This window comes from Sciurus carolinensis, chromosome 1, assembly GCF_902686445.1.
Source record: "Sciurus carolinensis chromosome 1, mSciCar1.2, whole genome shotgun sequence".
NCBI classification, from domain to species: domain Eukaryota; kingdom Metazoa; phylum Chordata; class Mammalia; order Rodentia; family Sciuridae; genus Sciurus; species Sciurus carolinensis.
Window position 1 is genome coordinate 55,553,491 of NC_062213.1, and position 60,948 is coordinate 55,614,438.

The 60,948-nt window shown below is 36.2% G+C and overlaps 1 protein-coding gene across 2 annotated transcripts; it reads right to left on the minus strand.

Annotated features, from left to right (window-relative positions):
* Window positions 1–19,585: 19,585 nt before the first annotated feature.
* On the minus strand, window positions 19,586–56,515 carry Zbtb10 (zinc finger and BTB domain containing 10). Of its 2 annotated transcripts, none has more exons than XM_047556712.1 (7): window positions 56,244–56,515; window positions 54,338–55,785; window positions 42,789–43,677; window positions 29,888–29,986; window positions 25,128–25,304; window positions 24,759–24,931; window positions 19,586–24,492 (listed from the first exon to the last, which is right to left on the minus strand). In XM_047556712.1, the coding sequence occupies exons 2-7, from the start codon at window positions 55,310–55,312 to the stop codon at window positions 24,187–24,189; spliced, it is 2,619 nt and encodes an 872-aa protein (XP_047412668.1). In that variant the 5' UTR covers window positions 55,313–55,785; window positions 56,244–56,515; the 3' UTR covers window positions 19,586–24,186. The 2 variants fall into 2 exon arrangements, with proteins under 2 accessions (XP_047412668.1, XP_047412658.1); XM_047556702.1 differs by having other exon boundaries at window positions 56,240–56,515.
* Between the last annotated feature and the right edge of the window lie 4,433 nt (window positions 56,516–60,948).

A 60,948-nucleotide genomic window follows, 5' to 3' on the forward strand; every position in this document is an offset into this window, starting at 1 on the left:
TTTTGGATGGGGGAAGTCCTCTCCATACCAGACATCAAAAGCATAAAACCATAAAGAAAGCAAGAAAGGTTTGGCTGTGTAAAAAAATTATACTAAAAAAAAGTTAAAAATAAAATAGATTATCAAAGACAGTAGAATGCTTACAATGGATAAAAGATCACCTCTTCAACAAATGGTGCTGGGAAAATTGGAAATTCATATGCAGTAAAATGAAATTAAACACCTATCTCTCACCCTCTACAAAACTCAACTCAAAATGGATCAAGGATCTAGGAATTAGACCTGAGACCCTTCAACAAACAGAAGAAAAAGTAGGCCCGAATCTCCATCATGTTGGCTTAGGACCAGACTTCCTTAACAAGACCCCCATAGTGCAGAAATAAAATCAAGAATCAATAAATGGAATAGATTCAAACTAAAAAGGTTTTTCTCAGCACAGGAAACAATCAACAATGTGAAAAGAAAGCCTACAGAGTGGGAGAAAATCTTTTCCACACACACTTCAGACAGAGCACTTATCTCCAAAGTTTATAAAGAACTTAAAAACTTTACACCCAAAATACAAAGAACCCAATCAATAAATGGGCTAAGGAAATGGGCAGACACTTCATAGAAGATATACAGGTGATCAACAAATATATGAAAAAGTGCTCATCATCCCTAGTAATTAGAGAAATGCAAATTAAAACCACCCTAAGATTTCATCTAACTCCAATTAGAATGGCTATTATCAAGAACACAAGCAATAACAAGTGTTGGTGTGGACGTGGGGAAAAAGGCGCACTCATACATTGCTGATAGAGTTGCAAATTGGTACAGCCACTCTGGAAAGCAGTATGGAGATTCCTCAGAAAGCTTGGAATGGACCCACCATTTGACCCAGCTATCCCACTCCTCGGTTTATACCCGAAGGACTTAAAATCAGCATACTACAGTGATGCAGACACATCAATGTTCATAGCAGCTCAATTCACAATAGCTAGATTGTGGAACCAACCTAGATGCCCTTCAATTGATGAATGGATAAAGAAACTATGGTATATATACACAATGGAATATTACTCAGCCATAAAGAATAGTAAAATTATGGCATTTGCTGGTAAATGGATGAAGGTGGAAAATATCATGCTAAGTGAAATAAGCCAAGTCCAAAAAGCCAAAGGCCAAATGTTTTCTCTGATAAGTGCATGACAATGTATAACGATGAGGGGTGGTGGGGGGAAGACAAGAATGAAGGAACTTTGGATGGTGTAGAGGCAAAAGGGGTGGGAGGATATGGTAATGGAAAAACAGTAGAATGAAACAGACAGTATTACCCTATATATATATATATATATGTATGATTACATGAATGGCATGAATCTGCATTGTGTACAACCATAGAAATGAAAAGTTGTACCCCATTTGTGTACAATGAATCAAAATGTGTCTATAAAAATAAAAAATATTTTAATAAAAATAAAAGACAGTAGAATGAATTGGACATAACTTTCCTATGTTCATATATGAATACACCACCAGTGATATTCCATATCATGTACAACCACAAGAATGGGATCCCAATTAGAACAAGTTATACTCTGTGGGAAGCCATCCATGTTTGGCAGAATCAGGTTTGGCTGAGCCATGGGAAACAGAGGTCTGACTCCCAGTAACTGGCAGTCATGAGAGACTGTTTCAAATAGCCAGGGGTAGGTGACCCTGTGCAAGTGGCTCACACCTGAGGGAATGCTAATTCTCTAAGCAAATGACTCCCCTAACTCCACCCCATCCTGTTCCTCACAGAAGAAGCCCCTCCCAGTCCCTCTTTACCTGTGTTTACAAAATAAAGGGAGTGTGGGCTCCTCCAGGTTGTTTTAGAGGCCAGATCTGGTATGGCCTAATCAGTCCCATTTGAAAAGATTATTGGCTCTTGTGTTTATTTGATTAGATAATTTCCTGGTGATGAATCGATAGCTGGCACCATCCTCTGATAGAAACTCTTTTACCTCATGTACATAGGATGTGGCAGGAGAACCCCCCACAATACTCCATGTATGTATAATATGTCAAAATATACTCTACTATTATGTATATCTAAAATTTAAAAAAGAAAAAATCAATTATCAAATAGAACAATGCTAAAATGGTTTTGTATATGCATTGTATCAGAAAACATACCTGTCTACTATGAGTTTTTTTTTTTTTTTTTTTAACATAATTAGTTTGTTTGGCTTACTTCTAAGCCTCTTCTATGCTGGCCAAACAACATGTAATTTGGTTTTGGATGGGATATGAACATGGTAGAGACAAGCCTTTGCAATTACATCAAAGTAAATCTCTAACAAGGTTTTTATTGAATACCAAAAAGTGAAATTCATCAGGAAGGCAAATAAATAACAGGGAGGGAGGTTACCACTGCTCAAGAGCACTCATGGTCTTGGAAGGCTCACAAATCCAGGTTTAAATTTGTGTCCTGCACTTGCTGGTGAATGACCTCAGGGCAGTTATTTGATTTACCTTTCTGACCCCAACTTTTTAATCTGTGCAATGAGTCCAAATACCTACCACATATGAGATAATATATGTTTAGGCCTTTAAAAAAAGTTCTTGATAGCTGTGTGTGATGGTGCAGGCCTGTAATCCCAGTGGCTTGGGAGACTGAGGCAGGAGGATGAAGAGTTTAAAGCCAGACTCAGCAACGGAGAGGTGCTAAGCAACTCAGTGAGACCCTATCTCTAAAATAAAATATAAAATAGGACTGGGATGTGCCCCTGAGTTCAATCCCTGGTACCAAAGAAAAAAAGTTCTTGACACTTGATAATCAATATTGGTGGTGACCAACTGAGAAAAAACAAACAAACAAAAAAAGCAGTATTTAAACGGTACAAATTATTTAAAAAGAGTATATAATAAAGTTTGGGAATATGGTTTCCACAGGGAACACTAAGGGAAAGTTGCCCTCTTCAATATCAAGTCAGTTTTGCTGTAGTAAAAGTATAAAAGTAATGGGAAGGTTTTTTTAAAATATGTTTTTACTTGACAATGAATCTTTCATTTCTTTCTCTTTCCCTCTCTCTCTCTTTCTTTCTGGTACTAAGGATCGAAACCAGGGCCTTACACATGCCAGGCCAGCACTCTACCACTGAGCCACAACCCAAGTCCCAGTGGGAAGGTTTTCCTTTTTTTTAGAAACAGAGAACAACATCAAATTTATAAAATATACCAGTGAACACAGCTTGCCCAGAGAAGTGGAATGACTGGATTTCTAAAACAGAAATGAAGGTTTTACTCCCAACTTCTGAATTTTAAGGTTTTAAGGGTTGGAGTGGAAACTTGTGACAATAGCAGGCCGAGTCATGGGTGTGATTCTGTGGTTCAAAACTCAGCACCTTGCTGTACATCAAAAGAATGTTTTCCAAGGAGGTTGTATCTAACCACAGGAACCTTAGGTGTGACAACAGCTACTCCACAGCAGATGACAGCTTCCAAGGGCAGTGTTAAGCTGAGGAGTCAGCAAACTGCAGCCCCAGGGCACCTGCCAACTGATCTGGTATGACTGCTGAGCTGAGAAAAGGAAGAATAGTTTCAAACTTTTTAAATGGTTGAAAAAAAATTTTTTTTTAATTTTGTGATATGCGAAAATGATATAAAATTCAAATTTCACTGTGCATAAAGTTTTAGTAGACAATAGTCACACCCATTTGTGTAAGTATTGGCTGTCTATGGCTGCTTCCTACTATAATGACAGAGTTGGGTGGTTGCGACAGAAATTATGGTTCACAAAGTCAAAAACATATACTATCTGGCTTTCTACGGAAAAAGTTTGCTGACCACTGAGTTAGAGATAAGCTTGCCTGGAGAGTAATAAAGATGACCAATATTTCTGGACAAGGCTTTCCTAAGCACATAATCAAACTCAGTGCAGTTGTTAAAAATGAAGTAGAGGGGCTGGGGATACAGCTCAGTTGGTAGAGTGTGTGCCGAGCACAAGGCCTTGGGTTCAACCCCCAGCACCACAAATAAATAAATAAGTAAATAAATAAGTAAGTAAATAAATAAATAAATAATGAAGTAGAACCACATTTTCATTATCCTAGAAAAGATGTTATAACATTGGTAAATGAAAAAAGGGCAGATTATAAACAGAACACATACTATGATCACATTGTAAAATATATAAAAACAGATCACTCAATCAATTAATGAACAGGAAAAGGGTGATAGTAGATAGTTTACCACCAGTAGGCAAGGACACTGAACAACCAGAATAGTTGGTAGTTGCAAATAACAGATGTGCTTATTTATTGATGTATTCCCCTGAAAACCAGAGCTGGATATAGAAACAGATGCATAAAAATTATTTGGGAGGAGATACAACAAAATATTAATGAATGTCTCAGTGGTAAGATTGAGTGATTTTTCATTTTACTTTTCTTATGCTTATACTTTTCTATATTTTCATATTTTTTAAACTAACAGCATTATTATATTCTTTTTTTTCTTTTTTTTTTTTTGGGTGCTGGGGTTCGAACCCAGGGCTTTGTGCTTACAAGGCAAGCACTCTACCGACTGAGCTATCTCCCCAGTCCCTCTTTTTTTTCTTTAAAATTATGCAGTAGTTTAATTCCCAAAACATGATAGAATTTGTTACACAAGCCTTTAAGAGATCAGAGAATTAATTAAAGTTACATAAGAAAAAAACAATTTCACAAATAATTTACCATAATGAATCACATCATTAAATACAGGTACTTGCAGTGTAAATCACATTCTTCAATGTCAATTCATTTTAGAAAAAAAATATAGATTAGTGATGTTCATCTTAACATAGAAAAAAATTTTAATTCATTTTTATTGTAAACAAATGGGATACATCTTGTTTCTCTGTTTGTATATGAAGTAGAGGTATACCATTTGTGTAATCATACATTTACCTAGGGTAATAGTTTTTGATTCATTCTGTTATTTTTTTTCTCCCCTCCCCCCTCCTCCCTATTATTCTTACAATCAGAAGAAAAGCTATATCTAATTGGAAAATGAAAGAAAGCAAAGGAGAAAGACCCAGTCAAACTCATCCACCAAATAACATCACTTCCATATATTGTGAAACGAAAATTATACATGTGCTTCTTCAAATAAGAAATGCTCTGATTCTTATTTTTCTGATTAAAATAAATGTTTGTTTAATATAATTTGGAAAACAATAAAGAATAATAAAAAATCAACATTAAAAATAACATTTTAGACAACATAATATACTAAATAAACAGTCTTTGAAAACTGTATCCTTAATATGTACCTAATATAAGGATCTACCATCATTTACTAATTCTCATGTTATTGGAAATGTAGGGTTTTTTGGGGGGGCAGGGGGCAGTTAGCAGGGTTTGAACTCAGGGGCACTTGATCACTGAGCCACATCCCCAGTCCTGTTTTGTATTTTATTTAAAGACAGGGTCTCAGTGAATTGTTTAGCACCTCACTTTTGCTGAGGCTGGCTTTGAACACTATCCTCCTGTCTCAGACTCCTGAGCCGCTGGGATTACAGGCGTGCGCCACAGCACCTAGCAGAAATGTAGGTTTTTATTTTTCTCTCTTAATAAATACTCCTTTGAAAAACATTGTTGTATAAAATATCACCTGCCTTGGGACAGTTTTTTAGGAGTGGCATTTTGGAGGCATGAAAATGTTTTGACTCTTGAAATGTATTATATAAGTGCTTATCAGAAAACCTCCCCTAATTGTCTCAATAGCCTTATCTCACTTCACCATTGCCACTTTAGATTATTGTAACTTTAAAAAATTACATCATCCATTTTCTGGTGTAATTTATATTTGAGAACTAGTTCACTGGATTATTTTTATGTGTTAGTTTGCATATAAATGGCATTTTGATGACAAGTACTATAGTATTGCTATGCTGATAGCTGCTATCTAATACTTTATTGGTCAGAATTGTAATAAAAGGTTTATAAAATTTTTTTAAAAAATAGGTTTTTATAGAAGAATTTTGTCTATGGCTTTTATTTTCATGAAAAATCTTTCCCTTCAAAGTAGAAGTTTTGAGAGAGGGGGAAGAAAAAGAGAAGGTACTGAGAAATGAAATTGACCAAATTATATTATTATATTGTGTGCGTGTACAAATATGTAGCGAGTCCCACTGCTATGTATAATTAAAATGCACAATGAAAAGGGAAAAAATCTTTATCAATCTATGAGATTATTCTGATCATACAGTATTCTAATTTAGTTGCTGAAAGTGGCAGAGATTTTAATATTTATATTAAGTTTATAACAGTTCCCTTCTGCCAAATTGCTAAGGAAAAAAGAACTGTATTCAATTTATAACTCATGATATTTGCCATTGATATGTAAGTTTGGAAATTCATATCCAAAAGGACTTTTTATTTCTACGGAATATTTTTCATGCAATTAATATGTGGTAGCATAAGGTAACTTCAGTGCATGCTTACTTTCCTAAAAAACAGAAGTTTTAATGTTTAGCCTTAGATACTTGAAGTAACAGTGATTTAGAAATATTAAGGGTAACAAGTTTTTGAAAGAAACAGATGTACCCAGACCTTTCTCATCAAACCTTAATTGCTATCAATCACCATTTAATATAAGCCTGGTCTCATCTTCAGGGTTCTTTTTCTGGATTTCTGGAAATCTTATCTTGGGATCTCTTGGTTGATCTTTCTGTCTTTGCTTCATGTGGGCTACTAATCCTAATTAAAACTCTTATGTGTAATTCAATCAATGGTTTTGATGGTTTCCTCAGCAAGACCAGATTGGTGAGGAATAAGAGAGTTTACAACTGGTGACCTGTTTTCTCTTAGCAACAAAAGCAAAATCTAGGAGAAAAGAGAAATGTGGAGCTTACCTTACATCGCATCCACAAGACTTTCCAAAATCCTCATCAGCAGGAGATGATGGTTCTTTAAACTCTCTTAAAAGAACTTCAGAGTTAGTAACACTATCCAAGTGTCACTGGATCCCAGTCACTATGATTCATTCCCATTAGGACTGTTCAGCAATTTCTAATTTTACAAAAAACTGAAAGAGAATGCATCAGAAATAGTTTTTTTAGGAAGAACCTTTTTATTCATATAGAGAACATTTTAAGACATCGTCAAATGTTTTAATGAACAAGGATTTAAAGGATTCCATGATAATGGTCATATGAGGATTATTCCAATAAGGGTAATGCGTATGCTGATGATTGTTAAATCATTTTACAGAAGAAGGCAGTCTAGGTTGCAATACCAGTTTACAATAAAAATTACATTTAAATAATATATTTAAAATTATAAATTACACTCCATACATACTATATGGGAAAAATTGGTTGGAACCGACAGGCAATTTCATAAGTTCCTAAACATGGCCTTGGGTCTTTTTGACATGTCTTGAGTTGGAACTACTGAGTCATGTGAAGAGCCTTGCACCTAACAGGAAAAATGTTAATTGCACCCAGCTTTCCCTGGTAAGAATGGGCCCTGCACAGGAACTACTGGTTACCTTCTGGCAAATCTGAAAAATCAGCTGGGTTTTGGGTGTGTGCATTCCTTTTTTAAATGTTTGGGCATTCACCCAGCCCTGTGGCTACACCATTCCTGGCCACAGCATGCTGGTAGTGGAAACAGTGAAGATCATTCAAACCACTAAGTCTTGACTATATGGAAACTTCTCCACCCTCTCCCTCACTACCTCCAACCCAGGCCTAAAATATTAGATCTCAGCATATAAATTACTTTAGGCCTTTATTCCATTAGGCTCTCAAAGAGAAGCTTAAAAAATCCTAACTCTCCTGATTATGAAGATTGTATGGTATTTATAATTATTGGTGTATACATTCATACAAATTATCAATATGTAAATACAGAAAAAAACCTCCTCCATTAAAAGTTGGTCGGAATGAGGAAGATACATATAGGGCTTTTATTTCATAGAATAATGATTAATTCACCATGAAAAATTCTAGGATCTAAGATAGGTTGGTGTTTTGCTACTACCAGTATAAAAACAACAACTTGGCAACTCTGTTAGAATTGATGAACACTTTCCTGTTTTTTGTTTTTTGTTTTTTCCGGTCATACTAGGGATGGAACCCAGGGAGTTGTGCCACTGAGCCCATACCCAGCCCTTTTTATTGTTTATTTTGAAATAGGTTCCAAGTTGCTGAGGCTGGTCTCGAACTTGTGATCCTCCTGCTTCAGTCCCCAAGTCAAAGGGATCACAGCCATTTGCCACCACATCTGGCAAGGGTCACTTCCTAATCAGAAGAGGGGGGCGGGGGGGGGCACAAATACCCCACCTTAGAGTAAGGGAAGTAAACAGGTCTCCTCTTAATACTAACACCAACAGATTAGGAGTGACTACCCATAGCACCTATTTAGATGGAGTCTAAGGCTGTTGGTGGTTAGTGAAAAATACTGTTTCATCTATTATCTCTGCCTGTCTCCAATGTGGGGTTATGGAAAGGGGACACACTTACCTTGCACATGCTCTTCCTGGTTTTAGCTAAGATGTTAATGGGCATACAAGATTTCAATCCAAAATCTATCACTTAATAGCTGTGACCCTGTAGGCAAGTCACTTAATCTTAAGTAGCAGCTTCCTCATTTGTGAAACAGGAATAATAAAACTACTTAATCTTATAGGGGTTTTAAGGATTAATGGATTAATGTTCAAAACTAAAGCAGAGTCTTGGGCATGATAAGTGCTCTATAAATAAGTCACTACCATCATCATCAACCATGAATGTTTTTAAATTAAGTCAGTGATTTAAAAAAAAATTTTTTTTAAAGCACTGAACCCTGAAAGCGTAAGAAGTCAGATAAAAGTGAAGCTGTGGTGCTTGAGGTTTGGCTGAGGCCCAGGGCCCCACCTACTCTGCTCCCACTAACCCCACGCCCTGCAGGCCCAGAGGCATCTTCAAAGAACCCCTTAGACCCCAGAGCACAGTTTGAAAATCCCTGAAGAAGGTTATTTAGAAGTGAAAACAATGCTGCTCTTTTGAGGTTTGCTCTGCATTTGTTAGCCAGTTAGGCTTAAATAAGAAAGGTCATAGTCAGGGCAAAATGGCCAAATTTTAAGGCAGAGAAAAATTCACCATGAAGAAACTGTCCTTGGTAGTGAAGTATTCAAAATCAGGCAGTTACATGGTTAACATTAGAATAAAAATATAAAGATCAAGATAATTTTGGACAAATAAAATAGAATGCAAATTCATTTTAGGTTAGAATGAGGATTCAGTGAATCCTTACCTTTGTCTTTATATCTAAAATATTGCGAGATATGTTTAAAATAATTTAGCTAGAAAAATCCCCAGTTACCCAAAGGTCAAATGAAGGTAAGCAAGGGGCTAAAGTAGAAATTGGAGGCAAAGGCCTGGAATGTATAGTGTGGTCAAGTCCAAAGGCAAAGAGAAAATACAATGTTCAAACAAAGCATTCACTTTTAAAATTCATGTTATCAATAATTTAACTAGATTATTTTAAAAGACTGAATAGTATTACTAGAAATTATCCCATAAATATATTTTTTCTTTAAGGAAAGTTTTTAAAGTGGAAATGCCTTGCTGTGTTTGAATAGCTTATCCTAATTAGTCACTGCAGAATACAACTGCATAGATGTCAATTTAGATCAATATTTACTAAAGAAAAAAATATGCGGTTTCTAACAGAGCTAAAGAAACATACTTGGTAACAACAGTGATCTAAATAGTATACCAAATGATCTGAACACACTAAAGGAAAACATTCTTTATTCAGCAAATTCACCTGCTCAAACAAGTAAAGCCAGTTTATATGAAACTATAGCTTATTCTGAAATCTTTCTAAATAACACCTACAAATCACAGAAACTTTTGCTTTTCATATTGTACCTCATGAGACTTCAAAATTCCCTCTCCAATATCATGAATGAGAGCCACATTTGTGTTATAACTATAAATTCTTAAAAGCCTTTGAAAGCTTTAATCTCTAAAACTGAAAGATAAAGGCCTTAAATATATGCTATATTCTAGTTGCTAATCCTAAAATGGAAACACTTTAAATATATTTAAATTATTATGAAACTCAGTTATATAGTATTAATCCTTAGTTTAAATTCCTTAAGATTTTTCTCTAATAGTATGATTAAAGCTTTGGTTTCTATCAATGCATGTGATTAAAAAGTAAAACTGAAGAGTCTCTGGCCCAGTGCAGTGGAACCTGCCATAGTCCCAGCTATTCAGGAGGCTGAGGTAGGAGGTCACTTGAGTCCTGGGAGTTCAAGCCTGACCTTGGTCAATGTAGTGAGAGACTCCCTTTTTAAAAAACAAAACAAAACTCATGGTCTCTCCAGAATCATGCCAGATTCTGTTTATACTGTTGCCTCATTAATCATTTCAAAAAATGAGCTATGTTAATAAAGGTGGTAAAAAATATAACATGATATTATTAACAAGTAGGACATTAATGATAGCACAATCTACTGGAAATTCGTTTTGGAGGTGGCTACTGGTATAGGGTCACTCAACCATTGAACCACATCTCCAGCCCTATTTTGTATTTTATTTAGAGACAGGGACTCATTGAGTTGCTTAGCGCTCACCGTTGCTGAGATTGGCTTTGAACTCCTTATTCTCCTGTCTCAGCCTCCCGGGCCGCTGGGATTGCAGGCATGCACCACCATGCCCAGCTGGAAATATTCATAAATCTGATTTTTCAAGTTACTTTCATAACACATGCAGAGAACATTTTTATAGTGGTAAATGAGCTAATAGATATTTATTCATTTTCTGCTTGCAAAAAATAATATGTTTGCATAATATGCACTTGTTTCCCAACAATGGCCATTTTGAAGTCTAGAGTCACAATGCTACTACAGGGCTGGAGGTGTAGCTCAGTACTGGAGAGCACTTGCCTACCATGAGAGAGGCCATGTGTTCAGTCCCTAGCACTGAAAAATACAAAATAAAAACAAACAAAATAAAAAACAATGGCACTATATATTGCTTACATTAAATGTAAAACAAAACAGGCATGCTGGTGAGTGATAAATACTTAAAAGAGTAAAAACATTCCACTTTCCTCTCATATCCATAAATGGTTGGAAATGATAATGAAATTCATTACCTACACAGGCAAAATATCTTAGGTTTTGAAATTCTCATATTCTTGGATTTTGTGCCAAGAGAATGAAGGCTGTGGTGGTAACTTTAAAATAGCATGCAGTCACCCTTAAAAAGTACATTTTGGGTGGCTTTTGTTATTAGATTTCCTACTCATATTTAAAGTTCAAATACTGAGAACACAATACACTGAGCACTCAAGTTTTAGGACTTAAATTGGCTCTCTAATGGGGACAATATTCTCATTCTTCCATCTTAGTAACATTAATGTACTAGAGCTCCTAATCTTTTTCAAAATAAGTATAAAAATAACAAAAGCAGCCATAATTATAAATCTATACTGTTGCTTAAAAAAGGTGAATGACTTGGGTCTTAGGGACTTGAAGTTTTACAAAAATTTAATAATATAAATTAAAATAATTCTTTTAGAATATTCTGTGAAATGCAATTAAAGCAACCCCATTTATCTTTAATGTAATACATTTTCTAAGAGGAATTGAATCATTAAATTTATAAATGTTAAAATTATACAGCATTAAGTCAATTAATTGTGAAATTTTTGAAAGCCTGGAATCAAGCAACATTTAAGTTTTATTTATTTATTTTGCGGTACTGGGGATCGAACTCAAGGCCTTCTACTTGCAAGGCAAGCACTCTACCAGCTGAGCTATCTCCCAACATTTAAATTTTGATATCAAGCTGCAAACTTGATCACAAGCTTAAACTTGCTTCTCCAAGTTAAGTGCTATACCAATGCCAGTAAATTAATATTCCACTTTACAGGAAGTGTTTTTCTCTAAAATCTCTTTGTGGGCAACAACTTTCATATTTCAATAATCAATTTGCTGTCTTATAATGATGAGTAAAACATTAAACTGGACGAGGATACACAGCATGAGTTTCTCATGTTATACTTACAGGAATGAGAGTATAGATAACTGTTTTCTAGGAGTAGAAAACTATTAAGGTCCTAGCACATCTTGAATATAGCATATGTCCCTCCTGTCCAATTTCCCCTGTCACATAAACCACCAAGTGGAAGATTCAAACAATGTGTGTGGCTTAAGAGATGGGAGTAAGGATTACCAGAGGAAATGGAATGAGGCAAGTTTCTACATGACCCAACCTAGGGAGGAACTAACAGAAAGGCCCTCAGCTAACATGACTTTTGATGTGAGGTAATGAGTGAGAGGTATGAAATGACTAAACCCAGGCCAGTGAACAGTTTCTAATGTTCTTTCAGCTCTAAGATTGTTCTAGTCTGTTATAGCTAACAGACACATACATGTTGCAGTGACATGAAGTCAGCTAGACATCATCCTCATCAAATACAGTGTTAACATAATTTGGTATGCATTAAATATTTTCGGAAAAGTCAAAGTTATAGTTTTTCTAAAGGTGATCTGTTATGCAATATCAACCTATGGCAAGACTTTATATAGTGAGATGTAATCAAAAGATCTTTGAGGACACAGAAGAAAATCTAAGGGACTATAACCCAGATAAGGGCTGTGACTTGATAGCCTTTGTGCATTAAATGACAATGCATGGTATCACTTAAATATTTGTGAGCTCTAAAGAGAGGTCAGGAACATCACCAATGTAAGTCAATTTAATCACTAGAACCAAAAAGGGCCACTAAGGGAAAGAATACTAGGAAAGGGTGCCCAGCAAAGAACCAAGGGAATGCCATTTTTTTTTTTTTAAATTTTACTGTTTTTGAGGATAGGCTCTTCCAGAGTTGTCCCCACTGGCCTCATATTCCTGGGTTCAAGTGACCCTCTTGCCTCAGTCTCCCAAGTAGCTGGGATTATGGTAGCCCAGCACTCCCAGTCGAGAAAGCCAATTACATAGGATCAAATGAAGACAAGTATTATCTGAAGGATAAGTTGTTAATAATGCCAAATGCTGCAAAGTAGGGTATGGATTTGGCAATTAGTTATTAGTGGCCTTTTTGAGCAGTTTCGTTCAAATATTGGAGAATCTAAATGGCAGTGGGTGGAGCAATGTGTGGGATGCCCTCTCAGTAATCTGTTATATTCTTCAGTGATTGTGTCTACCTCAGGGTATGTCCTTTCTGATTACACCTGACAATCCTGGTGGAACAGTATCTCAGACAGGAAGAACAACAGAACTTGTAAAAACAAAAACAAAAACACTTTAGGATCAAACTATCTGTTCTGATTAATTTTAACCTTAAAATTAGGGATAACTTTTGGAACAATTTTAGATTAATACTTAAATTGTTTTACATAGAAATTCCTTGTCTATAAAGAATTTGGCATGTACTTACACTGAGAGGCCAACACAAAAACTGCAGAAATGTCCTTAGTGGGGCTTACAATGGGGAATCAGTGTCTGAAACAGATTTCAGATGGGATTTACTTCTTCAGGGACTTTATGCAGTGCCTCTTGGGTCACATTTTGGCTCATAGGCATACATTTTCAAGTTACACCCAAGATAACTGAAACATTAACTGACACTTTTTATGAATATATTTATTAATGAAAGTACCCAAGTACTTTACATTCTGAAGGCTGTGGAAAGTCAATGTTATAGAACTCAATTAAGGATGAAGTCACATCTAAAAAAGACCTCTGACATAGGAAAATGTGGGCAAAAAAAGGTCTAGATTAGAAAGGTATTTATTTTTATCAGCAAGTGAAGTCTTCCCTCATGAAGTTCTGAATGTATTTCTGAATTGGATGTATCATCTTTTAAGAATCAGGGCATATGCATGTAACCCCACAAACTCAGGAGTCTGAAGCAGGAGGATCATAAGTTTGAGGCCAGCCTCAGTAACTTAGTATCAAAACAAAAAGAGGACTGGAGATGTAGCTCAGTGGCAAAGCACCTCTAAGTTCAACCCCCAAACTCCCCCTCCCAAAGAACAGGGTTATCAGAGAACTTAGGTCCTGGGATATATTATTACTGGATTCCTGTTAAGATCTTATTGTTTAATCAGAGCTGAGATGGTAAAATGTTTACACTCCTGGGCTAAAACGGTGCCAATAAGGTTAAGTCTCTTTGCTACTCCATATTTGTTAACTCTGGAAATAATGCATTGATATTAAGAAGGCACAACTGTCTTCAATGTTTGCACTAAAGTAACAAAAGTAGAAGACTGGGGATGGGGACATAGCTCAGGAGGTAGAGTGCTTGCCTTGGGGGAACGTTCCCCAGCATTGCGCAAAAAAAAAAAAAAAAAAAAAAAAAAAGGGTAGGAGATTGGGAGAACCTACAGATCTGGAGTCAACTGTGGTCTGTACAATTGGAAATTTGAACAACTGACTACTTGATATTAAAAGATTAACTGTGGGAGTTACATAAAAAGCACATCATAACTGAATAAAGATACCTAGTTTTCCTTGGGAATAACCTGAAAAAAAGACTAGAGAAGCTAGTTGATTTCATCCTCAGAAAAGGTGATTTTTTTTTCCCCCTGCTAAAAACCAGAAAATAAAAACAATGCAGAATGAACACTAACCCTAAAACACTGTTTTAAGGCATGGGAAAACTCCTTTACATCAAAGCCCCTTTATCTTCTAGGCTCCAGAAACAGAAGGCAGACTATATTAAATAAAGTGTCATATCCCTGAGTATATGCTGAGTCTTCTGAGAAAAAGAGCCTTTTCTAGGGCCTGGGGATATAGCTCATTGGTAGAGTACTTGCTCAGCACATGCTAAGGCCCTGGGTTCAATTCCCAGCAACACACACACACACACACACACACACTCTTCTACAGCACTGTTCAACTAAGCGGACACAGAAATTTCCTGCTCTAGAAAGACTGGCTAACATTAATTTTTTATGCTTGCCAGTTCAGAAAAAGTATAAGGCCAATGCATGACACAATGAGTAAAGTATTTTTCTAAAAACTTTGGTACTTTCAAGATGAAAGTAGTCGTTTCCTTTTACGTTGAAGGGAAACAATGTAAACTGCTATATACACACACTCTACCTTGACTTGATCTGCATTATTTTGTGTTTTTTATTCATTCTACCTGTTCACCTGCCATACTCCTTTTCAAAATAGTAGCTGAAATGAAAGGCTTTTCTTTTTTTTATTATTTTTCCCTTTGGTACCAGGGACAGTCAACCACTGAGCACATCCCCAGTCCATTACAGTTTTGAGACAGGGCCCTGCTAGGGAAGTTGTTGAAGTTGGATTTGAACTTGCAATCCTCCTGGTTTAGCCTCCTGAGCTCATGGATTACAGGTATACGCCACTGTACCTGGCAACGAAGGGCCTTTTTGATGTAATTCCCTGCTTGCCTAATTTTGCATCTTTTCCAAACTCAATCAGCTTTCATTACAATAATTATGAACACTGTATACACTCCAGACTCACTATCTACTAAAGGGTCAAAACATTTTCTAACTGGGCATTTTAAGTATGCATTTGTATATATGTGCATACATATGTGCACATGTGTATACACACATACAACGTACATGCATGATCAAAGAAGAGAGGAGCCCACATCCGAATGTAGTTTGTCATCAGTGAAAAAGAATAAGAGCCAGCAAATACAGACTAGGATGTCAAAGAGAAAGCAACCTTCATAGGGCAAGAAAAAGGCAAAAGTTTAGGATGATTACTGGCTCCAAAATATTGCCATCAGTGTACTATTAAGTGTAAAGTACACATGGAAGACATCTAAATCTATGAAACAATAAAGTTCTAGAAACAATAAAGTTCTAGAGAAGAGACAAATTAAGACTATCAAGTCATAACTACATGTGTAAAATACTAGACTTCAGGCAAAAATCTTAATTTAGTATTCATTGCTATACATGAGGACATGATACTGAGCTAATACTCTCAGGAGTTAATCTGATTTTTACATTTGCTCTCCTTTGGAATGAGCAAACTCTTATTTAAAGATTTAGGTGATACTGGTCGTGGTGGCACATGCCTATATTCCCAGGGGCTTGGGAGGCTGAGGTAGGAGGATCACAAGTTCAGAGCCAGCCTCAGCAATTTAGCAAGACTGTCTCAAAATTAAAACATACAAAGGGCTACGGATGTGGCTCAGTGATTTAGCACTTCCGGGCTCAATCCCTGGTACCAAAAAAAAAAAAAAAAATTATGTGATTAGTCCTTCCCCAGTGTCCTAAATTAGTTCCAGAACTCCTGGTGGATGCAAAAATTGGAGGATGCACAAATCTCTTACATAGAATGGCATATTTGCATATAAGCTACACACATCTTCCTGTATAGTTTAAATCATTCTAGATTTGCTTACAATACCTAATGCAAACACCAATAGTTGTTATACTGTATTCATTAAAAGAATAATGACAAGAGTCTGTTAAGTGTACAGTACAATTGCAATTCCCACCCCCCCAATTTTTAATCTGAGGTTGGTTGAATCTATAGACATGAAAACTGTGGATACACAAGGGCAGTTGTCCTTGAAAAATTAGTGTGGCAAATCCTGTTCTGGAGAATTACCCATGTTTCTATGTAAAAGTCAATATCCCAATTCAGGGGATGGGGGAAAATAATCCAAGTGGATGACTTAAGAATGAGGTATAAGTTGACAGAAGTACTAAGCACCACATAATCTTTCATTTAAATACATATTTTTCTTTCACATGGCAAAATATAAATGCCAACACCCAATATATCCCTTCATAAATAAGACAAATCATATTGTAAATGTCGATGTATACTGTTGCACTCTACCACCATGAAAACTCTAACAGGGCTTTCTTTCTAATTGTTCACATATATACCCATGCTCAGCATTTAGATGCTGTGGTAGCTATTCCAGTCATTATTTTAAAACAGCTATTTTTCAGCATGGATAATACTTTTAAGTATTCTGAGTGATGGAGATGTCTAGGTAAAAATCAAACACAAAATGCTATTTTCTTTGAGATCTCTATAGCAATATTTGCTGTAGGTTATATTGGTCATCACAGTGTGTAGTATAGTGTACCTATATGACCTCTAGGTATGGAGGAAAGGGTCCCAAAAGTTCAGTGTGATCCCCACATAGGCTGGCAACACTTCTAAATGAAGCTGGTGTGTTAAGCTACATATCACTTGATACAAACTGTAAAAAATCCTTAAAAGTTGATAACACCTTTAGTTACTCACTAGTAAATAGTTTTGGGCACAGACTATGTGCCAGGTACTTTCAGTACACTTTGCAGCATTTTAATTTCAATGTTTTCTTTGATTTCAAATTATTGACTGAGTCTGATACAGAGAAAAATACTGAAATGGAAGCAAATTCCCACATCCTAAAATTGCCTGCAAAGTCATTATAGTAACTTCTGAGGGTAATCTTCATTAGATAGTATTTTAAGGTCCCTTTCAACCTAAGTAATTCTGCAATTATCTTGAAACCATTTTATGTACTGTACTCTTACCCACTATTGGGATATATATCAAGAAGTCAGACAGTTTTGTACCTTTCACTAAGATTCTAACACCCTTTTATTATTACCAAATTTAAGACTGGGTTGTTTTGGAAAAAATAAATTGGTTGATAGTCAGGAGCAGTATTAGTACCAGGTAAGGCACCATGCAGTTATGGAGCCTATTTTTTATTTAATTAACAGAAAATAATTTTCTACAGTTAATTTTTAAGATTTCCTCCTTTGATTCAAAATTCAGAAAGATAATTATGCCAGAGACTAAATTCTGAGGTATCTAACCATAAATATAGTAATTCGATTTTCTATGCCAGTTCCCAAATTCTGGTCTACGACAATGATTAGTACTGAAAAAGAGAAAAGCTAATGTAATGTATTTTCCCCATAGAGTTAAATTTGACTTCTAATTTTTTTTATACCTTTACTTATTTTTATATGGTGCTGAGGATGGAACCCAGTGTTTCACATGTGCTAGGCAAGTGCTCTACCCCTGAGCTACAACTCTAGCCAAACTTCTAAATTCTTAATTCTAAAATTTTCCAAATTGTCAAAATATTCATTAAATATTTATACATACATGTAACACATAAACCAGTTAATTAATTTTGTTTACTAAGCAAAACAAAAGGCTGACAACTATGATGGTCCCAACACTTTGTAAAAACCTACTCTGAAAAAGAAATGTTTGGTCAATACTGCCTTAGCCAAAGTGATTGTCAGGTAATCTTTAACTTTACTTTAACCACCTGAAGTAGCAGATTGCATTTTCCCCACCAAACAATCCCATTTTCACCTTTGGATAATCTTAAAAACTGCATTTTGCTGGGTATGGGGGTACATGACTTGTATTTCTGACTGGGGAGGTTGAGGCAGGACCACCAACCTCAAGGCCATCCTAATCAAGTTAGTAAAGCCCTGTCTCACAACAAAAAGGACTGAGGATATAGCTTAATCAGCAACCTGAGTTCAAACCCCAGTACCACAAATAAGAATAAATAGTAAAAACTGCTTCTTAATCTTGAGTCATGCTGTCCTAATCATTAACTCTTGGAACCACCCAGAATGTGTGTAGACACACACACACACACACACACACACATACCACCCCATACTTTACAATCAACCTAAATCCCTACCCATTTTCTATTTTAAGACAGGTTGTCACCAACTTGCCCAGGCTAGCCTTAAACTTGGAATCCTCCTGCTTCAGTCTCCTGAGTAGCTGAGATTACAAGCTTATGTTATCATGTCTGGTTCATATACAATAAATCTTAATTATTCTACTGCACAACAGTTTTTTTATGTTTAAAGATAACTAGCCATTATATGCTATGTGGGCCCCCCCACAACCCGTTTACTTTGCCCTTCTCCAAACTAAATCAAAGTTCATCTTAGTAAAATTGGAGTATCTAACCATTCTGTGGTTTTTTACTATTAACTATGAAAATATTTCCTCTATATTAACAATGTTTTAAAAGTCTTGATATTTATATTATATAATTTACTGGTAACTCATTAGTCCAAAATTCAGTAAATATGGAATAAAGCAGTTCATCTTTGCTTTTTAAAAAAAATTTTTTTAGTTGTAGGTGGAGACAATACTTTTATTTATTTTCATGTAGTGCTGAGGATCAAAGCCAGTGCCTGGCATGTGCTAGGCGAGCACTCTACCACTGAGCAACAACCCAGCCCCTCATCTTTGCTTTTTAACCCATTTCCCCAAGTTTATAAACAAGTGTAATTATAGGGGAATTATTTTTATTTTAGATATTTACTGAAACCTGTAGCTAATCCTAAAAGAAAATAAAGATGAGACATATACTTAATACACAAATAACTGTTATTAATTAAATGCAGCTCTCTGAGGACCAGGAGGTAGTCATTTATGTACTTTCATATAAAAACATACAAATAAATAAAACCCCTCATAATATTCTACAATTCAATTTGTAAAACTTAACAAAGATTTCTGAATTACACAAAAGTCAACGTTTCCAAAGGTGTTCCCCCTGTCCCAATTAGTCTAAATTAATACACTTGCAAATAAATTTGAATTAAATATCAGAGTCAATAAAATTCACAAAGCCAGATGCAGTTTAGTGCTCACAAGTTTATATTTTTAGGTTTGATAAAGATTCTTGTGTATTTTCTAAATACACAAAACAAAACAGTTTTGGAAGTTTACATACATGTCTTAGGACACTTATATTAGGTAGGTAAATTACATTTAAAAAAAAATTGGTCTTTGTAAAAGATCTTTCCAGAGAGCTTTTACAAACAGCAGGCAGAAGAAAGTGTTCTATGTTTACAGTGTTTAAAATGCTGATTCTCCCATTTGATAATGGCCTCAACCATCTCTCTCCTCAACCCAGAATCTTGTTCTCACTAGCTAGTGTACTCTAATTTTAAGTACCCAATGTCATAAAATTCAGGACTAGAAAACATCTTTAAGTGTGCTTATCCCTAACACATTTTAAACTATCTAGGACTGTTCAACTTCACTTGAATGCAGGGATACAGCAGGAAAACAAAAAAACTTTATCCTAAAGTGACTAAGAAAACACCTGTTTGTAGTTCTAAGTGTGTATATCATGTACCATAGTTAAAGTTTAAGGATCCGGGTGACTGAACGGCACAAAAACTGGGGCTCATATCTAGTTCTTCAGATTAAAAACCATCCTTTTAAAAATGAAAATGCCACAGCCCACTAATAACATATGCTACATTGAGGTTGTGTGTCTTAAAGTCAAAGTGACTAAACAATTGCTTTATCAGGAGGAAAAGAGTAGTAAGGATGCTTACTGGAGGGAGGAAGGATACTCACAAAATTCCTAACATAGCTATTTTGTAGGGAAAATATAAATCTTCATAGACAGACTCTATTAAAGAGCTGCCATTTCTACAAAAAAGTTGTTTAATGAGGCAGCAATAGAGCCTCCTAGAAAGAGCATGGGCTTCAGAATCAGACTTGATCAAATCCCAGCTCTATTATAGCTGCATTAAATTTCTGAATTTCTCTGAGCCTCTCCTTATCTATAAAATGGAGACAATAGCACCTACCATATAGGGATTAGATAAAATAACATACAGAACAATGGCAAGTGTGGGCACTCAAAAGAAACTGGTAGCTTTTGGAATATTATTCATAAAAATGAATCTAAACTTTTCATGCTAAATTCAGAAAACCCTACAAATATAAAGCTTATTTAAGTTTTAAATTTTAAGATTTTATTTTAAAATCTATTTTTCGTCACATCATCCCCAAATACTACTCCAGTCATCTTCAGGCCTTTTATACTAAATCATATATGAATTTCAAAATCCTAATCCTTTTATTTTCCTCCTTTCCACCACTTTTTATTTCTTCTTTTCCTCTTGGTTCACATCTATTATTAAACTAAAATGTATTATTTACCTAGTATGTACCAGTGTTTTTAAGACCTATAAATGAATTAACTCATTCAGCTCACTATTCTCCATTAGGATGGCTCAACTTGAACCAGCTAGAGATCCCCACACCACAAATTTCAAAGTTACTCGTTACTGTCCAGTTTCCTCTCCCTACGATGTTTCCTTTTTTTTTTTTTAAGCTCTCAATTGCTTACTAAAATTTAGAAAATTATCTAGTGAATTAAAAAACAAACAAGGGCCAAGAACCATGACAAAGAGGAGATCATATGGAAGTAACTGTCTCTCAGAATCCTATGAAATATAAGATCTTGACTTGAGAGGACCTGTTACTAGACTGAATATGAAAGTTTAAAATCTTCCCCTTCATTAAAATTAAAAGCTCTAATATTTTTCATTTAAAATATAAATTACACTTCACCAAATGTGTGACACATAATTCTGCCAGAGTTCCAGGCAAAATTATGAGTATTCATTTCATTGTTACCTCGAGACCAATCATAAGTTCTTAGTATCTATTAACTTCCTGAAATTGTTGTACTGTAAGTCAGAAAAAGAATATACTTAAAAAAATAGAAACGTCCAGTAGTATACCTTAGTACTAAAACTATTTTTTTTTTAAAAAGATCTAAAAGGGAAAAAGGCAGTCCCTTGAGATCATGAAACATAATAAGTTAGGCAGTCGGCAAGTAGAAAAATCTGTCAATTCTGTTTCTGGTAAAATGTTTACTTCAAAGAAATTTTCATATAGGCTGAGGCTAATATATTCAAGAGTATAAACATTTTTCCTTTGGATTACCTAAAAACAAACTTTTAAAGTATCATATTTCGGATGACTAAAAATATAGCCAAATCTGTCACAACACAACATTAAAGGTAATGGACAATTATAGAATATTTTAAATTAACATTAACAAACCATCTACATCAAATCTTGTTTCCAACTAAAACCAAAACAAATGCACAACAATCCCGTAGTGTACCAAATGTGTATTTCAATTTACTGTATGCAATCTAACAAAAAATTTGGTCATAATTTACCAGATATACATAAATGATTTAAGTAATAAAAGAAAGTTCAGTTTCAAGAGAATAAGTTCATATCTTGAGGAAAAGTAAAAGTACATTAAGAATGTAAAGCCAAGTCCAGTTTCTATGCAATAAGTGAACTATAGTCTAATAAAGCAGACTTAGGTGATTTTTTTTAGATATATATCTTTGCTCTTTAATATATATTTATATATAGACAGATCTACCAATTGTAAACTATGGTTTATTTTAAAGGAAGGGGATAAATGGGATGAAAGAAATCTTTATACTATACTTACATTATTCACAAAGCAGAACATTTGACGCTTAAAATACTTTCTCATTCATAGTATCTTTGCCCAACTAATTTCTACTTTGGACCTCACTAGAAATACATTTTACTTATTTGTCTAGAACACTGAGAATAAGATATACTCTTCAGTTTTAAACAAAAATCAAACCAAAACTATTCATCTGCCAGGCTTATAGTTATGTAGAAACTATAATAAAGTTTAGATGACAGAAACTGCATATAACCATGTAATGGTAACTTTTTATTTTTGATTTACCCAAGCAGAACATCACTAACATTAAACCATTATTCTACTGAAATCAGAGACAATGATAAAGCTTGTCTCTTGAAAAAAAAAAAAAAATCAACTTTTCAACTTTGATTAGATGGAGCACCAAAAGAATTGCATCTGTCAAAGCATCTTTGCAAAAATTTCCACAGCTAGCATAATTTAGTTACCTGATATAAAATAGGAAAATATACTCAATTTTTACCTAAAAGAAAGCTGAAAATATGATGTCCCTCAATCTTATAATATATATTATGCTCCTGATAAATGTCCATGTTACTAACAGGTGAAATGTTGCTTAGACTTCCATGAATAGCTAATTCATTCATCACCAGGCTAAATAAATCTAATAATTACAACTTAATATATCACCTCTTTTGTACCCTAAAGAACTTTAATAAAGCCTCTCAACATTTTATTTGTAAGGTATTTGTAGACTGTTGAATCATGGTGACTAGTAAGACTATATCAAAGTGTAGTGACTTTAAGGAGTGAGAAAATAAATTAACCATAATTTTGAAACACTCAATATCCCATAAATATGAAATAAAAGAGAATGAACATTTTGTGTTAATTTTAATGATAAAGAGGGCACAGGAGTAAAAACCTGATATTTCACTTATATTGCATAACAAGCTAACCAAACTGGACATGGAGGATAAATTATAAAACAAATCATTTACTTATTGTTTCTATGACTTTTTTGATCAGATTTATGTCTTTCAAATAAGGCTGAGGTATAGTACACTGGCAAAAATAATAAGAGGCAAACAAGAATAGTGCCAAAGTAACAGATACCCAAAACCGAATACCATGTCAGAAAACGTCATATAGTAACCATTTATCAGATTAGAGCAGCAGGAGAAAGTTACTTCTAAATCATAATCATTTTAGTGGTATTTGTCAACTTCACCACGGTAACTTCGCAACATCATTCTTCATTTGTGAAGTAGTAAAATTCATGTCAAAAAAGGAAAGGGGGATTGGGGAAGTCAGTTAGTTCATTCCAATAAATTACCTCTCCAGTTCTTATAAACATGCCCATCAGCACAAAATTGAGAAATACCTAAGACTAGAAGAGACTTGGTTTAAGTTATGAAGCAAATTAAAATGGAAAAATACAAGAAAATAGAACCAATGGGGTTGAAAAAGCCCCTCACTGAAAATCTGTATTAAAAAAAATAAAATTAATAAAAATAAAAATAGAAACAAAACTCTACTAGTACAAACTAGCCTGAGTGGTTTGATGGACAAAGTAATGGGTCAACTGTCACTATACTTCCACATAAATGGATTTTCTTCATTCATGTTAAAGTAGCACATGAATGTAAGTTCTATTAAGGACAGGTACTATATTTTCATAGGACCCCAAAAGTTACTGTATATCCTATAAATAAAAAATATTTTACTTTGATAACTGACTGAATATGTGGGGACTCCATGTAATCCAACCACATGGTTGTTTGCTGTACAGTCCTGTGCAAATATAAAAAAAAAAAACTTTTTTTTTTTTTTTTTTTTTTTGCTATAAGGCTTTGACCCTACAGTTTTCACAGCAACATAACTACCATCCAGCATGTACCATATTTTGCAAGCCTTCAAGTTCAACAATCCAAATTGTCGATTCATATTATGTCCAAATGCAGCATCCTTGAGGAGTATAGTAGTAGGTCAGTTAATCATCCAGAGACATACAGACATCTCCTGATTCATCCCATCTAGATGGATCATTCTGATCTTCTCCATCATCAACCAGCTCTTCATCAGCTTCTCCTACTTCATTCTCCTCATACTCTTCATCCCGAGGGAATTCTGTATCCTGTCCCTGATCTATACCTTCTTGCCCTCCTGGTTGTGATTTATCTGCACAGTCTACACAAACACCATAGCGTCGAGATCCATGTCTTATTCCAACACTGGCTGCTAACATGAAGATCTTCTTACACACCATACATTTGTATTTTTTATCCTTTTTATGCACCTAATTGAAGGGGGGAAAAATCCAATATAAGGATAGTATAGAAACAGAATGCATTTGACCCACTCAAATTAAATCATGCACTTAATGGTTGAATATACCAATGTTTTTCTGTATGAAGATCAGCATCAGTTCACATTAATCACATTCTTTGTTTAAAGAAAATTAAGAATCATCCTTAAATTTGTAAGTAACTGTTAAAATACTTTAAATATCACTGACATGAATATAGTTTAAGTCAAAGATCAGTTGTATTTAAAGTTACTTACCAGGGAATGTCTTTTTACATGTTCTCTTCGAGTAAACAGCTTTCCACAAATATCACAGCTAAATGATCTCACTCCCGTATGAATGAGCAAGTGCCTTTTTAGTGTTCGTCTGTATTTGGCTACATAGCTACAATGAGGGCATTTCAATTTGTTCATGATTAGAGATGATTCACCTTTAAGAATTAAAAAAAATTTAAAAAGCACTCATTATATATTATTAAACAGAAGACTTGCTATCAAAATTTCTTCTATCTCTAGAACAGCAAATGATATATAGGGCTATTATTTTTTATAGTTCAAAATATAGAAGATTTTAATGTTTAAAAATTCTTTAGGAATTCTGTATTTGTTTGGTTGACCAATACTTGCCATTTTCCCAAGTTTCTTGTTTTGGCCACGATTCTGGCAATAATCCATACTTGAAATCATTTGAAGCACTTGGTAGCAATCCATACTTGAAATCACTTGAAGTACCTGGTATTAATCCATACTTGAAATCACTTGAAGGACCAGGCATCAGACCATACTTGAAATCATGTGAAGTACCTAAAACAATTGAAAAGTAAACTTGAAGTAATGATGATAATAAAGATCTCTTTCAACAGAGTCATTAGATATTATTAAACAGAAGACCTGCTATCAAAATTTCTTCTATCCATATCTCTAGAACAGCAAATGATATATAGGGCTATTATTTTCTTTTTAAAGAAATAACAGTGTTTTTTAAAGAAAACATATCTATATCCAATGAGCAGTGATAGAACACCTTAATATAAACTGAATAAACATACTAAGTCTCCAGAACTGTGAGCTACTTAAATCTTTTTTTTTTTTTTTGGGTAAAATATTCAGTCTTAGTTATTAAAGGAACAGAAAATTGACTAACACAGGCAAGAATTACCTTCTTCTGGATTTAATTTTGTTTTGAATTTGTATGTAACTCCTTGGATCCAGGAATCTTTGGACAATAGGAATGTACCCAGAATCTTCCACCTACTGCCAATCTGATCCAATCAATCATCAATTATAGCCTCTGGGGTTATTTCAATGACTGCCAACTTGTCTCCCTGCTCCAATTATTAACCATTCCAGAGACTGTACTCTGCCTGATAATCACAGATTACACTATCTCAGAGTCTGTCACCAGTCTACTCAAAAGTCTGCAAGGGCTACACACCTCAATTCATGTTAAAAAAGACCTTCAATATTCTACAAAGCCTTACCTTCTGAAGCCCTTGTTTCCAAACCATGCCCTTTATCACTCCATTTCAACCATACCAGCCTCAGTGTTTCTTCCACATCAAACAAGCTCCCACTTGAGGCACTTATACTTTCATCTTCCTCAAACATTTCTAAGATATACGTATGCAAAGTTCATTCATGTAGCAACACAGGTTGAATATCCTTAATCTGAAAACCTGAAATCAGCAATGTTCCCAAATCCAAAATATTTTGAGCACCATGATGCTCAAAAAGTTTCAGATTTGGAAGCATTTCAGATTTTCAGATCAAAGTTGTTAACCAGTAAAGTCTACGCAAATACTCAAAAACTCTGAAAAACTCCAACAACTTAAACACTTTGATCCAAAGCATTCAGTTTAAGGGATACTCAATATGTAATAAAATTTCCCATCATAATGCCACATGGTTTTGATAAAGAATGCTCCCATATTTTAATCAGACACATCTAACCTCTTAAAAATTGAGAACAAATTTAAGATGTCCTCTTTGGTGAAAGGATCAATACCAAAAGAACTAAAAAGATCTCTAAAATAGTTAAATATACTTCATTACTACTAAATGTTTCTTTCCTAGGATACATTCACCCATTTTTTTTGATGTCAAGAATGTCCTCCAAGAGATCAGAAGAGGAAAAGGAATAAAGGGGAGGGAAAGAGAAAATATTGGGGAATGACATTGTTCAAATGATAGCATGTACATGTATGAATACACAATAAAAAAAAAAAATCACACCCTCAAGTAATTATAACACACCAATTAAAAAAAATACAGAAAAAGGGAGGTCCCACTTCTGAGCTGCAATAGGGCCACAAATGACACAAACTTAGGGTCCTTTTTCAGTTGCAAAGCCAGTGAGGTTATGAGGGGAAATTAAAAAAAAAAAAAAAAAGCCCTCTGAAACTATGATCATACATAATTTAATTTAATTTTTTTTTTTTCAGATTTTTAAACTTTTTTTTTTATTGTATACAAATGGGATACATGTTGTTTCTCTATTTGTACATAGAGTCAAGGCATACCATTTTAAGGTACTACTGTTAGGAAGAAAATTTTCAGAATTTTGAAGTGAGACAACATTTCCATGTGTGCAGAACAGTGACTAGGATGGAGATGGCAGTCAGAGTGCATCAATCTATCAATTTTGTTTCATGTTTCTAAATAAATTGGGGCATCTTTCTTATCTATGTCGGTACAAAACAGTTAAGCTCCAGGAGGTCTTTCTCTCCTTTATATTTCTAATGTGTAAAACATATGCTCTCCAATTATTTGTTGAAAAACTGTATCTAGCAAAAGTTAACTCCTTCAAAATACCTGGAAAACTACTGTTAGAAATCTTAGATTTGCCAATGTCTTCAATCGGCATTATTCACTGCATATAATGAGACAGAATACACCAAAAACAATTTATGAACTGATAATTTAGGATTCAGAACTACAGATTTTGAAATACTTAAAAATTCCATGCTTCCCTGTATAAAACATCCATAACTAGCAAGAGACACCCTATGTAGAAAACAAATAGCCTCTCCCCTAAATTTCATACATCTAATTCTTGAAACTAGCAGAAATTACTTGTGAATGGCTTGAATAAAGGTATTGTCACTGTAATTCGATACACTTAAGGATCATTAAGGATCTACTTCAAAAATGCTTAGTGTTCATCATCTCTTACTAAATACACTTTTCTATAATAGCAAACTAAAGGGGGAGAAAGCAATGTTTTTGACGTTGAAGACATTAAATTATAAGACGAAAGCTAATCTCAGGTGCAAAACTACTAATGGAAAAGATGTAAGTGAAATGACTCTCAAGGGTTTACCTGAGAATGATATAAATAACTTCACAGAAAATGTTTATGTACATGAATTTTAAATTTTACATAGGCAAAATAAGACCATTCTTGGAGCAGATCAGATTTCTAAAACAAAAAGCAAGTATAATAAAATACTCTTGCTATATTAGCTATTGTCTATATAAGCAAAGAAAATCTTCAAAAATATTCAGTATCACTAACTCCTATATTGCTAATTTTAAAACTTTTAAAATACTTTTCAACAATCAGGGAACACCACCTTGAGGCAATGTCTTCAGAACCATGACTTAATTTTGGTCAGCACCTATTGTGTGTAGAGCCCCTACTTTTTACAGAGTTCCCCTAGATGGCCTCTCCTTCCCATCAACTTTGAAAAGGATTCCAAAGACAGAGAAATTGAATAATTAAACATCCATAACCCTTTATCTTTCTTCAATGTTAACTTTGCTGTGTTCTCTGTGTGTATACACAGGCATTTTTATACATATTTAAAATCTGCACTTACTTTGTTATGGTTCAGATAAGAGGTGTTCCCTAAAGGGTCACGTGAGATAACGCAAGAAAGTTTAGAGGTGAAACGACTGGGTTATGAGAGTTTTAACCTAACCAGTGCATTAATTCCCTGTTACAGACTAAATGGGTGGTAAATGCAGGCAGACAGGGTGTGGTGGAAGAGGTGGGATACTGGGGTGTTCCTTTGGGGTATATATTTTGTCTTTGTTGAGAGAAGTCTCTGCTTCCTGGTGCTGGGCTCCCAGCTGCTTTCCTCCAACACACACTTCCACCATGACGTTCTGCCTCACCTCAGACCTCAAAAAATGAAGTTGACAATCTACCAACTGAGACCGTGAGCCCCAAATAAACTTTTCCTCCTCTAAAATTGTTCTTTTCAGGTCTTTTGGTCACAGGGTGGTGAAAAGGCTCATGAAAATATACTTTAGGCCTAAATACAGGATTATACTTAGAATATTCCCCTACAAAACCATAGCACATCCAAGAAATTTAAAACTGATTGAATATTGTTAACATACACCACATATCCCACATTTCCAACTGTTCCCAAAATGTCCCCTTTAAGTCCTATTTGACCCTTATCTAACCAAGACACATACTGTATTTAGCTTGTTTCCTTTAATCTAGTGGTTCTTCAGCTTGTATTTCATAGCATTATAGAGCGTGGACCACCTGCAATGTAGCTGAATTTACTTACATTTTTCTCATTTTTTCCTTCACAATTATATTCATTAAATACATTTCAAGAATATTACATAGGTAATGTTGTATGACAGCTAGTGCAATGCATCAGCTGGCGCTTAATTTGTTTGTTCTATTGTTAATGATACTAAGTTTGAACAGTTGGTTATTATTAATGTTCCCCAGATCTCTTTAAAGATAGCTCTTCCCCTTTGTAATTAGAAGAAATCTGTGGGATGAGTTTGAGATGATGTGAATATGCTGTTCCCCAACAACCTTTCACCCAATCATAGTGGGACAAGCCTGTTAACAGTGGCTTAACATCCCACTGATGATCTTAAATTATTTCTTATGGGGGTTGAAAAACAGGTATTTTTCTAATTCCATTATTTTTCTATTAGCTTAACATTCTCGAATAAAGAAGCCCTTTTCCTTTTACTGTATTTTACTCATAGCATCTTTGTATGCATCAAGGTTCCCAAGTTTACCCAGTACAAATATTACTATTTAAAATTAACCAACATTTTCTATAAACACCAACAATCATACTATTATTTTGCATCAAAATAAATTAAAACACATTTGTGAACAAGTCTGGTAATTACCATTCCATCTATCCACTAGTAGGAAGCCATGTGTTCTATTAAATACCTTTGATATTTGAAAGTTTTAAAAACTCTAAATGAGTCCTCCAAACAAAACCAGAAACATCAATTTGTATTTACCAAATAAATTTCCACAGTCACAAGCAAAACTATCACAGATTGAAAGTTATTTAATACTTAAAGGAAAGAAATTATAGTAGGCCTCAGTAAACATGAATATAAACACTTCCAAATTCTTCTAAATGCACTCTTGCTAAAAATTTAACTGTACCTACCAGCATCACCTCCATCTTGACCAGAACAGGCTTCAGCCAATAAATTTGCATTCATATTCCTATCGCCATCTGGCCCTGAGAGTAGAGCACCATCCAAATCTGAAAATTACAAGTAAAATAATTTACTGACAAGTCACACGACAGCCACTACCCAAAACACCACTTTCTTAGGATTATGCAGACAACTAAATAAAAAGGATCATTGGCATATTGGTTATATACTATGTACTGAACACTAGAAGGCACAGAAGACAAATCAGAACAAACAAAGTTAAGTTCCAGGACAACCAGAACTGTGCACTTCTTGCTGCTTTCTTTCTAAACACACTCTCTCAAAATTACTTGTTCAACAAATGTTGTTAACATGTACCTGATATTTTTGACTTAAAGTACTTAGAAAACTAAAGTCAGAAATTATGTTAGATGTACTAAATTTAATTAAATATTACTTGTTTTAAGAACGAGGAGATAGCATATATCTAAATAATTTATGAACTGATAATCTGAGATTCAGACATGGTTTTCAACCACAAGAACATGTACACACTGAAAACAGTTAAGTACAGAATACTGGTTAGGAATGAGCTTTAGAGTCAAGGTGAATTAGGTGCCAATCCTGCTATTTTCTATCTGACCATCTGCCTCAGTTTCCTCATTTAAATCCACTGATCATAAGTTTGATATGGGGGGGCTGGGTTTGTGGCTCAGTGGTACAGCGCTTGCCTAGCATGTGTGAGACACTGCCTTTGATTCTCAGCACTGCATATAAATAAATGAATTTTAATAAAGGTCTATCAACATCTAAAAAATTTTTTAAATAAAAAACTTGACATAGGAATTTAATTGGATAATGCAAGCCAATTATTATTATTATCTTTTAAATTTATTTTTATCTTAAACAAATGGGATACATGTTGTTTCTGTTTGTACATGGAGTAACAGCATACCATTTGCGTAATCATACATTCATATAGGGTAATGAGGTTTGATTCATTCTGTTATTTTTTCCTCCCCCCTCATCCCTCCCACCCCTCTTTTCCGTCTATACAGTCCCTCCTTCCTCCATTCTTGCCCCCCTTTCACCCCCCATTATGTGTCATCATCCACTTATCAGCGAGATCATTCGTCCTTTGGTTTTTTGAGATTGGCTTAGCTCACTTAGCATGATATTGTCCAATTTCACCCATTTGCCTGCAAATGCCATAATTTCATTATTCTTTATAGCTGAGTAATATTCCATTGTGTGTATATATATATATATATATACACCACAATTTCTTATTTATTATTATTATAGTGCCTGATACCCAAGAGATACCTGCTACTGGCTCATACTAAGAAGTACAAAAAAACAAGAGATTATTGTTGTTTCTTTATTGGTTCAAAAGTGGAAAGGGCAAATTAAAGCTAGAATAGTAGATAATGATTTCAGAAGAGGTAATTCTTAAGAGCTAATCTTTTTTAAAAAAAATATTTTGTTTTAGTTGTAGGTGGACACAATACCTTTATTTTATCTTTATGTGGTGCTGAGGATCAAACACAGGGACCTACCCAAGCTAGGCAAGAGCTCTACCACTGAGCCACAACTCCAGCCCCATGAGCTAATCTTAATATAATGAAAAGGATGCAGAGGCAGGGTAAAGAACAAAAGGGAAGAATGAGATAAATATTTTTGGTTGCAAATCTATAAACTTCCTGCAAATCTGTTCAGTTCCACTACCTTCAGTACTTTGATTAATCAACTAGTGAAACGGATTTCTGGTCTCCTTTCTTCCAAATGGTAAGTGTTCACACTTCTCATTTCACAAATGAATATATTTCTTGTTCCTAAAACAAGTCTTAAACATTTTTGAGGGCTCACCACAGCTTTCAGGGTGAACCTCAAATTTTTTAGTTTAGTTTAATATTTGGTTTCCTGATTCTGACTCAAGCATCATTCCAACTGTCCCAAACCCTCCTCTACTTTGTAAAATGACTTAGGTGTCTAAAGACATTTTAAAAATGGTACCTGTGAACAATCTCCCCTACACTTCCCAATCAAGATTTATCTATCTTTGGTATCAACCATCCTTGATGCTCTGCATGCAAGATTAAAAAATGAAAACAAAAATTTAAAAAACCTCTTACCTAAATAGATACTTAAATATATTTACAGTGGGTTAATAAATTACTGTATATTCTTACAATGGAGCACGACATAGCAATGGTTCTAGTGTATAGTTAAGAAGCCCAAAATCACCAAACAAATTCGGTTCTGAAATACTGAGAGGCACAGGCCAGTAGGATTGCACAATTGAAAAAGAGTAGTATAAAATGACAGTCAGAAATGTAGATCCTTAACAGGCTATCTAAACCTTTTGAAGGATTTTAAAACAGGAAATTAACTCATTTGCCTTAAAAAACTACTCCTTGCAGGGGCTGGGGGTATAGCCCAGTGGTACAGGGCTTGCCTAGCACACAGGAGATCCTGGTTTGGATTCCCCGGCACAAAAAACAACAACAAAAATGTGTGTGTGATATGACTTGTTAGGAATTAAAGGAGGTAAAGAGATTAAGATCAGTAAGAAAGTTATTTTAGCAACCCAGATTAGGGATGAGAGTGGCAAAGGAAAAAAGTGGATGAATCTGACACTTGTGGAGGTAGGACTGGGCTTGGCAGCAGACTGAATATTGGAGTGAGGGGTCACTTACCATGGAAATTTCTAGCATATACCAATGGTAGTCAAGGAAACCCAGGAGGTGGACCAGGGGGAGGAGAATATAAATGTTTATTATGAGCATATTAAATCTGACATACCTAGAAAATGGATTATGTTTGGGATAGGGGTGGTAGATTAAAGGCGTAAGCTTCGCTCTGTCTGTAACTGAATCCCACCTGTGAAAGAACTGATTTTATTTCTCTAACAAAGTGGTTCTCTAAGCATCATCAGAAATTGGCTAAAGTATAAATTGTTAGACCCCACTCTAGAACTACTTTGGAAGTGGTGCCCAGCAATCTATATCTTAGGTGTAAGCAGCCTAAGTGATTCTAATGCTTACTAAAGGTCGAGAACAGCACATGTCCACAGTCCCTAGGGTTCGGAAGGTAAGTTTAAGGACTGCTTGGGCAACTTAGACCATGTCTCAAAACGAAACAATACAAAAGGGCTGGGGGTGTAACTCAGTAGTAGGGTATCCTTGGCTCAACTCATGTACTGCGAAATAAATAAATAAATAAAGTTGAGAACAGTTTTACTGTAAAAATGGGAGGAAAGTCTAAGGATCACTTGACACTAATTATAGATCTGGTGCTTAAGATAGAGATAAAAATGTCTGCAGAGCCCAGTGACACAGACCTCTAATCCCAGTGGTTAGGAAACCTGACACAGACACAGAAGGATTGGAGGTTCAAAGTCAGCCTCAGCAACTTAGCCAGATCCTGTCTCAAAATAATAAATAAAACGGGCTGGGGATGTGGCTTAGTGGAAAAGCCACCCTGGGTTCAACCCCCCATACCAAAAAAAAAAAAAAATCTTGAGTTGTCAGAATACAGATGGGAACTAAAACTGAGAAGCAAACAGATAAATCCATGAAAGAAACTCTGACCAAACAAATTGAAGAATCTTAGCATTTTAATGAGTTAGAGAAGAGAAAAGGTTCTCAGGGAAAAGAGAAACTACTTTGCCAGTGATACCTAGAATTCAGGATGAAAACTGAAAATGCATATTATTTTCACTTTTAAGTCACTAGTAATCTTAAGACTGATTCTGGTAGGTCAGTGGGGCAAATGGAAGGAATGCCCAGTGTTATGAATAGAAGATGACCAATTAATAGATAAAATAGACAATCTTCTGAAATTTGACTATAAAAGGGAAGAGGGAGAAACAGTAAGAATTGGGTTTTATAACTGGGTGTGGTGGAGTATGCCTATAATCCTAGTGACTCAGGAGGCTGAGGCAAGAAGATTGAAAGTTTGAGGCAGGCCTCAGACACTTAGTGAGACCCTACCTCAAAATAAAAAATAAAAAGGACTGGTGATGTAGCTTGGTATTAAAGGGACCCTGGGTTCAATCTCACAAATGCTAGGTAAGCACTCTACCACTGAGCTACAACCCCAGCCCCAAATTATATCTTTTGAAATAGTTTGAACTACTTGGTTCTTGACATCAAAAACAAATCTCAAAATAGATGAGCTCTTCCAAGTTGATAATAAGCTTTTGTCAAAAGGATGCCTGACTTAGGAATCAATATATCAGATCCCCTTTATAACCTTAATCAAAACCAGTCAAAGCATCAAGAAAATTATTGGGGCTGGGGATATAGCTCAGTTGGTAGAGTGCTTGCCTCACATGCACAAGGTCCTGGGTTCAATTCCCAGCACAAGAAAGAGAAAGAAAGGAAAGGAAAGGAAAGGAAAGGAAGAAAGGAAGGAAGGAAGGAAGGAAGGAAGGAAGGAAGGAAGGAAGGAAGAAAATTATTATTAGTTATGACAATGCAACTGTGTCAGAAGTCAGGAAACCAATGATTCATTTGACGTAGGGAGTAAGAAGTTTCATTAGGAAGCCTAACAGTATCTCTCAGTCATCACTATTTTCTTCAAAATTATAGGACTATAAAATAAACTCTGATATATTTGAGGTTTTGGAATATTAAAAACTCTGCTATAGAAATGCTTCGCTTTGTTTAAACTTACTTAGGAAAAAAAAAGACTAATATTCCTTTGGAAACAGTAAAAGATCTTTCTGAAGCTCTATTAAAACATTAATTTCACCAGTTGCCAGCTGTTTTTTGGACTGGGAGTGGATATATGTACAGAAACTAATATCCAAATGACCAAAGTTAAACAAGCTGAGTGTATTTCTTTTATTTTTGTCAAAGTAGAAGAATGTACTTCCCCAGTGGACAGATAACAGCCCCCTCAAAACTACACAAAAGTATATTTTTTACATGCAGCAGTATGAAAGAAATGCAGTCTTTACATATAGTATCTCATTTAAATCTCACTATCTATATGATATTCAGAATATTTCATCTTCTGGGCACAGTGGCACACACCTGTAATCCCAGTGACTCAGGAGGCTGGGTAGAAGGATCCCAAGTTCACAGCCAGTCTCAGCAACTTAGCTAGGCCCTAAGACCCCTGTCTCAAAATAAAACACAAAAAGGGCTGGGACTATGGCCCAGTGGTAAGCGCCCCTGGGTTCAATCCCTGTTATCAAAAAAAGTATTTTATATTCTACTTTACTAATGAGAACACTAAGGCTGAATGGGGTTAAATAACAAGGTGATAGCAGAGCTCTACCATTAATTAACTTTATTACATGGTCTTCTGGTTTATTAGGGAATGTACCAGTCTTGGGGCCTAGAACACAGCATCAAATCAAATCAAAAAACTGTGTAATTTGCAATCCTGGGAATGAGAATGCAGAAGTATATTCAAACCAGCTTTGTTAATGATACTTGATATTTAAATGAACAAAATAAACCTTCACTCTATGCTAAAACAGAATTCACTTTTAGTACTTTCCCTGTAGTTAAATAATAAAACCATCCCAAACTCTTAAGGGTGTCAAGCAATTGGGTATCATTGTCCTTATAATCATATGTTTTTGTTCAACCTCCTCTTCAGAATTCACATATTTTATATTTCCAATTACATATGTAATATAATTTTTTAAAAAAGTGTAACATTTATGGGTTTAAAAATTTGACTAACAAGCAGTGGAAAAAAAAAACTAGAGGGGAATAAAAGACTGATATAAATTTCAGTCTTCCAAAACATATTTATGTAACTTTCCTTCACACAGAAAACAGTAACAATATTTACCTACATCACAAAGCTGCAAGAAGTGATATTAGCAAATGAAAATACTAAGTAAGTAGCTGTATGGAGTGCAATACAAAACAAAGTGCCATTATTAAGTGAGGTTAATATTGGTGGCTGTGGTCACAGTAGGCATCCCTTGGACCAGAGTGGGCAAGCAACCCTACTGAATCTGGGAAGCAAATGGTACAGCACCTGCCTGTTGAGTGCTAAATTAACTAAGACAGGGATGGAAAGAAGGTCTGCCTGACCATTTGCTTCTGGTTCTCAGTGTTCAATATTCCAAGAATGACGCAGGTGCAAACTAATCCAGATTTTCTTAGAACACAAATACTATTAAAAAGAATGATATGAGAAGAAATCAGAAATGGAAGTTTTAGATAAAACTAAACTCCATTTTATAAAAACTCTTTAAGAGTCTCATTGTGATCTAGTAAACATTTTTATATAAATAAACACCAGAAATCAAGTGTTCTTCTCTGCAGATGAGATTCAGAACTAAGTCTTATTTATTCATAAACAGGTATAGAGTTTTCTCTGAATTCATTCATCATTTGCAAATGGATATTTATATACATATTATATATATCACCCTTGACAGTTCCTGTAGTACCCTAGAAACTTGTTCTTCACTCTCAAACTCACTGCCCTTAGAAAGTGTTCCAATGAGTTTCTTCTTTGCACTATTCAAGACTTGTTTCTGCCACAGATCGTCCCTAACAGGTCTTCCCACTGCATTACCCAAATTCATGAGCAATTCTCTTCAAATGTTTCAATCTTAAATGCAAATATAAACAGATCAAATCTCTAGTTAAAAACCTTTCATCAGCGCTGGGGATATAGGTCAATGGTAGAATGCTTTCCTAGCATGCAGGAAGTCTTGGATTTAATCTTAGTACCACAAATAAAATTCCTGTCTCAATCTGTAAGACAGATTCACAATTTATTACCATGGCATACAAAGATAATTTCATTGTATCCCTAACCTATCTCAAGGTTGCTCCTACAGTCCCCTTTCTAAGCTTTTGCCCCATATTCTAAGCTCTTGCCATCAGCCAATGAAAGCCCTTCTTCTCCTGGCAAACTCCTATACAATACAAGATTCAAATCTTAAATGTTTTTTCTATGAAGCTTTCTCCAACTCTTCTGAGCAGCTAGGGCCCTCCTATTATACTCTTTGCCATAATTCTAAATCTTTAACATTTTCACACTGCACCCACATTTCTTCCTCTCTTCCATGTCCCTCTTCCTGCCCCGCACAGCCCACCGTGATGGGAACTGAATGAACCCTGGGGCACTCTACTCAAAGCCACATTCCCCAGCCTTTATTTATTGACTTTATTTACTTTGTGATGCTGTGGATCAAACCCAGGGCTTCACACATGCTATGCAAGCACTCCACCACTGAGTTACATCCCCAGCACCCCAGGCTTTTTGTGTTATTTTTGAGACAGGGTCAAGTTGCTCAAATTGCAATCCCCCTGCCTCAGTCTCCTGCGTTGCTTGCAGGAGACATGCAGCCCACCATGCTCAGCTGCACCAGACATATCTCTACCCCACCTCTACACTATTGTCAATTAGTCCAGATCAGAGATTCCTCAATCTTGACATTATCTGGCCCTAGTTTCTTGAAATTAAAAAAAAAAAAAAGTAAAAAAAGTTTTGTTTTCAAATTTCTTCTTCTAATCTAGAAAGATATTTTGGAATTTCTCAGAAAACTTATATTTAGTTATTAGATTTATTTTTTGAAGAGTAAAGCTGAGAATAAAAACTTCATCTGGTTACCATACTATATTAAAGCTATAAGAAACCAAAACTTATAAAAACTCTCAGGGATTGACATTTATAGGGGCTAGATGATCCACATAAGTCTTCTTCAGCTTGCAGATTCAATCTGACTGTACATCCTCTATTCCTTGGGGTTTCTAATCACCAATACAGCCCTCTCTTGTGCCAAAGTGGCAGTTTGGAAAGGAAAGCAAGAGGAAGCAAAACAAAAGCAGAGGAAGAGAAAAAAAAAAAAAAATGGCAAACTATTTCTATTACCACCACCATCCTTTTAAAACTAAATATTGAAGATTTTTATTTAGAATACTTTAAAGCCCAATAACTATTGGACCTTTCTTTTTAAAAAGGAACAACAGGTCTTTGAACTTTCAATAAGTTTCCAATGAAAAGTAATTTAACATTTGACTTGTAGCTCATCTTTTAAAACCTATTTCATACCAAAAGGATGCCTGAAAGGTTTAGCTGAACATCTGGATTATCCTAAGAGAAAGAAAATGAAATCAGGCCCATAAATCTTCTCTATATGAAACCCTCCAAGTAAAAAGAGAATGCAAAGTTTTTCATATTTTATAAAAGTGATAATACAAGACCCCAATGGGGACAGGGGTAGCATCCTATAATCAAAAATTAAAATGTCTGCAATAAAACAAGAATATTGACATTTTAAGAAATAAGTTTAAAAATACATAAGTAGTTTTTGTTGCCAAATGAATAAGCAGCTTAGAGTCTATGATTTCAGAATCATGAGGTATTAGTTTTACTTCTTTCCCAATACACAGGTTGTCTGGGATATACTCAAGACTAGTTTAGTGGCAGAACAGAGCCTAAACCAGTTTCCTTGACCAAAGTCAAGTTCCATATATATTTTAAACAGTTCATACACTAAATGTGTATGGCACAGTCAAGATAGTGGAAGGTGTCAAATCAGATGGCCTATGCTGGCTGGGACTGGTAGAAAACACTTGTAATACCAGAGACTCAAAGAAGCTGAGGCAAGGCTTGCCCCAACAACTTAGCTATAAATGCTTAAAATTATCTTCCTATCAGAAATCTAGGTAGGAAAAAGGAACTTTCAGATTTAAAATAGCTCTATAACTTTTGATCAAGTAAAATTGCCTTATGTTTGAATACTTGTGCAGCATTGGGGGGAAAAATCAACTACTACATGGAACCATATCAACTTCTGTCAAGATAAAAATCCATTACTGTGTAAATAAACCTACTGGTGCACTTACTAGAAAGCACTTGAGGAAACTATCCTACTTGGTGTCTTTTCTAAAACCCCACTGGAGAAATTCCTTTCAGAAATCAGTACCAAGAAAGTCTACCATCCTGAAAAACTGTTATGCTTTTTCCTTTTGAGAAAGGATGCTTAGTGTCTTAGAACCAACTAAAAACTTAACTAGGGCAATCACACTTTTATGTCCCAGGACTAGCATTCTTTTAAATTGTTTTATTAATATTTAGTTATATTTTGCTAATGTGGTTCTGTCATTTCAAAATGAGATGTGTCTGTACTCAACAGAGTATAATTATTTACAATAGGTGGAAACTCCTGTGTGACTGGTATAAATAGAAAAATCAGGACCTAGAAAATCAAATTACAGATTAGCGTCAGCATCAAGATCAAAAATGGGATTAACACCTGACTTACTCTGATTAAATACAACTACTTGCATAAATATACTTGGTAAAACAATTCAGGCATTTTTCATATTTCCACAACTTAATATCTGATCAGATTTTTATCTACTTTATTTGGTTAAGATTTAATGTTTCCTAGTTAGAAATAAAAGACAAATATTTGAAATCTTTCCACTATTAGAATTCACCAATGACGTCTCTTTTCCCCCTGATTACCCAGATTTTAAATTTCCTGACAGTTATTCCACAACCCCATAAAAACAGAAGTCTCTAATCTTCCTGAGTTCAGGTAGTCTTGTAATCAGAAATGATCTTAAGTGAACCTCAGTAGTGAATTAAAAAACATATACTAGCTTCTTCAAGATTTTAAAAAATACCATCTGAATAAGATCCCTGTAGCTACGGGCACACCTTATCTTAATCTTGATGAGGCCAACAGCAGCTTCAACAATATATAGCAAGAAGACAACACCATTATTAGACCTATGGTTTACAAACTAAAAGACTTAAGGCCCTAAGGAAGTCACAGTTCTTCCCAAGGAATCCACAAACCCATTTGTGTCATGTTTTGTTTGTAGACTGAATAATTCACTATGACTTTTCAGACGTTTTCAGTAGAACTTCAAATTCACTTAAAAGGACGTATTTAAAGCAGTGTAGGGGTTCATAAAAATGTTTTAAAGTTAAAAGGGTCCAATTTTTTTAAAGGCAGGGGTCTACCACTTCACTGGTTAATTACAAGGTTTTAATGTGAGATGGTCCTTCATATAAAACCTGCCTCTACTTTTATTAGCAGAAATGACCTTGGGAAATTAACTGTGGTAAATATAGGCCCACTATGTTCTATATTGGTCATAACTTGCCTGGAAACCTAAGTCAATTTCCTGTATTCACAAGGTGGAAGGAATAGCACTTGGTCTAGGAAAACAGGAGTTTTGAGGAATTTCTTAAATGTCTAACATTTGAAGGGTTTATTGGGTAGATTAAAGGGATGAGAGGTTGGGTTCAAATTATACTACTGAAAAGTGGCAGAATTAAGAAGTTAAGGAGAAGCAAATTTTGGCTAAATTTTAAATGACTTCCTAATCATAGTCATCCTATATGCAAACAGGCTGCTTAAGAAGGTAATCTTTATAAGTATTCAAACAAAAAGTCAGATTGAGGCTATAAGACCATCTACCTAGCATTTGGTACAAAGCACACAACATAGGAAAACATACAACTTCTTTTCCAATTTTAAGAGGGATTGAGATATAACCATGATAGTTCTTGTGCTTTTACATTTGTCATTTAATTATCATAATAATCCTATAAAATAAGCGCCATTTTTAAAAGGATGAGGTCAAGAGGACAATTTAACTTAAGTTGGTCATGGTAACATAGTGTGTAAGTGGCAAAGCTGACTTTTAAGTCCATTATGTCTGACTCAATTTAGGCTCTTTTTACTGCCCTCAGCAGATGTCAACCTTGACTCACAATAGAATCACCTGTAGAACTTAAAAGGAATAACACTCAATTTAGAGGCACTAGAAAGTTCAAATGGTTGGATGTAGCACTCTCCTGATAAAACCAAATTTGTGAGTTTAAGTGCAGATACAAAGTGCTATCAATGACATAAGAATAAAATTATTTTTTATAAGATGGTAAGAATTAAACAGAAGACACGGCAGGCTAACAACAACTAGTTTAAGATAGACGTGCTGGGCAAAGTAGGGTTTGTAATCTCAGCAGCTTGGGCAGCTGAGGCAGGAAGAACAAAGCCAGTCTCAGCAATCTGGCGAAGCCCTAAACAATTTAGCAAGACCCTGTTCTCTAATAAAATATAAAAAAGGGCTATGGATGTGGTTCGGTGTTCCTGACTTTAATTCCCAGTAACAAACAAACAAACAAATATAGAGGTAATCCTAAATTCAGAACTAATCCTAATCCTATACAAGGATGGTAAGAGAAGCTAGGTAACATGATTGCTAGTGGTTCTGCTCTTTTTGAAAGTATGCATTGTGATTCAGTATTTGTGCTTTTCTTTAAATCTCTCCAATCATATAGTTTTGCCATCAATCAACTATTACCCCCAAAGAACAGCTTATTCTTTAAAGGAAATGCACTGCACATATTTGCAAGGACTCAAATATACGTATAAACACATATTTGTATTTTAAAATACTGTAAGGTCCCACCATGCTGGAATAATCCATGCAGCAGAAAATCAATGTGGCCCTAATTTAAGAACTCCAACAAGGACTTCTATATAATAATAATTATGTCTAAACAAAGTACCAGTTAAGGGCCCATCTATCTATTCTCAATATTTTATTTAACAAAAATGCCTTATTATTAAAATGTTGATATAAAGTACACGGAAAAAAGAGTAGCAAATACAATTCACTATATATACATACTAATTTTCACATGCAGGAGGATTTTGAGTTCAAACCTAGCCTCAGCAATTTATCAAGGCCCTAAGCAACTCAGTAAGACACTGTGCCTCTAAATAAAATATTAAAAAGAGCTGGGGTTGTGATACAGTCCTTAAGTGCCCCTGGGTTCAATCCCTGGTATCAAAAAAACAAATTAGAATAATTTCATAATTATTAAAATTCTATAAAACAAAAATTTTAAATACATCTAGGCACAGAGTTGCACACCTGTAAACCCAGCAGTTTGGGAGTCTGAGGCAGGAGGATCCAAGTTCCAGGCTAGCCTCAGCAACTTAGGGAGACCCTGTCTCAAAAAATAAAAAGGGTTAGGGATGTGGCTCAATTGTAAAGTGCCACTGGGTTCAATCCCTTGTACAAAAAAATGAATTTAAATACAAAAAAGAAAACATGTTAACTGAATCTTACAAATGTTCCAGAATGAGCCAGGCATGGATAGTGGGACATACCCTGTACTCCCAGCTACTCAGGAGGTTGAGGTAAAATGATCACAAGTTTGAAACCTGCTTGGACAACTACTCAGCTAGATCTGCCTGAAAATAAAAAGAACTGGAATATGTGACTAGTGGTAGAACATTTGTCTAGTATGTACAAGGCCCTGGTACTGCCAAAAAAAAAAAAAAAATTTCCAAAATGATACAATGATTGTATATAAAAAGACTACCTTTTTCTAGTACTGGTAAAATGAGCAGAAGTTTAAGATGAGTAAAGTCAAAGAACTACACAGAGTTCACACTGCTTAATTATACACAGTCCCAACTTTTTAGATGGTGTAAAAGTGTACCCATATAACCATTCTTTTTTGCTTAGTACTTATTACAAAACAGGCTTTGTGTTAGATGACTTTGCCCAATTATAGTCTGTGTTCTGAGCACTTTTAACGTAGGCTACGCTAAGCTATGATATTCAGGGGGCTAAGTGTATAGATTGTCTTATTTGACCTGATAGTTTTTTCTTAGTTTATGAAGCTATAACTTCATCTTAAGTCAAGGAGCATCTGTATATGCAATGCCTAGTTATTAACATCAACTTTTGAAAAACACACATATACATGCTTAGAGAAAAGACAAAATAAGTCAACAGTTTATGTTTAAGTGATTTCTCCCTTATTGTATTATAGACATTCAATGAGTATTATAACTTTTATAATAAAATTTCAATTAAAAATATACTTCAAAATTATATCCCATTAGAATGAAAATTGATTTATCTTTGTAAACACAATATTTACCTGGTTCTTCCTTGATGATAAGGGTCTTATTTTCTTCTGGATAGGCAACAGGTGGCTGAATCGCTGAGCAATCTTCTAAATTTGTTTCATTATTAGGTGGTATATTATAAATAAATCTCTTTGTAGTTTGGTTTTTCCTCCTTGTTTTGCCAGTGTCTTGAATTCCCTGGGAGCCCATATTATTCCAAATAAATACTTTCGTTTGACCTTGAGACTCATTTTCAGCCAATTCAGGAGAACCATCCTGGACCCAATTACTGTCATTCATTTGGTAGTTTTCTATTTGGCCCTCGTCGACATTACAACCATCATTTTCAATTTTTATATTACTTGCCAAATTGGTAAGATTCCGTGTTGCCCAAAAGCTGGCAATTTTTTGATCCCGTGAAGACAGACCATCTCTATTAACTGGTTTTCTGTTATTATAGTCCACAACTACAGACTCTGGAGCTTCTGATTTAATGCTTATATTTAAGGCATCTTTAATGAAATTTCGGCAAGTTTGAACAACTTCGCTCATTTGAAGGTAGCTGGCCACTGTCATCACTTCAATGGCATTTTGGCTTGTGAGCACCAGGTTACCAGAATACAAGAAGTCCAAGATGACTGAAAAACCTTGAACTGCAGCAATATCTAAATGGGTAGTATTGTTTTGGTTAGGGCTTTCTTTGTTTGAAACGCAATATAAAGTCTTAAAGAAACGGCTGCCTGCAACCAGGATGTTCTTATGAGCTTTAAAGATTTTCCCGCTCACCACAATGCTGACATCACAAAGAATGTCTTTCTTTCTCTGTTCATCTAGTTGTCGAAGAAGTTGATAGCAATAAGAGTTCTCATTTGGCCTACTATTAAAGTCACAGTACCCCTCCTCTGATGGTATTTCTGACTCCTGTAATTGGATGAAAAACATTAATATTACATTTTATTTACATTTTAAAGCCCTCAATGCAGGGAAAACAAATATTACCAACTTAAGTTTTAAAAAGTACTAAACAATTTGTGAGTAATCATTATATGCATTTTGAGATTCAAGTGCTCATCATCCCAAATATTGAAAGGAATGGAGTTAATAGTATGGTGCAACCCACTGCTATTAAGAAAAATGGAACACATCTGATAGGATGAGCAGGATTTCGCTGATTGTTCTTTTCAAATATAAACTGAAGATATGACTTGAAAATTATTTAAAATTAAGATCAAAACAGCAATTACTTTCTTAAGAAACTTTCATTTATGGAAATGAAGTTAGTTTGCTTTATCTCTTGATAGGAAAGCAGCAATCTCTCTGACAAAACACAAAATATTCAAGTTACAACACAGTGGACATATCACCTATCAAACACTATTAAAAAGGTAAATTTTAAGTCTTGGCAAAAATTAAATCAAATAAATTAGGTCAATGAAGTTAGTTAAGGTAACTAGTGATAACGTTAAGACCATCAGAAGAAACTTGCTTTCATTGTAGAAATATTGTTACATAATTTCCTAATCAACTTTGAAAAAATCTTAATCTCTTTAAGGTTATAAAACTACAAACTGCAAGGTAAGTTAACATTTCTGAATTTAAAAACGTTTATGTAATTTTGCTTATCAATCATACAGGTATTCACTAGTGTTCAATTTTGCATCACTGTAGGTGAAATTCCTGTACAATTAAAATTGTGTGGTTTATTATAAAACAATATGAGTATGATCTAATTTCAGAATGTTGTCTGTACCAGTTATTAATCATTTGTCCTCTGGCAAATCACTATCCCTGAGACTTTATCTTAAATGACAAAGCAGAACTACCAATGTTAGTTTTAACAACTTTATGACTTTCTTCATTTAGTGACTAGGCTGATAAGCTTCCTCCAAGCACAGCTACATTATCCCTACAATCCTATGTAGTACTTGGCACAGTCTAATAAGTAGTACTTGGCTAAATAATCAATCATTTTTTTCCCAAGAGAAAAACTGCTAAGACATTTCTAGTAGAAAGGATGACTGAAGCTGGGCATGGTGGTACATGCCTGTAATCCCAGCAGCTCCAGAAGGCTGAGGCAGGAGGATTCCAAGTTCTAAGCTAGCTTTAGCAACTTAGCCAGGCTCTAAGCAACTTAATGGTCCTGTCTCAAAAAAATAAAAAGGGCTGACTGAGTATGTGGCTCAGTGGTTAGGCACCTTTGGGTTCAATCTCTGGTTGGGAGGGTGGTGGTTAGGATGACTGAAAAGGCTGACCTTTAACTTAAGTGCTAAAATTTTTTAAAGTGCTAAAATTAAGTGCACAAAACATTATTAAATAAAGGCTATTTCTATAAAATAACAACACCCATGGATCTATTTTATGAGAATAGAGAAAACATGGAAAAATACAGACCAAAATGTAAACACACCAAAAGGACCTAGAGAGAGGCAGGAATACAAGGAAGACATAACTGCAAAAGAATTCTTAGAAATATTATTCTAGATCATTTATTCTTAATCACAAAACTCCATTTATCAGGAAGCTGAGGCAGAATCCAAGTTCAAAGTCAGTCTCAGCAATTTCACAAGACCCTGTCTCAAAACAAACAAACAAATAAAATAAAAAGGACTAGGGGTGTAGTTCAATGGTGTAGCACCTCTGGGTTCAATTTCTTGTACCAAAACAAAAACAAACTTCATTTAATCCAAAAATAGGTATGGCAAACTTATAAAAATATTAACTTTACTTCTGAATCCTGGTCACAGGAAGCTATACACAAAATAATACCAATTCTCTGAAACTAAACCATGGTCCATCTAAGAATTTTTGTGCTGTTTCCAGGCTTGGGTAGCCAACCAGAAGAAACAAAATATTAGAATTCCAGAACACTTCGACATTTCACAGGGATAATATGGCAGTATGGAGTATATGACCACTGCAGAATTAATTCCGGAGTATAAGACCACTACAGAATGAAGCATGCAGAGTAGAAAATTTCTTTTCATTTTCACCTGACCCTTAGCAGCCTCCCTAGCCCCTTCTTAGTACCTCAGGTGCATAATGCCATTCTACTATAGTAAACCTCCCCTCTCCTCATGCCCCCCAACATCATACCAAAATGCTCCATGCTCTAAATTAGCTATTCTTCTCTCCTACTCAAACACTCAATCTTCTGTAAAAATAAATAAATCAAAACAAATTCATTCATGAGTAAATTTCTAAATTTCTGCTTTTGGCTGATGAGGGAAAACTGAAGTAAAAGGGATTTTTTTTGTTGTTTTTGGTAGTGCTGGGGATCAAACCAAGGACCTCTAGGGCTTGTTTTACTTAACCTAGATCTTGTATATAAATTAGTATGGTGTGAAATCTCAGAACATTAAGCGAAGGGTAATGAAAATATTTAAGGCTCATGAATATACAAAGAACTAAGAATACTAAAAATGCCTGTAATAATCAGTTACAGAATAATTTTCTATAAAGCCTGTTGGTTAATTAGTCTCCCCTTTGAGACTATTTGAATTAAATTTTATTAATTTGCCTATGCTCTTTATAGAAAATTCTGAACATGAATAAGAAATCTTTTTTTAGTGTAAGCCTGACACTAAACTTTGTTAGCCCTATTGTACCTAGTCAGCAAGCTCATCTGGTTCCAAGTTCTAATAGATATGTGAGTAAAAGTATCAATACTTGAAAGAAAAAATTTTAAACACTGAATAAAATTTGGCAGCACATCCATGAAGTGTTTGTGGAAGCAGCGAATTAGCATTTGCAAATCAAGTACTGCTTAATGTTTAAATAACAAGCAATTGGAAGCCCTTTGGGAAGTGGTTATGTCTAATTGTAACCATCTCCTAGGTTATTGTCACCATGTCCCTTATTTTCTATATTGGTCCCACCAATTTGTGTAAGATTCTCTGCCTTTATCACACCACAATGTTCTAATTTTTAAAAATAACTCAGTCAAAAGCCTACATACCAAATATCTACCCATTCTATTTTGACATAAATTATACAAATCAACACTATGCAACACTATTTTTTTTCTCATTACTGCTGTACAAGATTAACATTCCCTGCTTTTATACAAGCAATACTGACAATTTCTTTTCATTACTTATTAAAGGACAATCCTATTTCAAACAACTATTAAATATGCCCCTTGAAATGAACTGTTTCCAAGTCAAGAGTATGTATACTCTCCAAGGAGATTACTATTTAAGAATTCAGGTAATATAGCTAAATATGCACATAACAAAATAAACTGCCAATATTATTTGCTGAACCAAATAAGTTAAAACATTCTTAGTACCAGTAACACAAAGTTACAGTAGATTCCTAAAAACTCCAGGTTATCACTCTCTGATTCCTTCAACATTCTATTTCCACGTGGTATTTTGGTAGCATCAGGTATCACGGATAGTTTTTAAACATATTGATGGAGTTTAAATATTTACACAACTTGTCTCTTCAAGTACAGGAACTTTATCTAAACAAGGAGACTTTAAGGAAATGGACATCCAGACCTAAAAATGAAGTCTTAAATTTTATTTGTGAAGATGCTCACAAGTAAAATCGTTAAATTTAATCTGGATGCGACCTTAGGATCAATTTTTCCAAAGTTTAGAGAAACATTCACTTAGTTAGAATTCTAACTTATCTTTATTTCCGCAGGATGCTAACAAATAAACACTTTACTCAGAGGAAAAAAAGTTCTTAAAGGCTTGAAAAATCCTACTTTACTCATTCATTTAATAATCATTAACGGAATGCCCACTTTTACCCAAAGCCTACGCTGAATAACAAAATAATTTAGTTTCAAATTTTAAGTTATTGTTAGTAGAGAGAACCTTTAGGTACTGAATGATATAAAAAGGGATGTTACAAGAGCAGAGAGGAGGTGTTATCTATTCCAGTTTCTTTGTAGGTGTAGCAGTGCTTTTTTGATAAGAAAGGAGATCTGAGCATAGTCAAAGAATACAAGACTGAATGAGAGGGTGAAGTAGATTCTAAGCAAATGAGGCACATGAGGGAAAAAAAATCCTAAAATGGTCAACAGCATCAACAGAATTCTAGATCCATCCCAACATGTCAAGGTGCCCCCATTCACTTATGCAAACATGCACATTTTTTCAGGGGTAAATGTTCATCAATTCCCTCAAATTATAAAAGAAAATCAGATCCCTGAAAAGATTAAGAACCACTGCTAGGCATTACACACCTGTAATTCCAGCAATTTGGGAGGCTGAGGCACAAGGAGCAAATTTGAGGCCAGGCTGGGTAACTTAGTGAGCTCTTGCCTCAAAATTTAAAATTCTTAAAAAAGGACTAGATCGTAGCTTCAGTGGTACAGCATCTCTGAGTTCAATCCCCAGTACCCAAACTGCCCCAAGGAAAACCCCCCAAAACAATTAAGAACCACTGCTATGGGAACCTTACCAAGTTTTTAAGAATGTGAGTGTGTGTAAATAAAAGTACGGGACACATTTAGATCGGTATATATACAGAGATAGACAAATATATATAAATAAAAGTTAGGGACTGAACCCAGGGCCAGAGTTTTTAGAAGCTGTATAACAAGACTGGATTGGAAAGCAGAAGATATGACTGTGGCAGCAATGTGGAGGATTATCAGAACTAGTCTGCAGATCATGAGATCAGTAGTGAAGCTACTGTTAATAGTACAATGTATGTACAAGCAACAAGAACCTTAACTAGGGAAGATAAATATTAATGGAGGGTGAGGCAGAACCTGAAAAAAAAAATATTTGAAAGGTTAAACAGCAGAATTTAAATGATGAAATACACAGGGGAAAAAGTCATGGAGGAAAACCTTGTTGTAGCTTTTAGCATTCTAGTTTGGGGAATCAGATGCCAGATTGTAGAGATACAAGACCACTAGCTGGTCTCAGCCTTTCTAAGGAACAAAAGGAGAGAAGCTAACTTTTGTTTGAATACAAACGTCAAACAGCTTACTATAATCAATCCATTAGTGATAGGAAAAGGTTGTTTAGCTAAAATTCAGCAAGTAGAATTTACTTCTCTACTCAGAATTACAGACTTTTTTCCAATAAATAGATTAGCAGAGAGAACATTTCCAATACAAAGAATAAAGTAAAAGTGTTAAAAGGTCCAAAATCTGCATTTTGTCACAACCCAACAGAACAGCCTTTTAGAAGAAAACATCAGTCTCCATTTCCAAATCCAAATTTTAGGAAAAAAAAAAATCAAATTTGATTTACAGAATAGGACAACAAACCAGGCTATGGAAGATTTGATAATAAATAATACCTGCTGGTAATACCAATTATAATAACTGGTAGAGAAAAACAGGAAGTTCCCCTTTGCAGTCTTCTATCACCTCTATGATGTCCTTCAGTAATGGCATTCTCTTTCATAGCTCAAGCACACTCCCCAGAAATTCTAATTCTGTGGTGGTGGTGGGGAGATGGACTTCATGAGATTTGCCCATTAAGCCAACTCTAATTATCAAAGATATGTTTTCTTTCCTCAAATTCTAAACCCACAAACACATTACAACACTTGTGCCTCTAACCAGAAATGCATACACATTTGATCATACTTTTCTCCTACTTAAAACTGCTATATTGTTGCCCATTTGTTAACAGAATAAAATGCAATCATTATAGCATAAAGAGATCTTCCAAGACCTATTCAAACAATTTTTCATCCTGCTCAGGAACCAAGTTATCCATTTTCTCAGACACATCAATACACCATTCTTCACTTTGCTCATGCTGCTTTCAACTGCAGTGCCAGAATGCCCTTCCCTCCTTGGTCAATGCCTGTTTATTTAACATTGTTAAGTTCAAGAGACAATTCTGTAAGCTTCTTCCAACCACTGCATGTAGAACTGATTGTCCTCTCCCCTTTAGTGTCTTCACTGTACTCTGAACATATTTCCACAACAGTATCTGTACTTTTATCATCAAGTCTGTCCATTGTTATTAGATTACAGGTTCCTTGAGGGCAGAGAAAGTCTTATAGGTTATCTCCAGTGTTTTGTTTTTACCTATTATAGACAAATTTAAGAAGGAAGATGCCAATCCTAGAAATATAAGTTATACTACCAAAAATTTGAATAGCAAGGAAAATGAACAAGTTTTTACTGAATCACACAATGAATAAATTATAATCATTGTACAGTGGTAATTTAATAAAACACAGGCTCATCCTTAAATATACTATTTCTTCTTTTCAAAGGTCTTCCAGATTTTCTTCCTAAATTGTTAGAACAACTGTGAGAACTTATTCTTGCCAAAAACAAAGAAGGTTGGTAAATATACCTCACCTTCTTTATTTGCTCCACCTGTCATCAAATATTACAGGCAGTAATTTGAATCAGATCGCTGATCTGAATTCACTATTTCTGAAGGTTAACTAAATTTACAGTAATTATTTGGGTGAATGTTGTAGGCTTACTAAACTGGAAAAAGTTGACAGGACTGACTTAGGCAATGAAAATTTCACAACTGGGCAGAAAGTGGTTTGAACAGGGTGAGATGGTGCACACCCCAGGAAGCAAAGGCAGGAGGATCATAAGCTTGAGGCTAACCAGTGTAACTAAATAAGACCTGGTCTCAAAATAAGATAAAAAGGGCTGGGGATGTAGCTCAGTGGTAATGAGACCCCAGGTTAAGTCCCCAGTAGCCAAAGAGGGAGGAAAAAAGTGGTTTAAACCAAGATACAGAGGTAAAACCTATAATTAAAGCAATTTTTAGTCCTCTGGACCAAATGGTCAAATCATGAATGAGCTAATCACTGACTCTTGACTATGAAGACAGTCAGATATCTTAAGCCCACCTACTTGATAGACTGTGGCAGGAGGATCACAAGTTTTGAGACTGACCTGGGCAACTTACCAAGATTCTATCTCAAATAAAATAAAGGCTGGGGATGTAGAGCTCAGTGCATGCCTAGCATGGTAATGTTCAATTCCCACTATAAGAAAAAGAAACTATAGATCCTTACCACTACCCACCCCACAAAAACCAAAAACTGTCCTCACATCCAAATACAGGACACCTCTGACACAGAAGGTTCAGAACACAGATTCAGAAGACATGTTTAAAGACTCTCCAGGAGTAGTCCTTAATAACTAAGATCCAATTTAACGAATACAAGTAGTCAAATGTTCGTGCTTATATATTTCAGTTATTTTGGAGACTGGAGAATGGCTTCAGTCCAGGAGTTTTGAAGCCAACCTGGATGATACCAGGAGATTCCCATCTCAAAAAAATAAAAGAAACGAAAAAGACTAAACTTTTTCTCTCCCTACTCCCACCCCTCAAGTACTAGGATTAAACTCAGAGCCTCTCACAATCCACCACTGATCTGTGATCTCTAGCTCTTTTAAAAAATTTTTACTTTGAGATGGGGGTCTCACTAAATTGCTGAGTTTGATTTTGGACTTGGATTCTCTTGCCTCAGCCTGCCAAGTCACTGATATTACATGTATGCACAAAATATCAAATACAAAATACCAAACTTTTTAAAGGTATCTTTAAATATTTTCAGTAACCATCAAAAAAAATTAACAAGGAACTTTTTTTGGTTATAGAAAACACAAGAAATAAAAATAACCGTTAGTGATATACTAAGATAATATGCTCAAACACCTCTCAAAACACCAAAACTTTTTAAAAGAAAAAGGATTTGGGGGGGTACAGCTCAGTAGTAGAGTGCTTGGCCTAGTATGCACAAGGTCTTGGGTTTGATCCTCAGTACCCCCCAAAACAACAATAAGGCGAAAAATAAAGAGAGTGAACTACCTTAAACCTCTAACTAAATTCTTGCCTGAATTCTGAAATTCTCATTTTAATGTTAGAGCAATAGAAAGCAAATGCAAGATATTCTTTGTGAAGCTGGGAAAAATTACATAATGAGATGCAGGCTCAAAATGGCCTAAGTCTGAGGTATAAGGAGAAATGGTTTGCGCTCTAGAATCAAGAGTGAATCCATGAAAGAGACTTCAAAACTGAAAAAACTAGTGATGCTAACATATGATGTACCAGGCCACAAAAAAGTTATTGGGGTTGGAGGTATAGTTCAATGGTAGGGCACTAGCTTAGCATGTGTAAGGCTGGGGATTCAATCTCCAACACTGCCCAAATTTAAAATTTTTAAAGAAATTTTGGACGTTTACCTGTATTAAAAATAAGTAAACATGACAATAATGATTCTTATTTACTAAGCAATTATATGTTGCCATGTATACGTTGTATACATAAAGAAACAAGAAGTTAACTAATTTTCCTGCTAAGAAAATAGAGTTCAGGACCCAAGGTCTTGACCTTGGATACAAAAAAATGCTCTCACAGCAGTGTTATACTGCCTCCTATAGGTAATCAAAACCCTGAGGGCAACAATACCAAAAAGACTAAATTCTGCCCAAAGGACTAAGACAGATTAGGAAGGTAACTGCCACTCATATTAACAAGATAAAAGATTTAGCAGGTGATATCTGCTGAACTAGGTTATTTAGAAATTAGAGAAATGATAAGATCAAAGTGGCAACACCCAAAATTCAATCAAAGGAACCAATATACATCTTTAAGACAAATAGGATTTACTAAATTTAGTAGAAAATTTTCCTAAAAGAAAGCAGATAGCCTATAGATTATACCAAAGGGCAATTTCAACAGGGGAAAGGGGAATAGTTCAGATGTCAAGTTTGGAAAATGTTTTAACTACAAAATGAATTCTGTGATACAACCATACTAAGAGATCCACCCATTCTAAGTCTACCATAAGGTTATCCAACTAATTCCCCCTTCCTCTGATTTCAGGTTCACTAAGCAGCTAATTATAATTTGCATTCCCATTCAGATTTGCCTACAGGGAGAGACTGCTGATAAGAATAACTGGTCCACTGTAGATTAAAAAAATTCATTCCAATTGTCTTTTAAATTTTTTCTAAATAACCAAGCTACCATTACTGGGAAAATTAAGCTTTCATTTGTGCAAAGTTATGGGTCTCCATTATCTCATAAATAACTTCAGAATTACATTAACCCTTTAAAGCTTTAGATCAGTCCTTTGTAAAATGGAAACAAAGATAATACTTTGTGGACTAAAGTAAATGTGGGTTTGGTACATAAAGACAAGAAAATGTTCTAGCTCACTCCACTGCCCAAGCTCACAAAGTGAGAAACTGCAGAAGGCTGGGATCTGAACCCATTATTTTTCCATTACAACATTCCTAATAGGCTCTTAGTGTCAGTTGTCACCCAGGGTTTAGGGTAATTAACTTAACCTTTCTGAGTTTTATTTCTCTAAAAAATGACTCTTCTAGGGCTGAGGCAACTAGAATTTGTGCCCCCTCCACCAAGAGAAAAAAAAAAAAGCTGTTTCATTGCCCTCTGGAAAAAAAAATAACCCGATACTTTGAAGTTACAACCCCAACTTCTGAGAAACTTTTGTGCTATGTCTGTGGGATTACTGGTGTACCTAATTAACTCCAGTATAAGTGTAGTGAATGGCAGGATTGCTCCCATAAACACCATAGCAAGGGACTAATACCTGAGCAGAATTAGTATCTGAGCACTGCCCTTCTAAAATCAATGACTGGCTATCAGTACAAAAGAATGATTTCATTCCCCCTCTACGAGGTTGTCTAAAAAGGCATAAAAAGGAAGAATAATAAACATCTGGCTTGAAAAGGGCTACCAAAATAGGTTACTATCTTTTGACAAGAAATGCTAAAGGACTGAAAACCACACAACTTGTTTTATAACCAAGGACTTGTAAATTTTCACAGAATTTGGTAAATAAATTCCCTATCAGTCTCAATCAACTGCTCAATACAAGTATCTTCACCTAAAACATTTCCAATGCTAAGTTTAAAGTCATGTGTTTACCATAGAAAGTTTCTAAAAAAGAATATAGAAATACCTCGGAACAGAAATCTGGGTGAAGTGAATAAAAACTACAATAATTTGACAAAAGCAAGCTTGGTAAGAAGGTTCAACAAGTTCAACAGATGAATTTAGTAAAATGATTCACAAGAGAAAGGAGGATTATTCAAATAGCTTCCTCAACATTTACATACCACTCTCAGATTTCACATCATCTTGACCTGATATATGAATTTTTTCAGATGGATGTTTTCCTGATAGAGGTAGTGTCTAAAACTTAAGGAAACTTTTAAATTCACTCTTCACAGAGCGTTGCCAGATTTGACTTCCTCTAAGCACACTAAATATCTACGAACATAAGGCGGCTTCTCTAAAATCACAGCTAATAATTCCTTCTAACCCAAAGTTAAGCTTTTAGGTTAAAACCTTCAACCTCATTTTCTTAAACTTTCCTTCTGATTCAATCTGATAAGCAGTCTGAGTAATACAAAAATAAAACAAATTCACCGCTACGATTAGAAAATTGTCATTCCATCCCCCTCCCCCCCCCCACACACATATATAACTTTTGAAAACTTTGTTCCCAGGCTTTCTAAACCCCCACGCTTAAGTTCCTCGCACCTCTGTCAACAGGAACGATGCCTTCGCCCGGGAAAATGGGTTTCTTATTTAGGTTGATAAGCCTTTCCCCAAAAGACCTCAAAAAGCAGGAGCAGGATATACTGTACCTGGGCGTTGGCTTCGTGGAGTTTGTGCTCGGTGGAGACGTGGTGCCTCAGAAGCAGGGTTTTCTTGTAGTTACGGGTTCCCCGCGAAAGCTCATCATGCCCCACTTGCGGAAGGTCCACGCTTCCCCCATCATCAGGGGTCTTTTGGCACCAGCCGCAAAACATAAGGCCAGTATCCTTGGAATACCGCAGCCAGGGAAAATCCTTGAGCCAGGAGGTCTGGAAAGAGCACTGTAGCTTCTGCATTAGGGACTTGGGCCGCGCGAGCGGGAAGTGCTGGACAGTCTCTCCTTCGCCAGCTCCCACACCGCTGCCCTCCGCTTCGTCCCCGCCATCGCCGCCCGACCGCCTGCTGCTGCTGCAGCTGCCGCCTTCCGCCCCACTGCCGTCGCCCAGGCTCGCCCCCTCCTCCTCGTCCTCGGTGCTGTCGCTCAGGGACGCGCCGTCCTGCATCAACTCCTTCCCCTCCAGCGCGTCCAGCTCCAGATCCACAGCCGCCGGCCCTCGCCCATTGAAATGCCTCAGGGGCCACGCCGAGGTCTCCGGGCGGCCGCGGCTACTGCCATTGTTGCCGAGACCCCCACCGCCACCTCCTCGGAAGGCCAGAGTCCGACGGTTCCTTTCCGCTAGCAGGGGGCCCCCCGAACCACCGCCGCCCAGAGAGGTGGGGCCGACCGCGTCTTGGGGGAGCAGCAACTCCTTGGTTTCCTCGGCGGCGGAGGCGGACGCCCCAGTGGAGGCCTCCAAGTCTTGGGGCTCCAGGCCCTCCAATTCCGTTTCCTCGTCGGCCCCCCGCCCATTGGGCTGCTGAAGCGCGGGCGGCGCTGGCGGCGGGGGCTGTCTTGGCTGGGGCTGTTGAGGCCAAGCCGAGGCCTCCCCGCCAGCGTTATTGTTCGTGGAACCGCCGCCGCTGGCGGTGACCAACCCGCCTCCTCGGAACGCCAGCGTCCTGCGGTTCATTTCACTGAACGACATGGCGCGCGCCGCCGCCGCCGCCCGGTGCCCCGGCTCGCGCCCGGCCTCGGGCCGCGTCCCGCGCACTCCCCGCGGCTCCCCCTCCGTTTCGCCCCCGCCCCGCCCCCGGCGTTCCGGTCTCGCGGGGCTCGGCCTCACCCTCCCTCCCGGCTCGCGCTCGCTCCCGGGGCTGCCGCACGCGTCCGCTGCTGCCGCCGCCGCCGCCGCCGGGCCGCCGCCTCCGGCCGCTCTCCTCGTCCTCCACCCCCGCCCCGCTGCGCTCCGGGCAGCGTCCCGCGCGGAGAAGGGGGCGGGCGGCGGAGCGGTGAGCGGCGAGCCGGGGCGCGTGGGGCCTTCGAAGTTAAGAGGCGGAGTGCGGGAGACCCTCCGCTGCCCCCTCTTTTAAAGCAGCGCGCACACACACCGACCCTCCAACAGATATCCTTCCTCCGGCGCGCCGAGGAGTCCCGACGCCGCCGCCGGCTTCCGAGGCGCTGAGGGCGAAAGGCACGTTAAACTGCTGGGCTCCGCCACATAACGAACCGACAATAAAGCCGGCGGAGCGTTTCCGTCCGACCAGGCCCTGGCGGAGGTCGAATGGCAAATGAACAACGGACCGTGCGCCCACAATGCACCGGGGTAGCAGTAACCGCTGGAGGGGGAAAGGGTGGGGGCCGGGCGGGGGGAGGGGGGCTGGGCTTGGGGCTGGGCTGGGGTGGGGTGGGGGCGCCAGGGGACCGGGAAAGGGGCCGGGCCGCGCCTCCGGCCTGGGGGCGGGGGTGCGGCCGGGGGGAAGGAAGTCGGCAGAGGGGCGGGGGACAAAAGGCCGGGTGTCAGGCTGGGGGTCCCAGGGAAGGGGCGGGCGTGTGCGGCCGGGGCCGGGCTACGCGGAGGACAAACAGCTGGCGAGTGTCAGGGTCTGGCCGCCACCCCGCTGCCCACACGCACCTACCCGCGCCCGGGACGCGCATTTTCCTTCTCTCGCCACGAGTTCACCTGGGACTTTGGAAATAACTGTGCGGTGGGAGCTGCGCTCCAGCCTTGTCATTTGCTGGGGACGGGTGGCGGTGGTCAAGGAAGTGAACTTATTTTGTTTCTTCACAAAGCCTGGACCAGGCGGTGCCTTTCACGCGAAGAGGTTACAACCACGGACACCTCCTCTGATACATTGTGTGCGCGAGGCAGCACCTCGGGCCGGAGGCAATAATCATTTCACAGAAAACGCACCGCCCCGAGTGTCTTATTGCTGTGATGAAATGGAAATTTAAATAAAAGGTCGAACACGTGCGTTCACTGGGAAGTATTGACATGGGTGTTACATCACCAGCAGCCAATCAGATAACTCCAGTCGTGTTTATACTTCTACAACCACCTTGTGAGTATTACAGTATGTCATAACGTTATAAATATTAGGCAGGGTTTTCCCCAGGAGCGGGGAGGAGTCTGCTCATACGGGCGTTGTGTGCGGCTCCGAAGATTGTATGTGGCTACGAAGATGGTGTTTAATGACAAGCATTAATTTTTAAGACTTTTTTTAACTTTATATTTCATATGGAATTTATGCATAGAATGATTAGAGAAGATTGAGCTGGAAATGAACCTCCCATAATCATAATCTTAGTGGGATTTTTAAGAAATAGATTTTCCAATTCCAAGCTCTTAAACTTATGACTTACATTTTTTAATACGCTAAATTTAGCAAACCCTAAAAGTATTTAACATCATTTACTAATTTGCGATGTTAGGTAAATTTTATTTTCGGTCAAACATATTTCAGGTAAAGTTCTCAAATTGGAAAGATGTTTTTTTTTTTTCCTCTTTGTAGAAATTATTAGAAATCAAATAACAAATATAAAATTTGTTCAAAATGTTGTTGAGCCGGTTGTAGTGACACAAACCTGTAATCCTAATAGCAGTTTGGGAGGCTGGGCATGAGGATTAGCAGTTCCAAGCCAGCCTCAGGGAGACCCTGCCTCAAAACAAAATGTAACAGAAGGGTTGGGGATGTGGCTTACTAGTTAAGTACCCTTGTGGGTTCAATCCCTGGTACAAAAAAAAAAGTGTTAATCTAGTCTTGTGATTTTTGCCTTAACTTTTTTCTGTTTTTAAGAAAACAATATTTAAGTCTTCAAATATACAGTATGAAATAGAGCATTTTTCAAGGTAACTTTTAAAAGTGAATTTTCCTGAACATATTATAAAATACCATTTGGTTTAATGGTTTTAACTAAGCACGTGCATGCATGCCCATCCAGACTCATATATTGATTGTATAGGTTTATTCAAAGCCACTTTCACTTAATTCACTAATTTTAGTATCTGTATAAAGTTTTGTGTATCAAACAATAACATTAGTTCTGCCTTACAGATTAAATGTAATTTCAATGTGAAGAATAACACTACTATTTCCCACCAAAGGACTTGAACTTGGAGTTATTTTTCCAGGGATAAATGTATATAGGTCACCTATTCTTATTGTCCAACCTGAGCACCAATAGTCAACAAGCTTGAAATTGTGATTTGAGTCCTCAGGTTGGTGCAGTTTGTAGGTTTTAGTTGGTAGATAGTTGAAGACAGTGGAGTCTATAATCTGGACCTAATTCATACCCTGGAAAATGAGAGAATTCTGCCTATTGTGCTTTATGTAATTTGTGCTATGTATAAAAGAATGTAACAATAGTACCATTCTTTGTCCTTAATGCATTTTTTAAAATTCTAGGCATTTTTCAAATACATTATTATATTTAACCACCATCATCTCTTTCCCCATTAAAAAAGGAGTTATGAAGTCAATTGCTTATCTGAGATGAAGGTGATGGGGAAATAGAAATGGACTTAAATTTTATTTCAGTTATAAAATTTGTTTTCATTTCAAAACTTAAATTCAAATCCTTGCTTCCTCTCATTTTATATCCCTAATACACAATAGGTACTATATTAGTTTATGCTATAATTATATTTGCTTTCTAATAGTGCTAGAATCAACCAAAAGTGTTCAAATTCTCAATGGTGGTTTTTTTCCAGATATATCTTACCGTATGTTTTACAAAATCTACATTGTTGTCTGTCTGGAATTGTTTTATCACAACTAATTAGAAATGAATAGTACTAGATTCAAGTGATAAAAATAAAATCCTTAAATTCTAGGACCTCTGAACTAACAGCTAAACAAGTATTAGTCTGGTGCGTGTGTGTGCGTACGCGTGTGTGTGTGCACATGTGTATTTATCACTATGTGTATGTATGATGTATATGTATACATATCCATACATATACTTACATACACATATTCAGTTGTCTTCCTCTGAACCCTGAAGGAAGATTGGAAATCTTGAAGGAATCAGAAAAAAAGCTTAAGGGGATAGTAATCACAAATATCTCAGAATACCCCGTAACAAGGGAACTTTGAGTAACAGAAGGGGATCTCCTACTCTGTAAATGGAGTTTTTAGGAATTCCCCCACCCCTTCCAGTCTTTTACTAGCAAGCAGGGATCTGTTCTCCCCAATAGCCCATATATGTACTGTTAGGGTTCTACCATATTTAAGGGAATTCCCCCTTATGCTTACCAGGGGAACCCCTTAAGAATGGGGCATCCCCAACCAGTTTGTCCCCTAATTTCACTTCAGACAGTGTAAAACTTCTGGAGATTATGTTTGATGTTGTCCTGCCACAACTCTGAGGGTCCTATACCTGGCTTAGTAGTTGATCTTTGATGGTCAGACGGTTCTTGGTAGAGGTACTTTGCCTCTGTAAGCATTTTTCCCCTTTAGGGTCTAGACGTGGTCATCCACCAGAATGATGTGCATGAAGTTAGGAGACCACCTTATACTCCCCAACCACCAGGTCCAGGCAGGCACAAAATAGGCAAATAGTAAACGTTTGTTGAGTGATTTACTATATCTTCCCTCGCAATCTATTTTGGTAGACAAACTTTTCTTTGTTTGCTTTTTTATTTCTCTTAGTTAAATAACAATTATTCTTTTTTAAAGTATTGAGTTAATGTTTCCATTGCATTTACATTAAAAGTGATCATAATCACTATAGTTGAATGAAAATAATATTACTAGTGCCATTATCTATGTAGTTACAGTGAATTACGATCAGTTTACCCAATGATCCATGTGAATTAAATCAAGGTAGGAATTATTATCATCATTTAATACATGGGGAAACCTTGATACAGAAAGGTAAACCATCTTGTTCTGGATTTTTGAAGCAAAAGTTTATAAGGCTACCCACAAGAGTAATACCCTTCCATCTAAGGCACCCTTTGCTACTAAAGTATGCATGATACACTTAACAATTTTATATCTGCATAATTTTTAACTATACAAAATTTTAAACTTTTGTTCAAATATGCTTATTGGGAAAAAAAAGATCACCTACACTTAAGGACTAATGTGTAATACAGTCTTCTTATTTTGTGCCTAGCAACAATTGTGTTTTGGTCTTTATAGGTTGGATCCTAGTATACTTGTACATTTATTAATGTGTTTAATATCATTAAATATTTTAATGACATACCATAGTTGATTAAACAGTTTTTTCATTGTTGAACATTTCATTGTTTACATTTTTTATTTGGTTTTTGCCATATAAACAACTCTTCAGTGACCATCCTCCTTGGAAGTAAAATTTGACATAATCAATTGGCTTAAAACAAATTAAGAGGAATTTCTGACAAGGAATGAACATTTTTATAAACAAAGTTTTTTTAAAGTGAACTAGGAAAAGAAATCTGACAAAGGCTTTATATTACTGATATACTAAGGGCCATTATAAATAAATTTTAAAAACACAAATATTAGAAGAAAAAAATACACAAAGGAATATACCAGAAAATTACAGAACAAGAAACACAAGTGATATAGTCCAGACATCTGGGTTCTCTCAAATTTCATATATTAAAACCTAAACCCCAACTGCGTGTGGTGGCACATGCCTGTGATCCCAGGGACTCAGGAGGCTGAAACAGGAGGATCTCAAGTTTGAAACCAGCCTCAGCAACTTAGGGAGGCTCTGTCTCAAAAAATAAAAAGGGGCTGGGATGCAGCTCACTGGTAAACATCCCTGGATTTGATTTCTAGTATCCCTCCCCTGCCCTACCCGTGCCAAAAAAAAAAAACAACTTTTCAACCCCAAGGTCATGGTAATAAAAAGTGGGGCTTTTCACTGGTGACTACATCATGAGGACAGAACCTTCACAAATGGGATTAGTGCCCTAAAAAGAGGCACTTGGGAGCTTGTTTGCCCCATGTACAGTGACAAAATGGCCCTGGTCCCTAGAGCAGGTACAGAAATCCATATGTGAATGTAAGCATGTTTAAAAAGCCATTCACCAGAATCAAGTCAGTGATTAATAGTAAAATTTTACTTGTTAAAAACCTTTTTTTTTCTTTTTTTTTGGTACCAGTGATTGAACTCAGAAGGGCTTAACCACTGAGCCACATTCCAGCCCCTTTTATGTGTATTTTGTTTGTTTTTGAGACAGGGTCTTGCTAAGTTGCTGAGGTTGACTTTGAACTCCATGATCCTCCTGCCTCAGCCTCCCGAGTTGCTGATATTACAGGTGTGCAGCACTGCACCTGTTTCAAAACTTTCTTAATACATTTTCAGTAATCTTATATTGAAAAAAATACAATTTCTATTGAGTGT

Coding starts and splice junctions, on each gene's coding strand:
- Zbtb10 (XM_047556712.1), bottom strand. CDS start 55,312: ATGTCGTTCAGTGAAATGAACCGCAGGACGCTGGCGTTCCGAGGAGGC. Junction 43,678..54,337: donor TCCACGAAGCCAACGCCCAG/GTACAGTATATC, acceptor ATCCAATTACAG/GAGTCAGAAATACCATCAGA. Junction 25,305..29,887: donor TCAAGATGGAGGTGATGCTG/GTAGGTACAGTT, acceptor CAATTGTTTTAG/GTACTTCACATGATTTCAAG.